Source organism: Rana temporaria, chromosome 2 (assembly GCF_905171775.1).
Source record: "Rana temporaria chromosome 2, aRanTem1.1, whole genome shotgun sequence".
In the NCBI taxonomy this organism is placed as follows: domain Eukaryota; kingdom Metazoa; phylum Chordata; class Amphibia; order Anura; family Ranidae; genus Rana; species Rana temporaria.
Genome location: NC_053490.1, coordinates 382,066,126 through 382,130,234, shown reverse-complemented (window position 1 = coordinate 382,130,234; position 64,109 = coordinate 382,066,126). Strand labels below are relative to the sequence as shown.

General features: G+C 44.0%; 1 protein-coding gene across 1 annotated transcript; it reads left to right on the top strand.

Moving 5' to 3' along the window:
- Positions 1-7,714: 7,714 nt before the first annotated feature.
- LOC120927302 (arginyl aminopeptidase) lies at positions 7,715-51,407 on the top strand. Its single transcript, XM_040337872.1, has 11 exons — positions 7,715-8,133; positions 17,922-18,062; positions 22,913-23,058; positions 23,192-23,308; positions 26,653-26,888; positions 27,055-27,168; positions 29,405-29,517; positions 32,352-32,460; positions 47,894-48,118; positions 48,950-49,092; positions 50,311-51,407. Exons 1-11 carry the CDS (start codon positions 7,774-7,776, stop codon positions 50,458-50,460), a joined length of 1,854 nt encoding a protein of 617 aa, XP_040193806.1. The 5' UTR covers positions 7,715-7,773; the 3' UTR covers positions 50,461-51,407.
- Positions 51,408-64,109: the final 12,702 nt, after the last annotated feature.

Below are 64,109 nucleotides of genomic sequence, written 5' to 3'. Positions count from 1 at the left end.
ACATCCACTTTAATTGCTCATCCCAGTTCTGATGTCTTCAGAGCCGAGTATAGCAGTAGAGACCAATAGCTGGATTCACGTAGGGCGGCGTATGTTTCAGCCGGCGTAGCGTATCGTATTTACGCTACGCCGCTGTAAGTCAGAGAGGCAAGTGCTGTATTCACAAAGCAATTGCCTCCTAAGTTACGGCAGGGTAGCGTAAATGGGCTGGCGTACGCGCGCCTAATTCAAATTGTGAAGAGGTGGGCGTGTTTTATGGAAATAAACCATGACCCCACATAAATTACGTTTTGAACTAACGGCGCATGCGCCGTTCGTGGACGTATCCCAGTGCGCATGCTCCAAATTACGCCGCAAAGACTTATTGGTTTTGACGTGAACGTAAATTACTTCCAGCCCCATTCACAGACGACTTACGTAAACGACGTAAAAATTTAAAAATTCGATGCGGGACCGACGTCCATACTTAACATTGGCTAGGCCAGCTTTTTGTTCGACTAACTTTACGCCTGAAAACGCCTTACGTAAACGGTGTATCTTTACTGCGACGGGCAAGCGTACGTTCGTGAATAGGCGTATCTCTCTGATTTACGCATTATAGGCGTAAATCAGCGTTCACGCCCCTAGCGGCTGGCCTAAGTAGAAAGCTAAGATACGACGGTGCCGTCATATCTTAGCTAGATTTAAGTGTATCTCATTTTGAGAATACACTTAAAGATACGATGGCTTAGATTCAGAGTTACGACGGTGTATCTACTGATACGCCGGCTTAACTCTTTCTGAATCTAGCTACAAGCCTCTTGGTTTGGAATCAGACTATCTGGGGGACTTGTGGGGATCAGTGGCAAGAGAAGCAAAAAAACAATCCTGCCTGAATTTTACTCTGAGGCCTCGTACACACGGGCAAACATGTCCGATGAAAACGGTCCGCGGACCGTTTTCATCGGACATGTCCGCTCGGAGATTTCGGTCTGATGGTTGTACACACCATCAAACCGAAACCCCCTGCGGACAGACAGCGCGGTGACGTGGCGTTGACGTTGACGCCGCCACGTCACCAAACCAGGAAGTAAAATACTTCCACGCATGCGTCGAATCCATTCGACGCATGCGGGAGATTTCTGTCCGCTGGTTAGGTGTACTAACCAGCGGACATGTCGGACGGACGGGTTTCCAGCCGACAAGTTTTAAAGCATGCTTTAAAACTTTTGTCTGCTGGAAACCTGTCTGCTAGGCTGTACACACGGTCGGATCTGTCCGCTGAAACTGGTCTCCCGACCAGTTTCAGCAGACATGTTCGGTCGTGTGTACAGGGCCTGAGACAAACATAGGTACAATTAAGTCTGTAAGGATACGTGTTCTTTAATTTAAGTATGAACAAGTGTAGACAAACCAGTGGATAGCTCAAGGATAGCTTAAAGGATAGCTCCACCTTAAAATGGCAATGAAGCAGGTGTCAAAATAGATGAAAATTCCAGCCATTGTTAACACTTCCTTTACCCCTTTCACATCTCGTCACATGGGGGTAAGATTTACTAGAATTTGTGCACACAGAATTTAGTGCAGCTGTACATAGTAACCAATTGGCTTCTTTTTCATGTTTTTTTGTGTGCGTGTTGCCCATTGAAATGACAACGCACAAAAAAAATGCGCATGTACATGACACCCAATGCTGCACAACATAGCGAGAATGGGGGCTCATGCATAAGCATGTCATCCATTTTACATACGTGACATAAGTGGCGAAGAAGCTTATACAGCTTATGGAGCTTTAAGCTACGTGTGACTTTTTCTTTTTTGCTCATAAATTAACAATACATTTTACAGCAAGCAAGGCACACATTTTATTTTATTTTTTGGCATGTTCATGCACTTCTGTAGTGTGAATGCAGTCTTGAGTGGTGAGCAGTGATTCTGCAGTTTGATGGTGTTATTTTATGAATGTCTTGCAGCTTTTCTCTGCTTCTGCAAATAAGTACATGACTGCCACCACGTGGTGTATTGGTGGTACAGCTTTTGGGAGTTACTGTAAGTGTAAGGTGACCAGATTTTTAAAATGAAACCCGGGGACATATTTTTTTTTTTACTAGTAATGGCAGCAATCAGTGACTCTCTGCTTATCGCCGCCGCCACCCACCTCACAGCCTGTCAAGTCTCATTATCCGGGCCCCAGCTACTACTGGTGGCAAGACCACTCCACCAGGGAAGGCAAGGAGATAAGCAGGTAGGCGGCTGACCGGGACTTGAGCCAAGGCAGAAGAACAATATTCCCTCTGCTCCGACCAGCACATGATCATCAGAAAGGGGCACAGATAATGGAACAAAATACACCCCCCTAAGCTAGTGGGAGCAGCAGAGCGGGGGGGGGGGGGGGGGGGGTTGTAATTCAGATTGGGGTTGTAAAGGTACAATTTTTTTTCCTAAATAGCTTCCTTCTCCTTAGTGCAGTCCTCCTTCACTTACCTCATCCTTCGATTTTGCTTTTAAATGTCCTTATTTCTTCTGAGAAATCCTCACTTCCTGTTCTTCTGTCTGTAACTCCACACAGTAATGCAAGGCTTTCTCCCTGGTGTGGAGTGTCGTGCTCGCCCCCTCCCTTTGACTACAAGAGAGTCAGGACACTCTCTACGTTGCAGATAGAGAAAGGAGCTGAGTTAGTGGGCATCCTGACTCTCCCGTAGTCCAAGGGAGGAGGCAATGCACGACACTCCACACCAGGGAGAAAGCCTAGGGTTGCCACCTCATCCCTTTAAACCCCAAACACATATGAACTACACAGGTTCTGAGGCAAATTTAATGCAGATAGGGCACCAAGTGAGTTTAATTGCCACCTTAATCAGCCACAGAACCTGTGTAATTAATATGTGTTTGGGTTTAAAGGGATGAGGTGGAAACCCTAAGAAAGCCTCACATTACGGTGTGTAGTTACAGACAGAAGAACAGGAAGTGAGGATTTCTCAGAAGAAATAAGGACATTTAAAAGCAAAATGGAAGGATGAGGTAAGTGAAGGAGGACTGCACTAAGGTAAAGGAAGCTATTTAGGGGGGAAACATTGTACCTTTACAACCCCTTTAGGCTTGCTTATTGATACAGAGTCGTATTACTTACATATTTGAGAAGAAGTTAAAAAATGAGACACCATGAGGAAATTGTAGAAGTGGTGGTTAGCAGAAAGTGGAACTGGATAAGACTTGGGGACAGGTGTCAGCAAGATCGGATAGTCAGGGGTGTGGAAGAGGATTGTTGAAGAGTGATAAAAGAAGCAATGAGACTAGACTGTGGATGAGGTGGAGAGAGGAGGCATGAAATGAGAGAGAGGAGGCATGAAATGAGAGAGAGGAGGCATGAAATGAGAGAGAGGAGGCATGAAATGAGAGAGAGGAGGCATGAAATGAGAGAGAGGAGGAATGAAATGAGAGAGAGGAGGCAATGGGGCTGGAGTGTGGAGGGGGTCAGAAACTATAAAAAATCCAAAAGCTGTCACTGACTGGGTTTCTAGCTCTGATTGAGATCTGAATGGGTTCAGCAGGGTGCCATTCACCGAACTCAAATTTTTTCTTAATGAATGCAGTGTTCTCTGCATGGGATCTGGAAGACTGAGGATCATTGTTGTAGTGGTTATTACAGTGAATCTGAGCTTTCGCAGGGATTGGCCAGGTAAAGGATATGTATACTTCAATTGGTCCAAGCTGGATCAGTGTAACTATGAAAAAAAAAAAACATACTCAAGAGTCTGGATTTAATCTCTTATTAAAGCGTAGGTTCCGCCAATTTTTTTTTCTTTTCAAAACCAGCAGCTACAAATACGGCAGCTGCTGACTTTTTTTTTTTTTTTAATCCAAAAGAAAAGTTTATTGAAGCACTGGTAAAAACTTACATACATCGAGAAAATTTTCAGGCATCAAGCATCAGATTACATTCCAATACAAATTTCAGCAGCTGTAAACCATAACACTTCGCCGCCCACATACATGGTTAATTCCACTCCCCCCCGACCCCACCCGGCCTCCCCCATCTCACAGGAACGTCACCCATAATCCAGAGGCCGTTCACCGTAACCGACCAGGGTTCAAGTTGCTTTGCTCAACCGAGTATCCTACCCGTGACCAGGTCCACCGGGGCCAAGCCCGGTACATCTAGCCACCTGCCCCACAGCTTCTCAAACTTCTGGGAGCATCCTCTATGTTGGTAGATCACCTTCTCCTTCCGGAGCATTTCCCCCATTATATTGATCCACTCCTTCATACTGGGAGGTTCCTCCGCTATCCAATGAGACATTATAAGTTTCCGAGCTAGGAATAAAGATCTAATGACCGCCACTCTAGTACCCTCCTCCCATTCCAGGTCGTCCAAAATAAGAAGCAAGCACCTTTTTGGGTCAATAGGCATTGATATCTTGAACACCCTATTAATGGTGTCCACTACCCCCACCCAATAGGGGTGAAGCTTCGGACATCTCCACAGTAGGTGGATCAGATCACCATGATCCCTCTTACACCTGGTGCATAGCGGATTGGGCCGTAGCCCCATAGCAAACAGTCTGTGAGGGGTGTAGTACACCCTCAATAGCAGGTATAGTTGTGATACTTTATGGGACACAAAATATCTGTCCCAGTTTGACTATCCCATACCTCCTCCAAAGCGCCCCATGCTGTAGCTTGGCTAATTCGGGATACGAATCATTTGACCAAATAGGGCTATATTCCGTGTACCCCGTCACTCCCTGTAGATACCTAACTTTGTTCCATACTTTTTGCATGAGGTTATAAGTGGGGTATTGTTTGTTTGGTTTTCCGAAGGCCAGTGCTTCCAGGGCAGGCGCCACAGATTCCCTACCAACTGTGTGGAGCATCACCATTTCAGAGGAGCCTCCTCCCTCCCCCTCCGCCCTCTCCCCAGTGCGAACCACGCCAACCAGCTGTTGTAGCTGGGCGCTGACTTTTAAAAAATGGACACTTACCTGTCCAGTGCGCCCGCGATGTTGTCAGCCGAGGACGAGCAATCGCTCGTCCCTCGGCTGCACCCTCGGTTAGGGAATCGGGAAGTGAAGCGTTGCAGCTTCACTGCCCGTTTCCCTACTGTGCATGCGCAAGTTGCACGCTGCGCCGTCACTGGTCCCCGCTCTCTCCTGGGAACAGCGTGTTTCCCAGAAGACAGCGGGGGCTGCGGGTAGAGGCATGTCTGCCGCAGTACCGTATTCCCGGAAGTGGGTGCAAATACCTGTCTTAGACAGGTACCTGCACCCCCCTCCCCCCTGAAAGGTGCCAAATGTGACACCGGAGGGGGGGGGAGTGTTCCAAAAAGCAGAAGCTCCACTTTTGGGTGGAGCTCCGCTTTAATGTAACTAAAAAGGGCTAATGAAGATCCCTGATCAAGTTTAGCCAAATAGGGTGGTAAAATGTATTTTCACTGGAGTTTTACCCATGAAGTAATGTATAGTATCTCACAAAAGTGAGTACACCCCTCACATTTTTGTAAACTTTTTATTCTATCTTTTCATGTGACAACACTGAAGAAATGACACTTTGCTACAATGTAAAGTAGTGAGTGTACAGCTTGTATAACAGTGTAAATGTGCACTCATGTTCGACTCGAACATTGCCTGTTCGCCTGTTCGGCGAACAACGAACAATTTGAGGTGTTCACGGCAAATTCGAAAAGCCGCGGAACACCCTGTTAAAGTCTATGGGAGAAATCTAAAGTGCTAATTTTAAAGGCTAATATGCAAGTTATTGTCCTAAAAAGTGTTTGGAGACTTTGTTTCCCGTACTTAGAACTGTCTCTGCACAAAGTGTAATTTCTGAAAGAAAAAAAGACATTTAAAGCCGGACTTGCGGCTATAATGAATTGTCTGCTTTGGCAATTCAGAGAGGATTCATTCATTAAAAAAAAAAAAATAGCGTGGGGGTCCCCCCAAATTCAATTACCAGGCCCTTCAGGTCTGGTATGGATATTAAGGGGAACCCCGCCGTCAATTAAAAAAAATGACGTGGGGTTCCCCCCAAATATCCATTACAGACCCTTCAGGTCTGGTGTGGATTTTAAGGGGAACGCCACCCCAAATTTAAAAAAAAATGGCGTGGAGTTCTCCCCAAAATCCACACCAGACCCCTTATCCGAGCACGTTAACCTGGCCGGCCGTAGAAAAGAGGGGGGACAGAGTGCGGCCCCCCCTCTCCTGAACCGTACCAGGCCACATGCCCTCAAAATGGGGAGGATATCCCCATGTTGATGGGGACAAGGGCCTCATCCCCACAACCTTTGCCCGGTGGTTGTGGGGGTCTGCGGGCGGGGGGCTTATCAGAATCTGGAAGACCCCTTTAACAAAGGGGACCCCCAGATCCTGGCCCCCCCTATGTGAATTGGTAATGGGGTACATTGTACCCCTACCATTTCATGAAGGAAGTGTAAATAGTTGGAAAAAACACACACACACACACACACACACACCGTAGAAAAAAGTCCTTTATTAATAAAAAAAAAGAAAAAAAATCCAGCGGTGGTAATCCACTGGGTCCCAGCTCCCTGCTCCAACGTTGTCTGTATCCAGCGACGGGTGATCTCCGGTCCAGCGATGATAAGATCCATCCATCCAGAGCGCAGCATCGCCGACCTCCTCTCTCCGCTGGACACAGTCCAGCGAATGACGCGCTGGAGTTTTGACATTTCTTATATGGGGAGGCGGGACAACCCGTCACGTGACCCGCCCCCTCTGCTATGTCACTGGGGAAGCCCAGACTTTCCCCTTGCATCAGAGGGGGCGGGGTCATGTACCGCCTGAAAAACTCCTCAGTGTGAAAGGGGTCTTAGTCTGGTAAACCCACCTTCTTTGTAAGCCTTGAGTGTCTTTCAGAGGTCAGGGGCCTTCTAAGGATATCTGCTGTCTAAGCACAAACGCGGCATGTAAACGAGTCAGTTACTATCTGTCACGTTAAATCGTTCAGGAGAGGTTGTAAAACGTCCCGTGTACATTAAGCCTAATTGCTGCCCGAGTGCTTTCATTAGGGATGAGCTCAGGCATATTCGCAACCCCACGTGCCCTCGCCCACCAGGAAGCTGACACTTTGCAGCGCCAATCACAGTTAGTGAGACATTTCCTGCGACTGCACAGATTGGGAAATGTCTCGCTGCCTGTGATTAGCGCTGCGGAGGGTCAGCTTCCTGGCGGGCTTGGGTACGTGGACTTGCGAACACTGAGCTCATCCTTTAGGTTTCACACGGCAGTGCGCAAGCAGCATTTTTGGAGCGCTGTAAAATGCCCCTGCCTATTGGAATGAATGGGCAGCGCTTCCGGAACGCCTGAAAAGCGCTTTGACAGTGCTGCAACACGGGTGTTTTTAACCCCTTCTTTGGGGTTCAAAGCACCGCTAAAACGACCGACGCTCTACCACCAACACACGGACGGCCCCAGTGTGAAAAGGGTCTTAATGGCACACCAAAACATGGTAATCAGGCGTGTGTTTCGCTGTGCTACAATCGCACCCAAAACGGTTCTGGAGCTTCTTTGGTGCATTCACTTGAATGCAACCTACAGAAACGCACAAAAAACAAAACAAAAAACAGCAGTAACGCGTGTTCTTGGTTCGCTGTACATACAAAAACAATGTAACAAACTAGTGAATGCAGCCTATGGCATAGCCTGTGACAGTCAGCCCAGCCTCAGGCAGACATTAGGACCCGGAAGTAATGGGCGGGCTTACCCTGTAGAACACACCCCCTCAGCCAGAGTTCTCGCTGTCCCACAGGCCGCCAGTCATCTCCCGGCTGGCACCATGAGCGGACAGAGGCTGGTAGAAGATGCGGCCACGGCCTCCAGTTATCAGGACTTCCATGTGGAGCACTTCCACCTGGAGCTCAGTGTGGACACCCAGGCCAGGAAGCTGAGCGGCTCGGAGAGGCTGGAGGTCCGGGTGATGGCGGAGAGCAGAGAACTGCGGCTGGACTCCTACCATGATATGAATATAGAGCGGGTGTGGGGAGAGCTGAGTGCCGGGGATAGGAAGGAGCTGACCTGGGAGAACCGACCCTTCACCAGCTATGGCACCGTCCTTGTCATTACCCTGCCCGAGCCTGTCCCAGCGGGGAGCACCATCTACATCACTATAGATTACCAGGTCGGCAACAACCCGGGGGTAAGTCCTCTCCACCTGACCACCTACAGTCCTCCTCCACCTGACCACCTACTGCCCTCCTCCGCCCAGTGGCGGCTGGTGCTCAAAGTTTTTGGCGGGGGGGGCAAACGAAAAAAACAACAACAACAATTGCAGCCTCACTGTGCCCATCAAATACAGCCACTGTGCCATGCCATCAAACGCAGCCACTGTGCCATGCCATCAAACACAGCCACTGTGCCATTAATTGTCACCACTGTGCCATGCCATCAAATGCAGCCACTGTGCCATCATTTGTCACCACTGTGCCATCAAACGCAGCCACTGTGCCATCAATTGTCACCACTGTACGATGCCATCAAACGCAGCCACTGTGCCATGCCATCAAATGCAGCCACTGTGCCATGCCATCCAATGCAGCCACTGTGCCATCATTTGTCACCACTGTGCCATCAAACACAGCCACTGTGCCATTAATTGTCACCACTGTGCCATTAATTGTCACCACTGTGCCATGCCATCAAACGCAGCCACTGTGCCATCATTTGTCACCACTGTGCCATCAAACACAGCCACTGTGCCATTAATTGTCACCACTGTGCCATGCCATCAAACGCAGCCACTGTGCCAATTGTCTCCGCTGTGCCCATTGTCGCTGCTGTGCCCTGTAAAATGCCCCCCCCCCCCCCCCGGAAGTGGGAAAGGATGCCTGTCAAAGATGGGTATCCTGTCCCCCCCCCCCCCCCCTGAAAGGTGCCAATTGTGCCACTGGAGGAGAGGGGGAGCGGAAGTTCCACTTTAGGGTGGAGCTCCGCTTTAAGACACACAGAGTCATGGCTCTGCCCTGCTTCTTGCTCTCTCCTCATTGGCTTACCGGCTGTGATTGACAGCAGTGGGAGCTAATGGCTCCCACTACTGTCTCAGCCAATGAGGAGAGAGTGACCCAGGACAACCGAGACTCTTTCACATCGATGAATCAAGAGGGGGCTCATGAGAGTATAAGAGTATAAGGGGGAGCTTTTGGGGGAGCTGCACATAGATAACATTTTACCTTCATGCATAGAATATATGAAACCTTTACAACCACTTTAATTGTGTGTACTTTGCCTTCTCATCTACAGCTTTGCTGACTCGACAATTTCACTTCCATATACATGTTGATGATTCCACAGTTTTAACCAGACAGGAAAACACAGTTCCCTATTTGCCTTCATGTTTTATGGAAAAACAAAGGCTGGATCACACCACTCTACGCACTAAAGCGTGTGCAACGCTGGTCTGCTTTTTGTAGAGATGGTGCAAGGAATTGCTACAATGCATAGCACTGTTGACTTTTGTTTTTAACGTTATTGTAGTGTCACAAAATGACACTTTATTCTACTCTATGCAGTGCAGTGAGTTGTGAGGCAGTGCAGTGACATACCACAGTAGCACATGACATCTGAGCCCCTGCAACATAAATCTCTGCATATTCCCCCTCCCAGAAGGCCCAAGTGCTGCATATGTGTACCGCTGTACTCGGGTACATTCATATCTATGGGCAGCTGCAGCTTTCCAGGTGGGGAAAATACACAATTTACATTGCAGGGCCTTGGATGCCATGTGTTGCACAAAAATGATTACATGCTACATTTTTACACAGCACACACCACCGCACATGTATAGTGTGAACAGGGCACATGAAAATCGGGTGATTTCTAAGTGCACTTGCATTGGTTTATGCAGCTCAACACAACTAGACGTGGTTGGAAGGACCCTAAAGCCTCGTACACACGGTCGGATTATCCGACGGGAATTGTGTGATGACAGGCTGTCGTCAGAAAATTCGGACAATTGTCGGATTTTCCGCGGACAAATGCTGGATTGCGTGGTTTAAAATTGTCCACAAACAAATGTGTGTTTTCAGATTATCCGAGCGTGTGTACACAAGTCCTTCGGACAAAACTCCAAATTCTCACCATAAAACAACATTATCAGAAGTTGCCCAAAGGTTGGCGCTTAAGAGCTGAAAAAACACGTAGTTTCGTGTTTAGAGGTCGACTGATATGGGTTTTTCTCTGGCCAATACCGATATTTAGAAAGCGGGGCGGCTGATGGCTGATATATGTTGCCGATTTATTTTAGGCAGATTTTTTTTTTCTTCATCTCCGAAAATCTACGGTGGAGAGGTGGGGAGGAGGTTATTGTTTAGGCGGGAGAGGTGGGGTGCAGCCTATCAGTATCCCATCATTGCCACCTTATTAGTGCCCACGAGTTCAGCCTGTCAGTGTCCATTTGTGCCTGTCAGTGCAACCTCATCAGTACCCACCAGTGCAGCCCATCATTGTCACCGCAATAGTGCCTACCAGTTCAGCCTGTCAGTGCCATCTCATTGGTGTCCACCAGTGTTTCCCACCAGTGCCAAGCTGTCATTCAGTGCCAAGCTGTCCATCACTGCCACCTCATCAGTGCCCACCAGCGGAGTTCTCCCGGCTCCGTTCTGTCCCCTCGCATGGCAAAAGACCACTCCATTCGTCCCCTGATGTGCTGCGCAGCCTGCCTCTGCCTCCAGACTACAATCCCCAGAATGCAGCGCGGCCGGGAACAGCCAATCGGCGGCCGCCGCTGCTGACTTTCTCCACTGGCAGCGGCCGTGATAGCAGCCATTTAAAATAGACGGTGAGCGGCCGGGGGATTTCCCCCAGCACTCCCCTGCCTCAGATCTCCTTTTTTTAGATAATAATCAGCCGATGCCAATTTCTTTAAAAAGGCTAAATATCGGATGATATATCGGTCTACCTTTTAATTCGTGTTTGTTGGCTGACAATTCTTTGCCGTAATGTGCGATACAAGTTCATGGCCAACGCTCTTCGGACAAAAGTCCTACGCTTTGTTCATTGAAAATCCGATTGTGTGTATGAGGCTTTACTGAAGTATGGCACAGTGAGGGCTCTTTTATGCAGGTGGCTCCGGGGCAGTAAAAACTGGTGGCTGAGCCACGGTTTTACCAGCTGACCACCTGTATACTAACATTACAGCCTGACAGCTGTACACTTATTGTGGCTGCATCAATTGGCCCATGCCTCTCTATTCAACTGCCAGGAACAAAGGAAGGTCCTTTGTAATATACAAGTTGCAGGTCACTGCCTATTTGACATTGATTGGCCATGACCTGCTCCTCCATACCCAGATTTGGCAAGTATTTCCATAAAGTGGTTGTAAATGCTGAAGGTTTTTAAAGGGGAGTTCCAGGCATTTTTCATGTTTATTAAAAGTCAGCAGCTACAAAAAGTGTAGCTGCTGGCTTTTAATAAACATGCTCCATGTTCCAGCGACGTGCCGGCCGGAGCTCCACTCCTCTCCCCCCCCTCTCCGGCCGGCGTCCTCATTGCTACTGTGGGCACCCGGCCGTGACAGCTTTAGTTTTCACGGCCGGGCACTCACTGCGCATGCGCAAGCTGCGCTGTCTGATTGGAAAGGCGATCGCCTGGGACCTGTCACGTGTCCCAGGCGATCGCCTACAGGGAGGGGCCGCCAAAAGGCGATATGACGTACCGCCTTAGTGGCCCCTCGGCGGAAGGAGGAAGTGGGACAGGATTAGAGGTCGACCGATATATCGGCCGGCCGATATATCGGGCCGATATTCAGTCATTTTGGAGAAATCGGCATCGGCCGATTATTATCCAAATGTGGCCGATATTTAGCAGATCTGCATCAGCAGAGTGTGGAGAAGGAAGGAGGAACATGGGGTTCCCCCTCCCTTCTCCACACTGTCTGCAGAGCAGTGCCGTGTGTGTGAAGGAGAATGGAGCTGTCGGACTGATGTCGGGGTGGGCGGGACTCAGCTGTCCAACACCAGCCAATGGGATGAGATCATTGGCTGGATAGCTGCTGGGTCCCGCCCACCCCGGGTCCCGCCCACCTCCAACATCACGATGAATCTGAGCTCCTCTCTCTCTCTGCTCTCACAGTACATAATGTAGCTGAATGTGTGAAACTCTCTCTTCATACAGTTTCACAACTGCTGCAGAGAGAAAGAGGAGCTCAGATTCGTTGCGATGTTGAAGGTGGGCGGGACCCGGGGTGGGCGGGACTCAGCAGCTATCCAGCCAATGATCTCATCCCATTGGCTGGTGGACAGCTGAGCCCCGCCCAACCCGGGTCCCGCCCACCTTCAACATCGCAATGAATCTGAGCTCCTCTTTCTCTCTGCAGCAGTTGTGAAACTGTATGAAGAGAGAGTTTCACACATTCAGCTACATTATGTGCTGTGAAACCTGCCAGTGCCATCTGCTAATGCCAACCAGCCAGTGCCACCTGCCAATGCCATGCCAACTAGTGCCACCTGCCAATGCCAACTAGTGCCACCTGCCAATGCCAACTAGTGCCACCTGTCAATGCCATCCAGTGCCACCTGCCAATACCATCCAGTGCCACCTGCCAATACCATCCAGTGCCACCTGCTAATGCCATCTAGTGCCATCCAGTGCCACCTGGCATTGCCAATGCCATCCAGTGCCACCTGCCAATGCCATCCAGTGCCACCTGCCAGTGCCATCCAGTGCCACCTGCTAGTGCCATCCAGTGCCACCTGCTAGTGCCATCCAGTGCCACCTGCCAAGGCCATCCAGTGCCACCTGCCAGTGCTAACTATTGCCAATTAGTGCCACCTGCCAGTACCATCCAGTGCCACATGCCAATTAGTGCCACCTGCCAGTGCCAATTAGTGCCACCTGCCACTGCCACCTTAGTGCCACGTGCCAACCAGTGCCACCTGCCAGTGCCATTCAGTGCCACCTGCCAATCAGTGCCATCTGCTTTTGCCAATTGGTTCCATCCAGTGCAATCTGCCAGTGCCAATTAGCGCCACCTGCCAAAAAATAAAAAAATCGGCCTAAAATATCCTCCGCAAAAAATCGGCATCATATATCGGCCATCGGCCGCCCCAAATTCTAAATATCGGCATCGGTATCGGCCAGAGAAAAACCCATATCGGTCGACCTCTAGACAGGATGTCCCACTCCTCCTGAAGCCCCCCCCCCCAAAAAAAATGACATGCCAAATGTGGCATGTAAGGGGGCGAGGAGTGGATTAAAGGAGTTGTAAAGGAAAAACATTTTTTGCCTAAAATTAATGTCTGCAAGGTAGACAGACAGAATAGTGTAATGATTTCTGTTAAAAAATGAGTAAAAACCTATTAAATTCCTTCATCTATATCACCTCCGGCATTCTAGTTTCTGTTCTCTCATTCACTTCCTGGTTTGCGGTGCTCGTTCATGTAAGAACTACATTTCCCAGAATGAATTGCGGCACGCCCAGTAATTCACACCTCCTTGAAGTCTCTAACACGTAGAGAGTGTCCTGCCGCACAGATGTAGTTCCCAGGAGGGGGTGAGCACGTTACTCACCACCGCAGTAAACCCTCCCGTCACGGTGGTGAGTAACAATCAGACGAGCAGGAAGTGAACAGAGAAGAAATAGAGCAATTTCTGAGCAAAAACAAACAATGAGGAAGTGAAAAGAGGAATGTCTGCAGGTAAAGGATGCTTATTATGAAAACATTTTTTCCTTCACAACCCCTTTAAGCGGAAGTTCCACTTTTGGGTGGCACTCTGCTTTAACTTTATGAATTCTATGCATGAAGGAAAAAGACTTCTGTGTGCAGCCAGCCTTGGTTAGGAGCCGTTTGGCCAGATCTGTACCCTGTACAAATCAATGCATAACCTCTGTTTACATGTAACCACTCATTGGATGCGATTAGTGGCTCTGACTGGCCCCAGACACAGAAAGTTTGGAGGTTCTGGATGCAGCTAATCATCCTGGTGATATGTGATCGGAGCCAGAGTGTCTGAAGGAGCCCTTAGGCTTGTAGCCCTGAGCAGAGTGGTGTAGGAGCAAAAGACAAGTATGTTTATGCTGTGAATGGATGAGGATTAAAGCAAAGCACATGGTTTGTTTAGAAAAAAGGCATCAAAGACTTTTTACTGAACCCAGAACAATACGAGTTTGGATTATGATGGGTAGCTGTGGGTTTTGTACTTTATACTTCGAGCTTTGCACCTTTTTATAGTATTTTATTGCATCAGCCCATTTATGTAAGACGCTGACTGTGTCAGTGCTTACACTTGTACAAAGTTCTCGATCTGAAAAGCTTTGCTAGTCAAACATTTTGTAGCATTTTCTTAACTCTGCAACAATTTATCACCTTTGAGCCTCCCTTTTGCTGTGGCAGGTGTTGTGGACAGATCTCTATCGCACTGCTTGGCGTTTTGTACTTTAATCTTATGGTTTTAAGAGCAGTGGCAATGGCTAGCACATTTGAGTTTTTTTGGTTCACTTTGAAGTTGTCATTTTAGTTAATACTTTACAGGGAAGCAGTGTTGTTGCTACACGCACACCTTCTGTCCACTGCCTACATTACCATGCAGGGCTGCTCATATGCTACCTTAGTGCCGCTGCCTAGATATTAATACATATCAATCCAGATATAGAACACAACCCTTTCTGCAGTGCTTAAAAAAAAAAACAAGGGTGACAGTACAGTTGCAGTACAAAGTGATGGAATAGATCTGCTATAGGTGGGATGCAGAGGTGTACCTAGTCAAAATGGTGCCTATAGCAAGCACTGAAACTGCACCCCTGTCAAAATATTCTAAACCCATCTTTCAGATAACCTTAACAAAAAGCAGCTAACAATGGCCTGCGGGCACACACTGATACATCGCTGATGATGCCAACATACTGGCACACTCACACTCATCAAAATAAATTGGTGCACACAGTAACTCATACAAAATCAATGACACACTAACGCACAATCAAGGGACAGGGAGGGACACTGGGGACAGAGAGCGATGCAGTGCGACAAGTACAGAGAGGGATGCCAGGGACAGGGAGGGACGCAGTGCGATGAGGACAGAAAGGGATGCCGGGGACAGAGAGGGACATTGGGGACAGACAGGGAAGCAGTGTGATGAGGACAGAGAGGGATGCTGGGGACAGACAGAGGGACACAGTGTGATGAGGACGACAGAGAGGGATGCAGTGCGGACGGGGGGATTCCGGGGGGCACCATGTGGGTGTGGGGACACTGGGGGGACCAGGAGAGTATCATAGGGCTTTTTTTGCGCCCCCCCCCCCCCCATGGTGCCCTTGGCACTTACCATGGCTGCCATACCCTAGATACGCCACTGGTGGGATGGTTTCTCTTCTGTATACAGCTATAATACTGTGTGCTAGAAAGTACGTGGATAATATATGTGCATGCTGGAATGCCAGGTCCAGATAATCAACAGAATTCAATGTAATTAAGGCCAGTAGTCACATACACATGTACTGGATGTTCACCTGAGCGTACATCTTTTATGTGAATACAAGTGGTGCATCTTTTATTTTGGTGTCGAAACCGAAAATTCAGGATGCACTTGGCTGAAACCGAATTTAGATTTTTTTTTTTATTTTTTTTTTCCCTATATATTTTTATAAATGTATTTGACGTTTTAATTAAAGTAGTTCTAAAGTCAGAAAGTTTTTTTTTTTTTTTATCTTAATGCATTAAGATAATAAAACTTGTGTGCAGCAGTCCCCTCAGCTCCACTAATACTTGCCTTAGCCCGTCTCGATTCAGCGATGTTGCACGAGAGTCGCGGCTGCCGGGACTCTCCCTCCTCATTGGCTGAGACAACTTTTTTCAGCGACCGAAATTCCAGTGCATCACTAATGAATACAGTCAGGAGCAGAAAGGAACATAGCCAGACCTGTTCTTCCAATGAATTGTTTTGGGTAGAAGAGTAGTGAGCAGACAAGATTTTAAGAAAAAAACTGTGCTCAGAGAAATGGGTTTGTTACTATTGCTGACGTCCTTTTGGAAGTACTATTTTCTTGGCTGTCCCTGGCTTCTTGGGTCACTGGTCAGGAAGAATTTTGCAGCAAATAGTAATGGCTCCCATTCTCTGCACCCTTGTTCTGGTTGGTGACTCGGAAAGTTCTGAAGTATTTTGGATTGGAATGGCAGCTAGCACTTTCAAAGAGAAATTATTAGTGCACCCTAAATCTTTCTTTTTAACCACTTGCCCATCGCCCACTGTAAAATACCGTCATGTTTTTAAAGAGGGATATCTCGGTAACGGCAGCAGCTGCTGCCACAACCGAGATATCTATCTCTTCAGTGGGCGGTTCTGTTAATGATAACGGCGGTCTCCGAGATCGCCGTTATCGGTGGCGGGAGAGGGCCCCCCCTCTCCCGCGCCCTCTGCCGCTTACCGGAGCCGTCGGTAGCGGCGGAGATTGGGTCTGTTCGGCAGCTGTGTGGGGAATGCGAGTGAGGGAAAAATCCCCCTCACCCGTCCCCATAGCTCTGCTGGGCGGAAGTGACGTCAAAACGTCAGTCCCGCCCAGCGTCTTAAAGAAATATTTTTTTTTTTTTTTGTCATTTGAAAAAATGACAGTTTCAATTTATTTATTTTTTTTGCATTTAAGTCTAAATATGAGATCTGAGGTCTTTTTGACCCCCAGATCTCATATTTAAGAGGACCTGTCATGCTTTTTTCTATTACAAGGGATGTTTACATTCCTTGTAATAGGAATAAAAGTGATCAATTTTTTTTTTTTTATTTCAGTGTAAAAAATTATAAACTAAATAAAAATAAATAAGAAAACCAAAACATTTTTTTTTAAAGCGCCCCGTCGAGCTCGCGCACAGAAGCGAACGCATACGCGAGTAGCGCCCGCATATGAAAACTATGTTCAAACCACACAAGTGAGGTATAGTTGGAGCGAGAGCAATAATTCTAGCCCTAGACCTACTCCTGTAGCTCAAAAAATGCAACCTGTAAAATCTTTTAAACGTCGCCTATCGAGATTTGTAAAAGTTTAACGCCATGCCACGAGCGGGCGCAATTTTTAAGTGTGACATGTTGGGTATCATTTTACTCGGGGTAACATTATCTTTCACAATATATAAAAAATTGGGCAACATTTATTGTTGTCTTATTTTTTAATTAAAAAAAGTGCGCTTGTAAGACCGCTGCGCAAATACGGTGTGACAAAAAGTATTGCAATGACTGCCATTTTATTCCCTAGGATGTCTGCTAAAAAAAATATATAATGTTCTGATTAGTTTTCTAGCAAAAAAATTGTGATTTTTTTTACATGAAGAAGTGCCAGAATAGGCCCGGTGGGCAAGTGGTTAATGGAGGTTTAATTTAAGGCCTCGTTTAGACTTTTTTTTGCTGTCTGAAGCCCAAGCCGTGACTGTACTGTAGACCAGAAAACATCCAGATCCAAAGACAGACATCTTGGGTGTACGGCTAGCCTTAGAATTTGCTTGATTCTATGTTACATCGGAAGCAGAACATATCACTGGGCACTGTATAGGGGTTTGTTAAGAATATACAACTTGTAGCCATAAGGTTGAGAACAAGTCTACTATTAAATATCAAACAACTGAACATTTAATGGTCTGGTACATGTTAGGGTTTAGCTGGTACTGGTTAATTTGGAACTAAACGGTGTAGATATCAGAAGCTAAATATTTTTGGGGTGTACAGGGTAATCGAAGAAAACAAAGCTGAAATGCTCCTGACTTGGGTTTAATGGCTTGCTTGTCTGGAAAAAAATGAGCACAGTATGTTATGTAAGCACTTATAATGGTAGTCATGCAAATTGGCACTAACACCATAGAAGACAGTTTAGCTGTAACTGCTGATAAATCCCAAGAACCGCTGTTTAAATGTAATATGCCATATCGGTAACTTTTTTTTTTATTTCCTCCTCAACATTTAAATGTGTTCTTTATTGTTTTACATTGTTCAATTGACCTACCCCCACAGGTATGCTGGCTGGAACCAGAGCAGACGGCTGGAAAGAAGAAGCCTTACATGTATACACAGGGTCAGGCTGTTCTAAACCGCTGCTTTTTTCCATGCTTTGATACACCTGCTGTTAAAAGCACCTATTCAGCAAATATAAAGGTTAGTACATTCTGGACCATTTTCATTGCGGACCACATTAGCGTTATGGTTGTAGCTGCAAGACTATATAAATGTATATATTCTTTTTATCATATTAAATGAATGATTGCCTCTGCATTCGATTATTGCTGGATTTAGTAAAAACTTCAGACTTGAATGCATTGACATAAAAAGCCTTCTGTGCAGCAGTCCCCCTCATCCCCCTAATACATACCTGAGGTCCCTCTCTGTCCAGCGATGGATGCGAGTGTCTCAGCCTTCTGAGATTTTCCGTTCGGATTGGCTGAGACACAGCAGCGCTGCTGTTAATCAAAGCCAACTAGCCCATTAGGGGAGAGAGGGGTTGGGGCTCTGTGACTCAGCTTGGGTGCCCCCATAGAAAGCTGCTTGCTGTGGGGGCACTGAACAGGAGGGAGGCGCCAGGAGCACAGAAGAGGGACCCGAGAAGAGAAGAATCGGGTCTGCTCTGTGCAAAACCATTGCAACAGAGCAGGTAAGTATAACAGGTTTGTAAAGGCTCATTGTTATTTTTATTTGAAAACAAAAAAAAAAATCACTTTAAGCAGACTGGCACAAAGCCCACTCACACTCTTGAATAAAATGATGCAAATCTAAAAAGGAAGGTCGTACACTGTTGATATCATCCACAAGAAACTTTTTTGGAGACTGCTCTGCGTCTGAGCACTCTCCAATAACACTTCTTCTGGATACCAGCTGTGTCTGCCCCCCTCCCCCCTTTTTCAACTTGTATAGAATGGTGGTATCCTGATAACTATATCAGCAAGAAGCTAGGGGCAGAAAGTGCAGGGCCTGGAAGAGGACCAGAGGACAGGTGGGGTCATGCTAAAACCAGGGGAGGCGTAGATGAGGGGGTGCTATGTCTGCACAGAGGCACAGGATCAAGTTTGTCTTTTTTTTTTTTTAGCTTTTAGCTTTTTGGTCTGAGTATAGGTAAGTGCAAAGGTCCCGTTTTGGGGCCAGTTTACACCAGAAATCGCACAGGAACACACCTGCGGTGCAATTTCAGCCCATTCATTTTGAATGGAATTAAATCACACTAAACGTAATGCATGCACTCCTTTTGGAAACTCATTGCAACTTCATCACTTGCTACTTCTATGCCATGTGATCAAGTAGCAGCAAATACACTGTTTGTGGTCTGCATTTTGGGTGTCATTAACTTAATATTGGCACCCACTGAAGATCCAGTATCACTTCTTGGGCCTTATGCACACTGCATTTGCTAACTCTCCTGGACTCCTTTTCCCCTACCAGCATTGTTTTAGGCAGAAATGAAAACGCTTGGCCATTGAAATAAATTGGACTCGGACCCTAAATGTGCCCAGTGTTAACGTGTTTTACACACGTCTGGTATTTTTTTTATTTTATTTTTTCTGGCAAGACGCTCTTAGCAGAAGTTAAAAATATCCAGTGTGCATGAAGCCCTAGGAACATCCGATACAACCTCCTTAGTTTTATGTGTGTATATCCAATAATGCAAAGTGCCGGTTCACACAGGGGCGACTTGTCAGGCAACTTAGCCGCCTGACCAGTCACGCCCTGTTCGGTACTATGAAACCGTTCCAATAGGAGCAACTGAAGTCGCTCAGACTTAAGAAAAAGGTTCCTGTACTTCTTTGGGATATCAATGCATAACCTCTGGGATGACTTCAGGGTGACTTGTATCGACTTCTATACAGAAGTCAGTTTGCAAGCTGCCGCTGAAGTTGTGTGCAGATGGCCTTGCATAGTCTGGCTGTAAATCAGGTTGATTGGATAGAAGAAGATCCTGTACTGCCGCACTCCTTAAAACAATGTCTTTATTGTACAAATAAAATCCAAAAAATAACCAAAGCGATGCAGTCAAAATGAAGTGAACAACAGAAAAAAGGTGGCTGACATGTTTTGCATCATGTGATGCTTACTCATAGCTCAATCATAGCTGTAAATCGGATTGCCCCTGTAATCCGCATGCCCCCCCCCGGGACTCGGGCTCTTCTGTTTCTTTTCACTCAAAACAATAAATTGTATAACTTCCATAATGCATGCATCACTCTTGCATGTCACACAAGTGCACTGTCTGCAAATAAAAAAAAATTCTTTTGAAAATATTGTCCACACAATTTATTTGTATGTGTTACATAGTTGTGTTGTAGCACAGCTTTTCCCAATCTGTGTTACTCACAGCTCCCCTGTCTGCTTCTCTGTCTCCTACAGACTTGTGGCTATCAGCTATTTCCTGGTTCTAAGTTCAGTCTTCACTCATTATGTCCTGTGTAATAATCTGACACCTTCAATTTGTTCTGGGACTCCTGCATAATTTTAAAATTATTGTATAGGATTTATATACAAGAAAGGTGGTTCCATCAGGACTTTCTCCTCAGCATGTGGCAGGCCTGGGGCCCCTCACACACAGACTACTGCCCCATCCTCCCCCCCCCCCCCCCCCCCAGTGGGATGTTACCTCTGCTTATATAGCAGGCCCGCCCCCTGCCAACCCTAGTTGGAGATTGGCAGAGCTGTCACACAAGCTGCCTGTCGCTCAGAACCTCCAGCTCTGCCCCCCTTCCAGAAGATTCTCCTGAAGGCAGGGGAGGAGTTCCAGGCTACACCCACTGCTACTCTGACACTCCCAGTCCCAGATCAAAACAACCAGGCCTAGCATAAGGCATAGGCCTGACTAGATTTTACCTACACTGACAGTTTAAAACAAAAACACTATTTTAGCACATACCAAAAGGTATAGAAATGGAGAACTCCAGCGCTGTCTGATGGACTGGGGATCTGATCCTAACAGAAAAAGTGATAATAATGTAAAGTATGGTAGCTGCGCTGTGAGGGAGGGAATGAGAAGGGGAGGTGAAAAGGGAATGCGGAGTGAAGGGATCGTGGGGGAACTAAACAGTGAAAGAAAAAAAGGGGGTATCTGATGATACTACAATGAACAATACAGATTAAAGTGAACAAACGCCTATAATCCTGTAAAGATTTAACAGTGAAAATACATAGTAAAATGGCTACTACATATACAAACACCAAAACTAGCATAAAATGAGTGGGAATAAAGGTGCAAAACTATCAAAAATCACACATGTGATAAAGTCCTGTCCATAAATAAGGATATCGGATCTAGCAGTCCAGTAATTCCACCACAGAACAGTGTCTAGATCAGTGGTTCTCAACCTTTCTAGTGCCGTGGCCCCTTGATAAAATTTCCCAAGTTGTGGGGACCCCCAACAATAAAAATATTTTCGAAGTGTGGGCTTTCAGCACCCAAGGCAAGACAAGTAATTTGCACCCCCAACCCATGGAAATTTAGCCCTCCCTGAGTCCCTTCCACTTTGAACAGTATTAAAACACCTTATGGTACATTTTAGGATGTACCACCCTTTCTCTTTTTCTCCTCCTTTCTTTCCCTTTTATCTCTCTCTATCCCAAATTCTTCCCCCCCATCCCTCCCTAGCCTTCTTTCTTGTTCTTTCTCCTATTCTCTCTCCTTTTTTCTTTCTTCCTCCCCCTCTTTTCCACTCCCTTCCATGTATTCTCTATTTTTATTCCTTCTCTTACTCCTAATCACAGGTAGTGTTACTCACTATGTCTCTGACTTTGTGGTGTCACGTAGCAGTGACACCTATGCTGCAGTCAGGAGATGGGGTCTCCTCCAGCCCCTCCCATCTCACAATCCTCACCAGTCAGCGGACATCTAGTCTCTGCCCCTCAGCCATGCTGTGAACTTAATGAGCGGCTGCGAAGAGTCTGAGTGGGTGGCTTTGGGCTCCAGGAACAGCCCAGCTGGGGGGCCACAGGCTCCAGTGACAGCCCTGCTGGGCAGCCGCAAAAAGGCTGGGAGAGTGGTGCGGGCTTCAGGAACAGCCCAGGATTTGGTGACCCCTGGCAAATCATCATTTGACCCCCGAAGCGGTCCGAACCCCCAGGTTGAGAATCACTGGTCTAGATAAAAAACGCCTCCACCCAAAATGCAATGTGCAAAAATGAAATCTTCAGTGATTGCATTTTGGGTGGAGGTGTTTCATCTAGACACTGTTCTGTGGAGGAATTACTGGACTGCTAGATCTGATCCTTATTTATCGACAGGACTTTTTCACATGTGTGATTTTTGATAGTTTTGCATCTTTTTTTCCCCACTTATTTTATGCTAGTTTTGGTGTTTGTATATGTAGTAGCCATTTTACTATGTATTTTCACTGTTAAATCTTTACAGGATTATAGGTGTTTGTTCACTTTCATCTGTATTGTTCATTGTAGTATCATCAGATACCCCCCTTTTTTTCCTTTCACTGTTTAGTTCACCCACGATCCCTTCACTCCTCATTCCCTTTTCACTTCCCATTCCCTCCCTCACAGCGCAGCTACCATACTATACCCAAAAGGTAGTGGATATATATATAATTTTGATCCACTTCTATTGACTGCCTTTAAGCTCCTAGGTGGATGCAGTAAAAACCGGCTCTACATGGAGGATGGGATTGAGCACCTGTCTGAATTGGCCTTAAAGCCTAGTGCCAAAACTCTCGTATGGCAGAATAAAAATTTGGAAGTGTTGTGTTGTATTTTCGGAAGAAAAACTGGAATTTTTCGGGTTTGTCCCTTTGGAAAATTTTGAACAACTGTTGTTTACTACCGATCAGATTATCGTACGATCTCATCGAAAGCGGTATTTTTTGGTACCTGATCATGTGTACGGTGCTTACACCTACATGCCAGGACAATATTTCTAAATAGGCACCAAAGTATAAAATTACTTGTGTATATTGAGTCAAAGAATCCTCTTAATGGCACAGGTTCAATCATCTCAGCTGATTATTTTTTATTCATGTGTGTGTGTGTAGGTTCCTGAGGGTTTTACCGCAATTATGAGTGCCAACAACTGGGATCGTAACGGCGATACATTCATCTTCAAAATGACGCAACCTATTCCTTCTTATCTTGTTGCTCTAGTAGTCGGGGATATTGTTTCTGCAGAAGTGGGGCCAAGGTATGGAGTGATATTTAACCAGAGCCCGCTTTTTTTTTTTTTTTTTTTTTTTTTTTTTTTTACAGCTTTCGCCTGAAAATTCTTTATTTTTTTTTATAATTTTTATCTTTTTTTTTTTTAATTTTATTTTTAGGAGCAGGGTTTGGGCAGAACCATGCTTGATTGATGCAGCCAAAAAAGAATATAATGGTGTAATTGAAGAATTTCTAACTGTAGGTGAAAAACTATTCGGGCCGTACGTATGGGGCAGGTGAGTTTGTGGTCATTTTGTTCTCCTATGGGAGTTTTTGTGTCCTATGCTTCAAGTACAACTGAACAAGACCCCCCTATTTTTGTTTTTGTTTTTTATTGCTGTCTTTTGGGGGATTCACCCACTTTGCTCGTCCTGATCATTTTTGCCAAAAGTGAAAGAAAAGCCCATATTTTGAGTGGGCATCAGAACAGGAATAGAGGGGAAATCTTTTAATTAGTACCCTGGTTTCTACATTTTTAAAAGGATTTCCTAAGTTCCTGTTCCGATTATGGGACAGGAAATTAAGGGAAATATCAAAATTACCCCCGATGGGACACCGCTCTACTTTCAGTCTAACTTTCAAAGGGTAGCTGTCATTTGAAAAAATAAACTTGTATAAAAAGGAATATCAAACAATTGTATGCGGACAACGTCCAAAGCTATATTTCTATTCTCGCTCATCATTGATTAACTTATTGACTCATTAGCATTGATGTCATAGCACGTCCCCAAATTCAATTCGTCCAAAAAAGAGTTCATAATATTTTTGTCCACCTATCGTGCCCCCAGCTAAAATCTGTACTTCCTCCTATCGCCTTCCTGGACGGCACACCTGAAAGTAAGCCTGCTGTCCTGGAAGGTTCGTAGACCTACCCGTAATGATATTTCTAACGTAGGTTTTCTCCTATCACCTTCCAGGACGGCAGGCCTACTTTCAGGTGTGCCATCCTGGAAGGTTTGTAGACTTACCGGTAACGGTATTTCTAACGTAGGTTTTTACTTTCTCTGTCGGCTCATCCGTCCCAAATGTATTTGTATAATTTGCCCCTTTAGATTCTAAGCTATCATGCGCAGCGCTCTTCAAACGCTTTTCTACTGAATTGTATTGTAAATGTGCTGTCTGGTTTTTATTTTTTATAGTGCTGCCCAAACTGTTGCTGCTGTATAATTTGCAAATTTAACCGATTTTAGTTCTTTTAATTTGCTGTGCTTTGACAGGTGTCATCAGACGCAGTCCACTTATAAACATTGCCCTGGTTACATTTTGCGTGTCTGCATTCTGCACTGTAACTGTAAACAAGAGATCTGCCTTGCATACCTATTTGATTCTCTGTTTTCACAGTTGGGAGCCATTAATGGTGATTTCTTTGCTGTGATCTCCACTGATTACATAGTACAGTAAGTTCACTACTTATGAACAAGTTCCTTTGCCGGGAGATAATTCGTAAATCCAACAAGGATCAGTGCTTGCAGACAGGTTGTGAGCACTCGGTGTGTTCTGGCGGGGGGAATCCTCCTATTAGAACACAATAGCACAGCCAGGGAGATCGCTGCACCAACATTGCTTGTGTTAGTATGGCGATCTGTCTTTTTTTTGTTTTTTTTGTTCAGCCCTCTGGGTTGAATAAAAACAAACTGGGTAAACACTGCATCTTTGAAAGTTTGCAACTTGAAGGTTCGTATGTATGGGACTTGCCATACATTGTAAGAGAGGTAGTGGTTTGACTCCAAAGGCCACATTCACACGGCCGCTTACAGGCAGCTACTGGATTCCAGAGGCAAGAATCGGATTCTTGCAGCTGAAATGACCAGGACATGCGAATATCGACGGCTGCTCAGCTTATTTAAAATAATGACAGGCTGACAGTGGCTGCCACTGTTTATATGTAACCACACTCGGAGTGGTTACCTGTGGTTAGGGTCGGACATGAGATTAGAGGTAGCCGCTGTCGGCCTGTCATTCGTTTGAATAGGCTGAGTGGCTGCTGCTATTTGCAAGCCCCAATCATTCCAGCAACAAGAATCTGCTAATTCTTATCGCTGCAATCTGGTGTCTGCATGCAAATTGCCATGTGAAGGAGGCCTTATGGTGAAGACATTAAATCCAAAAAGTATGTGGATCAAAGTGCATCTATGTTCTTGCTCCTTTTCTGCATTTCAGCGCTGACTGCTTCCAAACAATGTAAATCTAAATGTTTATACTGACCTGGGCCTGTGATACAACCCTGAAAGCCTAGGTTAAAAATTGCAGATTATATTTGCAAAGTTCCTCATTGTCTGTGGACTGTTGGGGCCCCTTTCACAGGGCTGGTTTGTTGTGGATTCCTGTGGCAAGAATCTGCTAGCTGACAGCATGTTGCCACAAGCAGAGCGATCAGCTGCGGATCGGGAAAGATGTCCAAGTCTGGATGCAGGCCAGTGGGTCAGTGACTAAAAAACTAAAGATCAAAAAAAGTATTGAAGCAAGGTTGGCAATGGAAGCCTGTGTATTTTTCCAAGCACAGGTTTTCTTTAGTGGGCGTCAATCTGGTTGCGTAAACTATTTATTTATTTTGATTGCCAACTAAAAAAGCTGATCATTACCACCCTGCCTCTCCACCTTGTCCAATCAGAGAACAGCTTTTATTGGAAATGAATACATGTCGTTCTGTAAATAGCAGCCTGATACAAAAAGTCCACTGAGGCATGTCCAGTTGTCGGGCATATTGTAACCGGGTTTTTTTTGTGGCATTGGTGCAGTAAAAGCTTATTTCTGGCAACACAACCATCATCGAATTGTACTCCTTTAAAACCCACCACACCATCTTTTTCCAGAGCAGCCTGTATTTCTTCTGAGGTTACCTCTGTGTTTTTCTTTGTATCCTTAACAATTCCCTTTGACAGTTGTAGCTGCAATCTTACTTGCAGCTACAACCTGACATTGGCTTGGTGTCGAGATACCTGAATTTTCTACGTCTTAATAACTGTTATTAAGAAGTGGTGCATTCAAGGTTTTGGATATCTTTTTATATACTTTTCCATATTTTATAAAATTCCATTACCTTGTTACGCAGGTCTTTTGACAGTTCTGCTCCCCATGGCTCAGTATCTAGCCTGCTCAGTGCATTCACGGGAGAGCTAACAAACTCATACACACACACACACACATTATATATATATATATATATATATATATATATATATATATATATATATATATATATAATCTCCTTCAGATACTAATTGCAATTTAAAAAGTCACAGATGTGGGAAATTAACCTTTTTTAATTGCCATTTTAACCTGTTTGTGTTACCTTGTGTGTCTATACTAAGGCCAAACATTCCAGGGTATGTAAACAATTTGATCAAGGCCATTTGGGTGTTTTCTGCTATGATTTAAAAATCAGCCAAACTGAGATAATACATGGCTTCATAAGATCACTGTCCTTAAAAGCCAGTTTTTTCCATAATCAGTATTTTTTTATTTCTACCAGGGGATGCAAAGATTTGAGCACAACTGTATATTGTTTGTTATACAGATTTGAATGTTTTCAGTTTTTACTGTAATTCATGACTAACTTTCTGGGTATCTGACTTTTCAGGTATGATGTCTTGTTCATGCCTCCATCGTTTCCATTTGGTGGTATGGAGAACCCCTGTATCACATTTGTCACCCCATGTCTGCTGGCCGGCGATCGCTCTTTAGCTGATGTTATTATCCATGAAATATCCCACAGCTGGTTTGGTAACTTGGTGACCAATGCTAACTGGGGAGACTTCTGGCTGAATGAGGGTTTTACTATGTATGCCCAGCGGAGGATTACCACTGAAATCTATGGTAAAACTTTATAATGTGTTGATGTCAATGTATGTCTTCCAGGAATTGATACTACTACTTTTTCTATCTAGTGTACAATGTTCCAGTTTGTCTCTTGCATATATACACAAAGTCCTTAAATTTTTTTTCCCTTTAGCAACTGATAACGATTTAATCCAATTCACAGGTCATGCATACAGTTGTCTTGAAGCAGCCACAGGAAGGGCTCTTCTTCGTCAGCACATGGATGCATCAGGAGAAGCACATCCCTTAAACAAGCTCAGAGTTAAGATTGAACCTGGTGGGTGAAGGCCTTTACTTCTAGTGTTGTAGTTGTACTAATAGCCCTTCTTCTCTTTTTTTTTTTTTTTTTTTTTTTTTTTTTTTTTGGGGGGGGTTGGGGGATTTTGTTTTTTCTATTTTGTTTTTTCTATTTTGTTTTTTCTATTTTGTTTTTTCTATTTTGTTTTTTCTATTTTGTTTTTTCTATTTTGTTTTTTCTATTTTGTTTTTTCTATTTTGTTTTTTCTATTTTGTTTTTTCTATTTTGTTTTTTCTATTTTGTTTTTTCTATTTTGTTTTTTCTATTTTGTTTTTTCTATTTTGTTTTTTCTATTTTGTTTTTTCTATTTTGTTTTTTCTATTTTGTTTTTTCTATTTTGTTTTTTCTATTTTGTTTTTTCTATTTTGTTTTTTCTATTTTGTTTTTTCTATTTTGTTTTTTCTATTTTGTTTTTTCTATTTTGTTTTTTCTATTTTGTTTTTTCTATTTTGTTTTTTCTATTTTGTTTTTTCTATTTTGTTTTTTCTATTTTGTTTTTTCTATTTTGTTTGTACCTGTGCAAGTATTAAAAGCAAATTTGAGTAAAAAGTGAAACCAATTCTTGAATTGCCCTTTTTTTTATTTTATTATTATTTTTTTTTTAATATATATATATATATATATATATATATATATATATATATATATATATATATATATTTATTTGACTATAGGTGTGTTTGTTTGTTTTTTTTTTGCCTGGTGAACCTACCAGAAAAACATTTTTATTATCCTAAAGTGACAATTTGGCTTACTGGGCTGATAATGCGGATTTAGGGTTTGAGTACAGGAAGTTACCAGCTGGCTGGTTTTCTGGCAGGTATTTTTTTTTTTTTGCCCATACATAGTTTCAGTCGGTCTACGCAAAATCACGGGACTCGCGTGGTGAACATGCAGGTGGTTATCATAGAGCTTTAACCGATTGCCGCTGCTTGCTTCTATGTTTTAATTGTGCACAATTATACACAGTAGGAGCCTGTCAGCAAGTCCCAGCCAAGGATTCACAATTGGGACCTGCTGATCGGCAGCCTAGAGCTCTGTGTTGACATTCAACACAGAGCTCTGTAAAGAGGGAATGATCTGTGTCTCATCCCTGCTAGGCAGGGATGCAAAAATAAGAGATCTATTAGTAAAAGCAGCATACTTTACACATAGTTAGGCACACATGTAACCCTTCCTAGATGTTAACCCCCTCCCAGCCAGTGTCATTAGTACTGTGACAGTGATACAGTGCTAGTATTATCACTGCATTAATGTCAGTGACAGTCAATCTCCCCCCCCCCCCCCCCCCCCAGCATCAGTTAGGCAGGCCATAGACTGTGCAAATTTCATTCCTGCAAATATGGGTTGCAGGAAAAAATGTGAATGATTTTCCCATCAACCCTGGCGGTGCTGACAGGGAAAACCATCCTGCTGAGCAAGCTGTCCACATCGGGAGAAGTCAGTGATTATTGTTAGCAGCTAGAGCAGCCTCTAGCAATAATTGCAAGTGAATCCGGCAGGCTGGTTGTATCTCAGTTGATTGATCTACTTGGTGCATTCAGCCTGCCCCCACATGGTTAGAATCTTGGCCTGTTCCTGCTGAACCATCCAAGGTTCAAAAAGTCTATAGTGTTGCATGACGTTAACTTTCCACTTAGTGTCACAGTGCTGAATAGCAAAAAATGGCCTGGTCATGAAGGAGTTTAAATCTTCCGGAACTCTAGCGGTCAGAGACCCACTGCAAACCTGTTTCGTATTGGTGACTCTTGTCATCTTACTTAGTCACTGAAATAAAAAATACAGGGTGGTCAGACTTCTCCAGCTGAATTTTTGTTTCCCTGACGGAATATTCTGACAGGCTAAGAAAACATGACTAAAAGGTAGCGGCATTAGTTTAGGGCTTGGTTTTTAGTACCCCTTCATGGATTTGTAAAAATACTTATGGTAAACTCTACTAAAATGCATCTTGTATTTCCAAATTATCTTTCAATTGTTTTCATTATTCTTGTGATCTTGTTTAAAATGTAACTATTTTTCCCTGACCCAAAATAAAAAGTTTAAGCTACATTTATGGGAGGTTTACTTGTATTTAAGTCTTTAAATTTAAAAAATGATGACTTGTATCTTTTATGATGTCCAGCAATGAGTTATTGATAAGAATATGCTAGTAAAAATAACAGATGCAATCAAAGCAATATGGTTTAATATAAATTGTTCTGTATTTGCTGTGCAGGAGTGAATCCAGATGACACCTACAATGAGACCCCTTATGAGAAAGGATTCTGCTTTGTATCTTATCTTGCTCACCTCGTTGGAGATCAAAGCAAATTTGACAGTTTTCTTAAGGTAAATGCACGGACATGCACACCATTGAGAATCGGTTATTATCCATAAGTTTTTCAGAATTATATTCTATTTTGTAGAGATTGTGCAGTATACAGTAGTGTGCAAATGTTAAGGTACTAGTGAAAAATGTTGGGATATTTTCAAAACCAATGCCATAGTTTTAACAATAAACCAATAAAGTACAGAAAATCTCCATCGCATCAGTATTTGGTGTGCTTATCCTTTTCCCTTTTTTAAAGCCGAGTTCTCCTAGGTACAAATACAAAAGGTACAAATATGCAGTTTTTAGGGTACGTTTACACCCGTTTTTTATTTATTTTTTAAATAAAGAGTTTTAGACGTGTATTACAAGCATTTTGCAGCTTTGGGCGTTTTTGTTTAGCCAACCTAAAGCACTAGGGGGAGAATAGGGAGAGGAAATTAGGGGTGGAGAGATGCTCTTTGAGCGTTTTTACAGGCATTTTTCTGCTCAAGTCGGGTGTTTCTATTGAAGTCTATGGGCCAAAAATGCTTGTAATCTGCCCAAAAAGAAGCTTGTGTACTTTTTGGAGCTCCAGGCAACAAAATGCTCATACGTGAACCGATGCCATTGAAACGAATGGGATTTTGCTTGTTGGGTGTTTTTGAACTTTTGAGATGAGTGTTTTCAGCTCGTAAAACGCTCAGGTGCGACTGCAGCATTAAGGAACTTGGTAGGTAGGTTTTCCAAACATCTAGTAGGACTAACCACAATTCTTCTGTCTCAGTTGCTTATGTCTCCCCATGTAATGCCGGACTGATGCAGTGTTTACATCAGGGCTCCTTTGGGGGCCATACCATCTCTACCACGGTTCCTAGTTTTCTGCTGAAGATAGTTCCCATATGACTTTGGATTTATGTTTGCAGGTCATTTTCCTGCAGCAAAATTAATCTGGGATCAATCGGACACCTACTACAGTCTATTATCTTTAGCACCCATTTGGTATAATTGTTTGTTTAATCGTGCATTGCAAAATGCCTTCAGCTCCAGAAGGTGTACCCCCCCCCCCCCCCTTTTTTTGTGAACGGCACTATGTACTTTAACTGACAATTGCGTGGTCGTACAATGCTGTACACAAATGGAGCTTTCTTTTTGGTAGTATTTGATCACCTCTGCGCTTTTTTATTTTTTGCGATCTAAACCAGAAATGACTGTCCATTTTGAAGAAAATATCCCCAAAAAGCTAATTTCTGCATACATTTTTGGCCAATATTTATTCTGCTACATACTTTTGGTTAAAATAAAAACCCAATAAGCATATATTCATCGGTTAGCACAAAAGTTGTTTTGGAACATTTGCCACGATGCTCATGCACTCTGCAGTGTAGTTGAGTATCATGGGAAATGTAGTTCCAAAACATTTGGGGTGTCGAGGTTCGCCATCACTGTCCTTGGGAGTGCTTGCTAACTATGTGGAGGATGCTTGTACTGTGGGAAGGCGGAGATGCATATTCTTGCTTGGCAGAAACACAGGATCTCTTCCTCCCTTTCTCGCATCTCAGTTCTGGCTGGTCCCGGTGGACCACCGGACCCGCTGAATGGCTTCCGCTGTGTTCAATCACATACAGGTACGTGATTCTGCCCAGAGTGGTTCCACAGTGGCCTCCGTTCCCCTTTACATTGGACTGTCCCTTTTACGTTGCAGTGTCCTTCACCTTAGTGCCTCTTTAAATCACAGTGATTCTTTATGTCGCAGCACCCCTTTCAGTGCAAGCCTTCCCTGCACAGCCCTACCCTTTGCCGGGCTGAGGCACTTATCAGCCTGTAATGTGCTCTCCTAAGTCTCCCACCTGGCTGCCACTGTGTCTTTCTCACAGCAGGACTTGGGCCATGTTTTGATGGTCTGTTGTGGTAATCCACAACTTGCTGACCAGCCACCATCGTTTTACGGCGGCAGGTCGGCTCCCCTGCGCGAGAGCCCGTAGCTATATGTTGGCTCTCGCGCAGGCCACTAGGGGCGCGGCGCAGGAGGCACGCGCACCCCCGACTCCCGCGTGCCCGGCGCGATCGCCGCCGGGCAAACGCGAACGCTCGTTACAGAGCGGGGACCGGGAGCTGTGTGTGTGTGTGTGTGTGTGTGTGTGTGTGTGTGTGTGTGTGTGTGTGTGTGTATGTAAACACACAACTCCCGGTCCTGTCAGGGGGAGAAATGCTGATCTTCTGTTCAATGTATGAACAGAAGATCGGTAATTTCCCCTAGTGAGGCCACCCCCCCTACAGTTAGAACACACCCAGGGAACATACTTAACCCCTTCCCCGCCCCCTAGTGTTAACCCCTTCCCTGCCAGTGGCATTTTTATAGTAATCCAATGCATTTTTATAGCACTGATCGCTATAAAAATCCCAATGGTCCCAAAAATGTGTCAAGTGTCTGAAGTGTCCGCCATAATGTCGCAGTACCGAAAAAAATCGCTGATCGCCGACATTACTAGTAAAAAAAAATATTAATATAAAGACCCCCTATTTTGTAAAAGCTATAACTTTTGCACAAACCAATCAAACGCTTATTGCGATTTATTTTATTTTTTATTTTTTTTATTTTTATTTTTTTTACGAATATGTAGAAGAATACGTATCTGCCTAAACTGAGGAAAAAAATAGTAAAAAATAAATTAACAAAATTGTCGCTCTATTATTGTTTATAGCGCAAAAAATAAAAACCGCAGAGGTGATCAAATGCCACCAAAAGAAAGCTCTATTGGTGGGGAAAAAAGGACGCCAATTTTGTTTGGGAGCCACGTCGCACGACCGCGCAATTGTCGGAAGATGGTGGTTCTAGCATTGCAATGATTATCGTTTTTTTGTTCTTTTTCAGGCTTATGTTGACAAATTTAAATTTCAGAGCATAACTGCTGATGAAGCCTTGGCATTTTATTTAGATTACTTCCCAGAGCTTAAAGCAAAGAATGCTGATAAAATCAAGGGTAAGGCTAAATCAACACTTAATTCCAGCCCTTATATGTACATTTTTTTTTTCTCTATACTTGTACATTCTTTCATCGTGTGTGTGTGTGTGTGTGTGTGTGTGTTTGTTTTTTTTTTTGCAAAGCATTCCTTTTCACCAGTCTAGAAAAAAATGATTATATTTTTATATACATAATTAGTATTAAAACGCATATGCCCTAGCATCTTCTATTCATTCAAAATGCAGATGCTGTATTCAATTTATTTTGAGGGTTTTTTGCATGGTGCGAAGCTCAATCACTGGGCACAATGTATTGGCCCAAGTATGTCTCTTCCTACTGTAACTGAGAATTTCACTGCAGAAGAAGATTTATTTTCTTTATCGTACATCACGGGACACAGAGCGGCATATTCATTACTATATGGGTTATATGGAGTACCTTCAGGTGTTGACACTGGCAATCTCAAACAGGAAATGCCCCTCCCTATATAACCCCCTCCCATAGGAGGAGTACCTCAGTTTTTACGCCAGTGTCTTAGGTGTTAGTCATGGTTTAGCTTGCCTCCGCATCCTTGGGATTAGGTGAGCTACCGGTTCTGTCCAAAAAAGCCTCAGCGCTAAAGTGGTCAGTAACCGGACCCCAAACCCTTGGGGTATAGCCCATAATGCTTTTCTTTTTAGAGAGCTGGACCCTGGGCCCAGAACTTAGAAACCTTTGGGTGCCTAATGTTTTCTGTTGCCAGGGTGCTATATGGGCCCAGGACAGTGGATCCTTCATAGGAACCCAGGGCCTGAAGGTCTAGACATCCCCACGGAGATGGGGGAAGATTGGGCCTCTTGCTTGGCAAAGTCCTGCGGCATGGAGCAGGTAAGTGAGGGGAAAACTTGCGGAACTTGGTTCTTAGCAGGTTTTTTTCTGGGGGGTCACAGGGGACATGCCTAAAGTTATGCACTGCATCTGGCAAACTAGTCACATATCATAAAGATAGGATGGCTCTATATGTATTATTCCCCATAAGATGTGACCTCCCTTGTAGTGTTGGAAAAGCATTGAGTGGGGCCTGTGTGATATAAAAATATATGTGTGTGTCAGAGAGCTGTGCTTACCTGCAAGCCTCCAGGCGATGCTCCATTCAGTCTTCCTCCTCAGAGCCTGCAAAGCAGGCAAAACGCTGACCTCCTCATGGTTCCAGGCTGCAGGCTGCAGTTTGCTGGAACAGAGAGGTCCCTTCCTCCCAAACCCCCCCCCCCCCCCCCCCCCCCCGTCGGGAGGGGCATTTCCTGTTTGAGATTGCTGGGGGGGGAAGGGCGGGTCAGTGGCTTAAGGAAGGGGCGGCCCTTCCTTGTTTGTTCCATTCAATACTTTGGAACGGGGGAGGAAAGACCAGAACGGCAGCACGGGGCGCCGAGGACTCACAGTGGCCAGAAAGGATATTGCAGTCTTCAGAAGACTGTTTTTCAAGCCTAGAAATAGGCTGTTTTCTTTTCCATCTCATAGTTTTTCTTTGCAATACTACTCAGGGGGACAGAATGTTTTTTTTCTTTCCTGGATTTGAAACAAAAACGAAAAAAAAAAAAAAAAAAAAGTCATCTAGGGGAGAGGAAGCATTTTTTATCCCCCAAACAGGTGTTTGGGCAATTAACTTTTATAGTTCCAAATACCAATAGGTAGCAGGTGTACCTTGGTATTGTACCATAGGCATCCGGAGAGTCTAAGGTCTCGGACAAAGTTATGCCGCTGCTTTCCCCACAGGGAGCCTTGGGGCCATCGGGATCTGGGGCTGGAGCTGGCGCGGGTCAGTCCAACCCTAAGATGGTCACGGACGAGGTATTACTCACCTCTTTAAGAGAGATGGAGAAAAGAATGGGAAAAATGATAGCCACAGCTATGCGGGGCAGTAAACGGATTAGATCTCCGTCGCCCGAGCGCAGACCCTCAGAAGAGGAGGTCCTTTCCTCAGGGGAATTGGACGACCTCTTGGACAAGGACCAAGTAGGTTCAGGGATCGAAGATCCGGATACAGAGGAGTCTGGAGCAGTCTCCCAAGGGGAGAGCTGGTGGACTCAAGCCTTAACGGACTTGGTCCATAAATGCATTCAACTTGCCAGTACCAGATCTCCAGGTATCTACGGTTTCAGCTTTGGGCTCACTGAGGGCGCCTCAAAGCAATGCAGTATTTCCGATCCACCCTCTACTAGAGGGAGTTTTGTTCCAAGATTGGAACAAGCCAGAAAAATCTTCTTACCACCTAAAAGATTCTCTGCCCTATATCCTATGGAAGATACATTTTCCAAGAAATGGGCTACTCCTGCAGTGGACGCAGCCATCTCATGTATTAACAAATCATTAACATGCCCTGTAGAAAACATACAGGTATTCAAGGATCCAGTTGATAAACGCTTGGAAGCACTACTTAAGAACTCCTTCACTACTGCAGGGGCAGTAGTACAGCCAGCCGTGGCTGCGATTGGGGTTGCTCAAGCATTATCGGATCAGGTTAAGCAGATGCTTAAACTTATTCCTGCCCAGCAGGCAGAAGAATTTTCGGATGTCCCTAAGGCCATATGTTTTACAGTAGACGCAATTAAGGATTCTATCCAGCAAGCGTCACGTTTATCGTTATCCCTTATCCATATGAGAAGACTCTTATGGTTAAAAAGCTGGGAGGCCGAGCCCCCATGCAAGAAGCTCCTGGTAGGGTTCCCCTTCCATGGAGGACGACTCTTCGGAGAAGACCTAGATAAATACATTCAAACCATTTCAAATGGCAAAAGTACTTTCTTGCCAACTAAGAGGAAGTTTCAGGGGCCTGCGTTTAAACGACAGTACTCCCCTGGGCAGGGGCCCTCTAATGCCAAACAGTATCGACGGCCTCCTGCGAGAGCAAACTTCGGCTTCAACAGCAAATCAGCAAATCAAGGACAGGCTGCTAAAGGCAGAAAGCAGTGGGTTCGCAAACCAGCAAACCCAGCCCCCAAGCCGACCTTATGAAGGGGCGCCCCCACCCACGAAGGTGGGGGGGAAGGCTGCGACTCTTTTCAGAGGTTTGGGAAGCCAGCATTCCCGACGAGTGGGTACGGTCTTCCGTGGCCACGGGCTACAAATTAGATTTCCTAAGGTTTCCTCCTCTTCATTTCCAGGAGTCGAGGATTCCAAACGATCCGGAGAAAGGAGCCGCATTAATGTCGGCATTAAATCATCTACTTTCCCAGGAAGTAATAGTAGAGGTACCAGTCCTGGAACAGGGGCTAGGTTTCTACTCCAACCTATTCATCATCCCGAAGTCCAATGGAGATGTCAGACCAATTTTGGACCTAAAGATGGTAAATACATACCTAGAGATCCGCTCATTTCGGATGGAAACCGTGCGGTCAGCAGCTACCACACTCCAAAAGGACGACTTCATGGCGTCCATAGACATAAAGGATGCCTACCTTCATCTTCCAATTTATCAGCCACATCAAAGATATCTACGCTTCATGGTGGCTTCGCGTCACTTCCAATTCGTGGCGCTTCCCTTCGGGTTGGCTACGGCCCCCCGGGTGTTCACGAAGGTCCTAGCTCCAATCCTAGCCAAACTAAGGATCCAAGGGGTCACGATCCTAGCATACCTGGACGACCTCCTAGTCATAGATCACTCGTCTCCCGGCTTGGAGCGAGCAGTGGCCCTCATGGTCCAATACCTCGAGAAGTTCGGCTGGGTCCTAAATCGAGAAAAGTCAGCTTTCCTGCCCACAAGGCAGTTGGAATATCTCGGCATGAGATTAGACACAGAACAACAAAGAGTGTTTCTACCTCTGAGGAAGGTCAAAGCCATCAAGGAATTAATCCTACTGGTTCTAAGCAAGAAGGAACCGACTATTCGCCTATGTATGAGATTACTAGGCAAGATGGTGGCCACATTCGAGGCGGTACCATATGCCCAGAGCCACACTCGCATCCTGCAGGCAGCCATCCTGTCAGCATGGAGCAGAAGGCCGCAGGCCTTGGATATCCCGTTGCCGCTCTCATCAAGAGTCCGACAAAGTCTGTGCTGGTGGTTAGACCCTCAGAATCTACTGAAGGGGAAGTCTTTCAGCCCAGTGGCTTGGAAGATAGTGACCACAGACGCCAGCCTGACGGGCTGGGGAGCAATTTTGGATGGTTGCACTCGCCAAGGTACTTGGGCAACGCCAGAGAAGCAGTTGCCCATCAACATCTTGGAGCTCAGAGCTGCTCGACTAGCCCTCAGGGCTTGGACGTCAAAATTGCAGGGGTTCCCGGTGAGAATTCAATCAGACAATGCCACGGCCGTGGCATACATAAATCACCAAGGGGGAACCAGGAGTCAAGCCGCTCAGAGAGAGGTGAGCTTGATTCTCCTATGGGCAGAGGCTCATGTGCCCTGCATATCGGCAATATTCATTCCAGGAGTGGACAACTTTCAGGCGGACTTCTTAAGCCGCCAGACTCTTTTGCCGGGGGAATGGTCTCTGCATCCACAAATCTTTCAAGCACTCTGCCAAAGATGGGGAGTGCCGGACGTGGATATCATGGCATCGAGACTCAACAAGAAGCTAGACAGGTTCATGTCCCGCTCAAGGGATCCGATGGCCTGCGGAACCGATGCGTTGGTTTGCCCTTGGCATCAGTTCAAACTTCTTTATGCGTTTCCCCCGCTCCAGTTACTACCCCGCCTGCGGCGCAGGATCCGGGTGGAGCACATACCAGTCATCCTGGTAGCTCCAGCATGGCCCAGAAGGGCATGGTACTCACTAATCTTAAAGATGGTAGTGGGAGACCCTTGGACTCTTCCTCTACGGCCAGACCTGCTATCGCAAGGTCCGATCCTCCACCCTGCCTTACGGCATCTAAATTTGACGGCCTGGAAACTGAATCCCTGATTCTCAGGGGTAGAGGTCTGTCTCAGAAAGTAATCTCTACCCTAATCAGAGCCAGGAAACCGGTCTCTAGGGTGATTTATTACAGGGTCTGGAAGGCCTATGTAGGCTGGTGTGAGTCCAAGCGATGGCTTTCTCGCAAATTTACCATCGATAGAGTATTAAGTTTTCTCCAGCTAGGAGTGGATAAAGGATTGGCATTAAGCATAATCAAAGGACAGATTTCTGCTCTGTCAGTGTGGTTTCAGCGGCCGCTGGCCACCCACTCGCTGGTTAAGACCTTCCTTCAAGGGGTCTTACGTATTAAACCTTCAGTTAAATCCCCGCTTTGCCCGTGGGATTTAAACCTTGTTCTGTCAAGTTTACAGAAACAACCGTTTGAGCCGTTGGCTGAAATTCCTTTGGTTTTACTGACAAAAAAGTTAGTATTTTTGGTCGCCATAGTTTCCGCAAGAAGAGTATCGGAACTGGCGGCCTTATCCTGTAAGGAACCATATCTTATTTTTCATAAGGACAGGGTCGTTCTCCGCCCTCATCCTTCCTTCCTACCGAAGGTTGTATCCAGTTTTCATTTGAACCAGGATTTGGTATTACCATCCTTCTTCCCTAAACCCACTTCCAGAAAGGAAGGGTTGCTGCATACCTTGGATATCGTCAGGGCCATGAAGGCCTATCTTAAAGCTACAAAGAAGATCCGGAAAACAGATGTGCTGTTCGTATTACCGGATGGGCCCAAGAAGGGGCAGGCAGCTGCAAAGTCCACCATTTCTAGGTGGATTAAGCAATTAATCACTCAGGCCTACGGCTTGAAAGGGTTGCCTCCTCCAGTATCATTAAAGGCTCATTCTACTAGGGCCATGGGCGCCTCCTGGGCAGCACACCACCAGATCTCTATGGCTCAAGTTTGCAAGGCGGCAACCTGGTCTTCTGTCCACACGTTTACAAAGTTCTACCAGTTGGACGTAAGAAGGAATTCTGATACAGCCTTTGGGCAGGCAGTGCTGCAGTTTGAGACCCTCGGAATCCGGGGGCTCCTCTTTTTTGAGTTAAATTTAAAATTTAAGATTATTTTTCTCAACTAAGTTGGATTTATTATGATTTGAGTATTCTCTAAATTAAATCCTTTTGTCTTGGAGATGTTCTCCCTCCCCTCATTGTGAGCATTGCTTTGGGACATCCCATATAGTAATGAATATGCCGCTCTGTGTCCCGTGATGTACGATAAAGAAAAAGGGATTTTTAATACAGCTTACCTGTAAAATCCTTTTCTTGGAGTACATCACGGGACACAGAGCTCCCACCCCTCTTTTTGGGGACCATTTTGGGAGGCATACTGCTTGCTACAAAACTGAGGTACTCCTCCTATGGGAGGGGGTTATATAGGGAGGGGCATTTCCTGTTTGAGATTGCCAGTGTCAACACCTGAAGGTACTCCATATAACCCATATAGTAATGAATATGCCGCTCTGTGTCCCGTGATGTACTCCAAGAAAAGGATTTTACAGGTAAGCTGTATTAAAAATCCCTTTTTCTCCTACGCCTTCCAGGACGGCACACCAGAGATAAGGGCTCCTCCCACAGGAAACACAATCAATTGACAAGTTTGTTATAAGTTCCCACCCACCCCCTTGCTCCTCAGTATTTTGATTGTGTTTCTCCCGAACACAGCGGCACGTTTGTTGTTTTATATTACCTGGAGACGGTGAGGTCGAAGGGTACCCCTGTTGAGGCAGGTTCAGGGAGGCCGGGGAGAGCTGAACTAACCTGTTGGCTTCGGTCGCTCACAGGTCGCCACAAAGATATGCATGGGCGCTCTGAGCTGTGGTGAAAAAGCCATCGTCCCTCTGCAAAAAAGCCGCCACGATACTGCTCTCTCCTTCCTGGGGGGGTTGCCACTAAGGAGCATTGCGCTCCAAGCCTCTCTCTGAGAGAAACGGGAACCGCGCCACCGGAGCGTGGGCGTTTCCTTACAGGGCAACCCGGAAGTGACGCTTCGGCGTGGAGAGCAGCGTGGAGCGGTGGGGTCGGCGGCGGATAAACCCTAACACAGGTACCGGCAAGCCAAGGACCCAGCCAACCTCCTCATGGAACAGGAGGAGAGGAAGGCAAATGTGACTGCAGGCAGATCCAGGTCGGGGTGTGGTGAGTACTAATCCCCCTTGGAAAGGGAGGAGGAAAGGGAGTGAGAGCTCCTGGCTTTCAGGGGTCTGGGATCCCGGAGCCAGCCAGAACAGGCTGGAGTTTACCTCTCAACACCCTTTCCCCTCCCCAGTACAAACCTGCAGTCCTAGGGGAGGACAGAGTAAAGTGTATATCTCTTGTCTTTAATCTCCCCAGCGGAGCCCAGGAGACCCAAATAAACAATCTCCTGCCGCTACAGGGCAAAGCTCCTCTAAAAATAAATGTGTGGGTACTGTAAGGATAAATTCCCACCCAAAACCCCTTTGCTAAGAATCTTTTAAAAAACTTTCCGTGTAGCCACCAGGCAGCCAGTAACTTAAGGTCTGACATAGAGGAGCTTATCCCTAGAGAGGACACATCCTCCCAGGAAGGCCTTGTCTGAATGGGATCTAGTGCCCTTCCCCCCGCTTTCACAGTCATTCCCTCTAGTCCAGTAAAGGAAACTAAGGAAGACAGGGAGGTTAAGGGGGAGCCGAGCAGAATAGGACGCCCCATTCACCCTAGTGGATCTGGGGGGACTTCTGCAGGGAAAAATTGGCCTCTGAGGACCTTATGGAAGTCCCTAGAATAATCTCATATAAAGGCCTGAGCAAGGCTCAATCCAGGGTGGTGGTTTTTTTATCCACTCCATTAATCCCTAAAGGATTAGAGCCAACTGCCATGAACCTGACAGCTTACAATGGTGCTGTTAGAGGTTTTTAGCCCCGCAAAAACCTACCTCCTAAACTCTTAAAGGGGGGTGGACAGGCACTCATAGGGGACATCTTAAATGTATATATATTACCCTTGAGGAGGTTGCTTATTAGTGGCAACATCTTCCCAAGTTCCAACAGGTGTCTGATTGCCTATCATCTCCTCCTTACACTGCTACTATATCTATCAGTGTATAAGAGTTAATCAATAAACCTCTGGTGGCTTAGGCAACAAAACCACCAGGGCTGTATGAGAAGCAGAAAATGTGAGCCTGAAACCCTTAATTAAGAGTTTTTTTTCTCTGCAAACCTCTGTGCTAAGGCTATGAAAATTAGCCTGTATTTAGTATGAAGCCCTAACAGGTGTCTGATTGCCTCCAGCCTAAGATTGTGATCAACTCTGCATTAGAGATCTAATTGATCGCTGGGTCTGTGCTCGTTAAGACCTTAAAGGCCTGGACTCGCTCCCACCTGTGTGTATGGATCAGCTACAACTACTCAGACTTATGCATGGTAAAATAGCAGCTACCACTATTGTGGTATGATCACACACCTCAGACTTCCATTATTGGAACTACCATATTCCTCCACTGAGGGAAGGATTAGTATCTGGAGTTCAGGCTCTGCCTAGGATAGATTGTTGGCCTGACCGCATCAGAAATGCTATCCTATGGCTCACTAGAAATGCATAATGTTGATTATGTAATGGCACACAGCTGCTTACCAAAACGCATAACATTGATATGTTGGTAACACTTCTATTATATAACCATACACCATTGCTATTCAGAAATGCTCAACATAGTTTACTGATAGTAATATTTCTGTGGGTTATGCGACTTTACAAGGTTGCTAGTCAGAAACGCACAACATTGGAAGTTTATCTTGTGTCTTTTCTGTTATATAAATATCCTATGGTTCATCAGAAATGCATAATATTGACTATGTAATGTTACACTACTGCTTATCAGAAACACATGTCTTTGAGTGACTGATAGCGACATTTCTGCTGGTTATATGACTGTACAATTTTGCTAATCAAGAAAACGCACAATATTGTAGTGGATATTTATGTAGGTTAAGTGACCGTACACGGTGGCTATTCAGATATGCACTGAATTAAGCTTTCAGTTGCTAGTGACATTTCTGTTGATTAGATGACCCTACAAGGTTGCATTAAGTAACACATTAAGTGGTCAGCAACATTCTGTTGGTCATATAACTGTACAAGTTTCTAATCAAAAAATGCATAACATTGTATTGCTGGGAATGACACTTCTGTGGGTTCAGTAACTGTATACTGTTGCTATTCAGAAACGCACAGCGTTGAGCTTTTGGCTAGTGACTTTTCTGTTGAGTGGCCGACAACATTCTGTGGTATAGCTGTGCAGGTTCTCTAATCAAAAAATACACAGCATTACTGGCAGAAACGCACAGCATTGAGTTTTTACTAAGTGACATTTCTGCCGGGTATATGACGGGGTTGTCTTGTTAAACAGAAATGCACAATGTTATTGTTGGTAACGTTTCTGTCTTAGGTCCCATACCCTGTTAATGATTTGAAGTGTGTTGGTGCCACTCTCTGGTCATGACTGCAGGTGGTCTAGCACCAGCAATACACAGTTGGGGGGCACATATGTCTTTTTGTGTGGTCATACTGGCTATGCGACTGCTTTTTCGTGACCATCGAAAATGCGCAAGAGGTGTTAGTAATTTTTCTGTTGGTTATAGGACCGTACTGCGGTCGGTATCAGGAATACACAACACTGAAGCTGTCCTTGTCTTCCTGTTTTTGAACCTATTACCTTAGTTTGCTGTACATCAGAAAAACACAGCATTGGAAGGTGCCCGTGTCTTCTGTGTTTAATTACTCAGAAAAACGCCATAATTGCTATTGTCCTTTCAGTTGGATGAAGGACCCTAACCTATTAAGCATCAGAAGCTCACATTGGAGCCTCTGTCCCTTCCCTTTGCTTAGGTTACATGGTATCTTATTACATATTAGAAATACACAACATTCTAAGTTTGATTTGTGTCTTCTTTGTCCTACAGGTGACTGTATATCAGAAAATATAACAGTGAAAGCTGGGTGTGTCTTCCTGTTTTGATGTTCCATATTAAACCTAAGCTGGCTACCCTTCAGAAATTTAAGATTTATGACCTGTATGTCTGTGATATTAATTATATATCTGTCACTTTATTTCAGACCTTATTTTCCATACACATGGAAGGAACAGGATTTCTGATGGCAAAAGATTCAGTCCTTTACATCTAGGCATGCCAGAGACATGCCCTAGACCGGAACCCAGTAGGGTTATAGGACACTAGAAGAAGGTCATAAAAATCACCTATCATGGTTATAAAAAAAGAGGGGTTACGCTGTTAGGAATTGGTTGCTTGAGGATACAACATCAGAGCTTATCTGACTAGTTCACCCAATCCGATAAATTTACAGCTCGGTATGTATCCTTCAGGTCACCCCATTGGACGAACTGGATGTGACTAACCAATATTCGTTTCTTACTCCTACTATAGAACTAACCCTATGGTAGGGATCTGCTTAACTTGGCACTCTCTGGTGCCTGGAGTAGATTATGCACTCCGTGTATTTACAAAATATTGTATTTCGTTGGCGTGCGGCACTCACGTAATTTGCCCTGAGAGTGTAGGGCGAATTGTGCCTGCGGGTTGTGCACAGGGGTGCTGTGGAGAGTTGCTTCCCCTGATACCTTTTGTTTTATATGCCAAAAAAATGCAGTGGTTACTCGCAGTTCTTACCAGGCTCCTTCATGCATAGTTTAACGCATCTGCCAGCAGGACTATAAGGAGCTGGGGGATATAGAACAGATTCACATCTGACATGTCAGCATTCAGATGGGAAGAGAACCAGAAGTTGGAAATGACCAGGGGGTGATTGGACCTACTTGCCAACAGGCTTGCATAGCAGCCGTTTTTGACCTGTCTAGCAGTGTGCGTTGGAGACAGGGGGTTGGTCGGCACAAGTGGGCGGGCGCAGGAGTGAGCCACGCCAAGACATCCTGTGGACCTGACACTGACCAGTAGGTGTCCTCTCTATAGAGGCACATGCATTCTGATGAATGGAGGGGGGCAGGTGAACTGAAGGGGAACCACCCCTCCTTGAAGGTGCAGGAACACACCAAATGCCCTACTTGGGTACATACCTGCCCAGTCATTTGAGTCCAGGGAATAAGCTTTCCATAATCTAGTATCCTTGAGTGGGTTGATTTCCTTGTTTCACCATGACTATGGCGGACAAGAAGGGGACCCACAAGGATTGTCCGTCAGGAGACCCTTTTTTTCTAAACCATTCTCCTGAACCGACCACTGGCTTGTAACCAGATGTTTTTTTGGTCGATCAGAGTAGTTCCTTGTGCCACAGAACAAATCTCTGATTAAACTTTTTGATGGTCCTATGCAGCAATTGCAGACATTATTGACCACGATGGCTAGAATATTGGCACAGCCAATCCTTCTATCTTAAATAATTCACAGGCTCTCAGATTTTTCTTTGAGAGCACATGCCACCTAGGTCCTGCATCCGAAATGGAGACAGGGACATAGGTGGAGCGGACCTGCAGGTCAATTACATGATCCAGCTAGGATACCTTCATCACACACTAGGTAGTGTAGGTGGTGAAACAAAGTCAGACTCTGACATTTAGCAGAAAGACCTTGCAGGCAAGGGTCCCACCCTAAAGTAGGCCTGAGTTCTTTTATATCCTCTCTGGTGTGCCGTCCTGGAAGGCGTAGGAGAAAACCTACGTTAGATCTACCGGTAACGGTATTTCTACGAGCCTTCCAGGACGGCAGGCCTACTACCCACCCTATGTAAAGAAAGGTAAGCTATACACTAAATGGTAAGTACCGATGGGGTGCCCCTTGTGAACCAGTTCAAGATTACTTTATTAAATACTGAGGAGCAAGGGGGTGGGTGGGAACTTATAACAAACTTGTCAATTGATTGTGTTTCCTGTGGGAGGAGCCCTTATCTCTGGTGTGCCGTCCTGGAAGGCTCGTAGAAATACCGTTACCGGTAGATCTAACGTAGGTTTTTTTCATTGGAAGCTAGATTAGAGTTTTTTGCATCCTCAGGCCATTGGTGAGCCTTTGTGCCAGCTGACAAACCAAGGCAGGCTACTATAGATGTTGCGTTTTTTTTTTTTTTTTTTTTTTTTTTTTAACCAGTGGGTTAATTGAAAAAAAAAAAAAATAGATCAACACACGTTATTCCAAAGATACCATAGAGAGTTTGTGTTCTAGTTATGTTTTTAAATTTCTTTGAGCTACTCCTACTGGGATAGAAAAACGTATTGTCCAATCGGTAATAAAAGGCAGTCCTTCAGGCACACAGTCCTTCTTTTTTGTTTTTGTTTTTCCTTTTGTCTGTGGTGGCTCTATCTCTAAGGGGGTAAATCCTCTCTGAAAAATGTATGCTGTTTTGTGGCTATTGGGATCCCTTTTAGTGGAAAAGCAGCAGACCCATTACCTTCTCCTTGGCTGGGTTCCAGGGCCACTGACTGTGCTATGCACCTGCATGGTGACATCAGTGCTTCACAGGTTAGCAGTAAGATTGTAATGCTGCTATATCCTTTGTTTTTAGTGGAGGCTAGTCAGGACAGATCGCCTTAATATTGGAACAGGGCACTGTAGACAGTCTTATGGGTCACAACTGGTGGGTGTTGGAATATTGAGCCTATGTACTTGTGGTCATTTGGTTCTTTTTGTTGGTTTATTTTGCCCAGAGAAGGACAAAGGTGCTGCTCCTAAAAAGAAATGCCCAGGCTATGCTGTAAAGCAGGGGTCTCAAACTGGCGGCCCTCCAGCTGTTGCGAAACTACAAGTCCCATGAGGCATTGCAAGGCTGACAGTTACAAGCATGACTCCCACAAGCAGAGGCATGATGGGACTTGTAGTTTAACAACAGCTGGAGGGCCGCCAGTTTGAGACCCATGCTGTAAAGGATCAAATTATTCTAAGCCACTGTGTCATTCTTACATTGGATGTGATCTTAAGGAAAATTGGCTGCAGTATGCACTAGGTTTATTTACTCAGTCAAAGAAGAATTGGCTTCCACTTTTCATATTTTCCGATCTGTTGTCTAATATGCAGGACACAACTAACCTTTCAATCTGCCGTCTGGTTTGGGAGAGAAGAGAAGGGAAATTGGGTCAGTTATGACGACCAGGATGATTCTGCCAGAACTTCCAAGTTTAAGTTGTCCTTGGAAAAGGTAGATTAACTGCCATTTACAGGACATTGGAGTTTTTCCTCCTGAATATCCAATTCTCAAGACATGATCAGATGTGTCGGGGGCTGCAAACTTATGTTATTATGTAATTAGGTTTAAGTATTTAGGAATTACCGTATTTATCGGCGTATAACACACACCCCAATTTTAAGAGGGAATTTTCAATTGGCGAATACGATGAGTACAATATATAAAATTACATACCCTTACTTGATGAAATTAAAAATGAAATCAAGAGAGTAATGTACAGACCCCTATCATGGATAGGGAGGATTATTACTGTGAAGATGATATTGTTGACAAAGATTTTATATAAGTTCCAAATGGTACCTATATCACTGTCGCAATCCTTATTTTTTTCACTAAGAAACATTATAACGAGATTTATCTGACTAAATAAGAAACCAAGAATTTTATTAGCGGTACTCAAACAAGGGAAAAAACAAGGCGGGTTAGCAGTACCAGACATTAAATAATATTAGGCAGTGGTGATATCCAGAGTAGTGGAATGGACTAGGAGACAAAGTAAAAAAAAAATGGTGAAACTAGAGAACACAATGAGTGAGGCACATCTAAGAAATATAGTTTGGAATCCCCCACAATTTAGAAAATTAGGCGACAATACACATGCACTGACTTTAAATGCACTAAAAATTTGGGATGCAATTTACAAAAAAGTAATGGCAGATGTAATTCACCTTTTAATTCTATTGAAAGATGATGATGATTTTCCATCTGGTAAAGGAGTAATAGGAGGAAATTGGATAATAAGTGAGAATGCACAATTAAGAGACATAATTAGTAGGGTAAAGTTTTACCATTTCAAGAGTTGAAACACAAACCGGAATTTAGATTGATAAATGAATGGCAGTATCTACAGCTGAGGCACTTTGTCAAGCAATTACCCCAGCCAATAAGATCTGAGATGGATTTAATGCCGCTAAAGCGGCTTTGCATTACAGAAAACACAAGAGGTAATATATCTCGAATTTATAAAATACTGCTGGCGGGGAAACAGCTGGAGATCCCGCTATTCATAATTAAATGGGAAAGGGAATTGCGGTCACATATAGATAAAGCCACTATTAGTAAAATCCTAAATTTAACCCACAGCTCAGCAGTAGACACTAGAACTGTCAAAATGAATTATAAATGCCTGACAAAATCAGTAGGTACCAACTGGGAAAATCCGCGGAGTGCTGGTGAGGATGCAAGGTATTGGGAACGATGGCTCATTTATGGTGGGACTGCCCAAAAATTTGGTGAGGTGGTACACCTCCTAGATGGTTAAATCGGAAGTAAATAGGATACAGAGTCTGTAAGTGAGTGAATTGTATCTTATGTAATTTTATATTTTTTGTATCCGTGTACTATTGATAAAATAAAGAATAAAAAAAGATATATATTTATTTTTTAGGGTTTATAAATGCTTTAAGTATCTTTTAAAGGTCCAGCTCTTGGGCCTGGTACACACATGTGCACAGAGGTGAAATTTTCTGCACACGTTCTCCAAGGGCACAAAGAAAACCATTGTTCTCTGTGCCCTGTTCACATAACAACACTGGTATCATGTGCAGATTTTGCAAGTCTCTGCAATTTCTGAATGTGAATTTGACTAGAGCAGGTGTCTGCAAACTATGGCCCTCCAATTGTTCAGGAACTACACTTCCCATCATGTCTGTCAGTTTTACAATGCCTCAGGGGACGTGTAGTTCCACAACAGCTGGAGAGCCATAGTTTGGAGCTCCCTGGACAAGAGCATTGGCTAAATCTTGAGCCACTTGGTCAAATTTCTCCATGTTTGTACAGGATTACTGCTTGGCCACGACCAAGCCTTTGGGAGGAAGGTCTGCCCCCCCCTTTAGGTGGTAAGCTTTTGCTCTCCCCTCAGGGGCTGTCCTGGAAAATGACAGGGGGGCAATCCAGAGTGCACCTACAGGTAACTAACTCTATTTCCAGTAGTCTTCCAGAACAGGACGATCCCTCCCTATCTTATGGATTGTGTTTTTTTTTTTTTTTTTTTTATTTATTTATATGCTGGTGTATTTTTCAGTGTCACCCTTTCGGTTTTCATATAAACTGAACTGTGCCTGGAGGACTGATGTTTTTTTTTCTAAATTTAAGCTATGTGTTTTTCTGTCCCAGTGGGAGCAGCTCTATCTCTCAGGGGCTAGACTCCTGGAAATCGTTACAGGTAAGCCTAACTTATGATTTTTAAGTGGACTTGCCATTTCACTTATTCAGGGAGATTGTTAACGTGGTGTGCTTCCAATTGCAATCAACTTCATTAATTACAGCTAGTGGGATTGTTCAGTCTACCACCAGATCTGTTGGCATCTTTAGTTTTTTTTGCTGCCAAGCAGTAGTTTGTATGTAGTATTCGAATTCTCTTTAAATACACATCACTGAAGGTTTTTCTTTTACTTCAGGCCTGGAATTTCACCATTGGCTAGATACCCCTGGTTGGCCTGCCTTCTTGCCAGACCTATCTTCTGGCACTTCGCTCATGAAACCAGCTGATGAGTTGGCTGATCTCTGGTCATCTTCTCCACTGAATATGCAAGCTATTGAAAAAATGGATGTTTCTTCTTGGAAAACCTATCAAATGGTCTACTTTTTGGATCGGGTCCTTGCAAAGTCTCCTCTACCGCCTGGTAAGAAAGAGTTGCGTTAAACCGTAACTAAACCCCACAAAATGTAAGTTTCCCAAAACTGTTACATTCAACTCATGACGTGAATGAGGAGTAAAGTAATGGCACACTTGTGAGTTAAATAACTGTTTCAAATATAACATGCACTTGATGGCAACCAATAAATGGTAGGAATTTACAGAATCTATATATATATATATAAACTCAACGTGTGTGTGTGTATGTATGTTCCAGCATCACGTCCAAACGGCTAAAGATATTAACATGAAACTTGGCACACATGTTACTTATATGTCAGCAACAAACATAGGATAGGTGGTTTAACCCTTACCCACCCCCATTTGCCATGGTCGGGGTTTTTCTTTAAAGTCGCATTCAACTCTATGGGAAATACATGTTACTTCATAGCTTCAAAACGGCTGTAGATATTTCGATAACACTTGGTCACATGTTACTTATATGTCCACTTAAACTATAGGATAGTTAATTTATCCCTTAACTACCCCCATTTGTGAGGGTCGGGGTTTTTGTTTAAAGTCCCATGCAAATCAATGGGAAATGTATGTTCCCACATAACTTCTGTACGCCTGGAGATATTTCAATAATACCTGGTACACATTACTTATATGCCAAATAAAAATATATGACAGTTAAATTAACCCTTACCTACACCCTTATATAAAAGATGGGTATATTTTATATTACTATGATTTTCCTCCCCAAAAGGTTAAGATAGGAAGACCGGGCAACGCCGGGTATTCAGCTAGTAGTATAAAGTAAAAGGCAGTCTGCTGAAGCTTAATTTATTTACATTTCTTATCCTATTTTACAAAGGTAACGTGGAAGAGCTTGGAAAATATTACATAAAGATTTCAGAAGCCACCAATGCTGAACTCCGTCTTCGCTGGGCTCAAATTGTGCTGAAAAATGATTACCAGGATCATTTTTCTAAAGTCCGTGACTTCTTGTACTCTCAGGTATGTAAGTGGGAAATGTAGCCAACATATAGTAGGAGAAATTAAAAGAACAGCCCCACACAATGATGTTCCCATCTCCAAACCTCCCTGTTGGTATGGTGCGTTTTTAGGGTGATGTGCAGTGCCATTTGATCTCAAAACAAAGTTTTGTATTATCACATCCAAAGAGTTAAATTTTGGTCTCATCTGACCAGACTATATTCTCCCAGGATTTCACAGGCTTGTATAAATGTTGTGCAGCAAACTTTAAATGAGCTTCAACATGCTTCTTCCTCGCCAAAGTCTTGCATGGTAAGTGTGCATACGGGCCAACTCATTTTTGTCATTTTTTTTTTTTTACCTGCTAATTCCAAGTCTTTCTGAAGCTCTCCACAAGTGTTCCTTGGCTCTTGAACAACTCTTCTGATTCTTTTCACTCCTCTGTCAGAAATCTTGTGAAGAGCACCTGGTAGTGGCCAGTTTATGGTAAAATTATGTACTTTCCACTTCTGGATTATGGCCCCCACAGTGCTCACTGGAACTTTTTAGATGTTTAGAAATTCCTCTGTAACCAATGCAATCGGTATGCTTTGCAAAAATAAGGATGCAAAGGTTTTGCGAGAGAGAGCTTTGCTTTTACCCATCGTGAGATGTTTCTTGTGTCTCAGTAGGCTCAGTAGTTGAGACTGAACCAGCTGATATTTTTTACTGACGAGGGGCAGGATTGCTTTCTAATTACTGATAGATTTCAGCTGGGGTCTTGGCTTTCCATGCAATTTTGCACCTCCCTTTCTTTGTGTTCAATACTTTTTCCTTGTGCCATTCCATTTTATTAAACATAACCTATTTGTTTTTTGGTGTCTTAGTTTGTATGGATTGCATGGGTTGTTACTGAAGTGGTAAAAACGTCATGTCAATAGCATTTTTCAGAAATTATATTTACCTAGAAAAATGGTGACGTGTTAAATACTTATTATATTCACTGTATAAAGTGTACAAGCAAAAAGTCCAGCATTCTGAAGAATTTGTGTTCCTACTCAGAAGTATTAAATTCAAGCAGCTTGCATGTTCACGGAAAGGTCAGCAATGGAAACCACTTTATTTTTTACGGTCTCATCGGGTTGGTTACATCACTAGTAACATTTTTACCACCTAGTTTGAGACCGATTAATATTGGTATCATCTCATTCGTGTTATTTCTGATGTCCTGATGAACATATTTTCTCATTGTGCTTCCAGGGAAAACAGAAGTACACATTGCCATTATACCGTGCTATGAAAGCTGGATCAGAGGCCGCTCGTGCTCTAGCCACAGAAACTTTCCACCAGACATCTCCACAGCTTCATCACAATGTCCACAGTTATGTGAAAAAAATCCTGGGAGTGTGAAAAACATTACATAAGATGAAGACACCAAAAACGCACAGTAATTTTTACTACACTCAACATCCATCTCCTGGCATACAGAAATAGATTTTTATAGCTTGGCAATTACATTTAAAATTGTTTAATGAAACTTCAATCAATACTGTGCTGGTAGCATTTAAAAAATATAAAGTTGTTAAACATTTATATAGGGTGATCCTGCATTTAAAATGTAATTCCACACATACATCTACACTTCTTTTTTTTTTTATTATTGCAAAAAGAGGGCTTTTTAATATTACAGAACTGGCTAGAACTCATCACTATGTCAATAGCTTACATATGTATAATTGGGAACAGAACAGCTGCAAGAATATCATATTGTATCATTTGCTTTATATGAATACGAAGGAAAAAGGTTGGATGCACAATAAAAGTTGACATTACTGGCACACATTTTATATTTTGAACAAGCAGATTAGCACTTAACATATCATTTTATTATGGATAAGGTAGTGGTGTAAAACGTAAACCTTTCATGAGATGTGTAGGGACTGCTCATCTACAAATACAAGACACCTGACTGTTATGTTGAACCACTGGCTTTAAAACTTTGATTCAGTAACCAGAACAAGGATACAGAACAGGCAAGTCACGTTCTTATTTTGCGTACCTAATTGCTGTATTACAATAAGGCAGCTAACATTTTCACAAGGAGGGGTGGACAATGGCTCACTCGATGTCGCTCTCCTGATGGGTTTATTTTAAGCCCTCATCTTCCTGGGGTCCTTCAATTTATTTAAATACCATCAACAATGTATTCCCAATTTATCAAATGTATTTTATGACTACTGCTATTTTGTATTTTTCATTTCTATGATTCTCTTTTTGAGATAATCAATGTGCACTATAGGGGTAGTTTTTTTCAATTTTGTATATTTTGAACAAATTGCATTAAAGCTTTTGATGTGAGTTTTGTTTTTGTAATACTTTTAAAGTGTGTGTTGTTGTTGTTGTGTTTTTTTTTTTAATAAAATAAAATTATATATATATATATATATATATATATATATATATATATATATATATATATATATATATATATATATATATATATTCTCAGTACAGACCAAAAGTTTGGACACACCTTCTCATTCGAAGAGTTTTCTTTATTTTCATGACTATGAAAATTGTAGATTCACACTGAAGGCATCAAAACTATGAATTAACACATGTGGAATTATACATAACAAAAAAGTGTGAAATAACTGAATATATTTCATATTCTAGGTTCTTCAAAGTAGCCACCTTTTGCTTTGATTACTGCTTTGCACACTCTTGGCATTCTCTTGATGAGCTCCAAGAGGTAGTCACCTGGCGCAGCACCCCATCACTCTCCTTCTTGGTCGAATAGCCCTTACACAGCCTGGAGGCGTGTCTGGGGTCATTGTCCTGATGAAAAATAAATGATGGTCCAACTAAACGCAAACCAGATGGAATAGCATGCCGCTGCAAGATGCTGTGGTATCCATGCTGGTTCAGTATGCCTTCAATTTTGAATAAACCCCCAACAGTGTCACCAGCAAAGCACCCCCACACCATCACATCTCCTCATGCTTCACGGTGGGAACCAGGCATGTAGAGTCCATCCATTCACCTTTTCTGTGTCGCACAAAGATATGGGGTTGGAACCAAAGATCTCAAGTTTGGACTCATCAGACCAAAGCACAGATTTCCACTGGTCTAATGCCCATTCCTTGTGTTATTTAGCCCAAAACAAGTCTCTTCTGCTTGTTACCTTTCTTTAGCAGTGGTTTCCTAGCAGATATTCTACCATGAAAGCCTAATTCACACAGTCGCCTCTTAACAGTTCTAGAGATGTGTCTGCTGCAAAAGGTGGCTACTTTGAAGAACCTAGAATAGGAAATATATTTCCAGTTGTTTCACACTTTTTTGTTATGTATAATTCCACATGTGTTAATTCATAGTTTTGATGCCTTCAGTGAGAATCCACAATTTTCATAGTCATGAAAATAAAGAAAACTCTTTGAATGAGAAGGTGTGTCCAAACATATGCAAACTGGATTGATTGGGGTGTTTGTGTTAATTACACCAAATATTGAATTCAAATGGAAAAGTTCAAGCGGTTCTAAAGCCCAAAAAAAATTTAACGTGGGAGTGAGCATGCACTGTGACAGGTGATAACATGTTTATATATATATATATATATATATATATATATATATATATATATATATATGATATACATCACACACACACGTTTTATATTATATATATATATATATAAAATCACACACATACAGTACAGTATGTGTGTGATTTTATATATATAATATAAAACGTGTGTGTGTGTGATATATAACATGTTATCACCTGTCACAGTGCATGCTCACTCCCACGTAAAAAAATTTTTGGGCTTTAGAACCGCTTGAACTTTTCCATTTTAATTCAATATTTGGTGTAATTAACACAAACACCCCAATCAATCCAGTTTGCATATGTTGATATTCTGTTAGACAGACATGTTACACAGGGCTGAAGAATCCCCTGTTTGGCACTCTCCTGGTGTGAAAATGTAATCTTGCTTACTCCTTTTGAGAATAATTTGATACATCATGCAAAAAGTAGATAACGTATTTTGTCAAAATTGGGTCTCCCTGATAAATGTGACATACAAAGTAATAGTGAGACTATTGCCAGGAAGATTAGAAAGTAACTAATGGGGTGTTTTGGGGAAAAAAAGGTAAACTATAGAGCAGATATTTCTTTTTCATCTCTGAAGCAGGAAGTGAGGAAAAATCTTCCAAAAGAGTATAAAAAACAAAGCTTTAAAACCCTCTAGTTTTAAACAGGACTGGTTTTTGGATAGAGTTCCACTTTACATCTGAAAGAAGTGTTGGAAAAAAATTGCATTGTAAAAGACCGCTACAATATCTCCCATATGTAGATGATACATGTATTGCAGTCAGACATTTCTTCAGTCATCAAAAAAAAAAAAAAAAAAAAAAAAAATCTACATCTTGCATGCATGTTACAGAACTGTGATTTAGGCAGTATTGTCAAAACTGCACAATGGCTAACATTTTCTTTACAGTGTGTGTTTTTTATTTATCGTCGTATAACGCGCACCCCAATTTTAAGAGGGAATTTTCTGGAAAAAACTAATAAGTTTAGCTTGTAGCTTCAATAAGGCTGCCCCATTCAAATCGATAGGTAATGAGCGAGAATAATACAACACTCTAGGTACTCATGGGTATATGTTGCTGGTGGGTCTGCCATTTAAGTGAACCTGTTGCTATGCCCCACATGAATAAGACGCGGGTTGATTATAAATACATATGAAAGCCAAAGCTGATCAGGCACTTTTGTACATTAGCATAGAGGTATGAGTACAAGCGGCTCTCGCACACATTCCTCACATACCTTTAGAGGGGGATGAGCGCCCCCGTAAAACTCACTGAGCCGTCATCTCCTCTCACTCGGCTGTCACATCACACATGCACAGTCCCGCTATCGGCATTGGACTATCTCCTGTGACCGAACACTGGTCCAATGCTGGTGGCGGAGGCGGGACTGTGCGTGTGTGACGTGAGAGCCGAGAGGAGATGACGGCTCTGTGATTTCCAGCGGGCGCTCGTTCCCCTCCGAGGTATGCTATCGGCGTATATCGCGCACCCACGATTTCCCCCTGATTTTATGGGGAAAAAAGTGCGCGGTATACGCCGATAAATACGGTATATCTCCAAAATTGAGGTGCAACAATGCCAAAAGGGTTGCAGAAAGTTTCCCAAATGTAATGAAGAGCAGTAGATGTCAGTCAGGATTATTATGTCAAGATGCAAAAAGTAATGACTAAGTACAAGTAAATTTTAGCTTTTTATAAAAAAGAGCATTGGCAGCCATTGCATTGCTCTCCAGTATATACAGTATATTCATATTAAAATAGATGTTGCACCATTTAATGGACAATTAATTTGAAGTGCATTAAAATCAATGAATACTTGTGAAAGGATGGAACTTGAAATCAAAGAAAAGTAGTTGTATGATTATGTTGGGGTTCTTGGACCACTGACTATAAAGAATCTTAAAATAGAAAGCTATGAATTCATTTAAGATCTAGTCTTCTACAGTACAACCATTAAAGAGATTGTTTGTTTTTTAATGAACTGGTTTTTGGTATCAAAACAATGAAGCCAGTTGTGATCTACAGCTCAGAACCATATTAAACACAAGCAGCTAAGAAAATATTTGTAGCATGAGAATAGAAAGTGTTGAGTAAAATCTTTGGAGCAGTATGTAAGAATGGATTATGGAGAATAAGAATGAATGAAGAAATTGCAAACTGGTGGAAGCAGACCTTAATATACTGTTATGGATAAAGTATGTAGAGAGAAAGGAAAAGGGGAGAAGTGTTAAAGTAGAACTCGGGGATGACAGATACAGCAGCCACGTGGGGATGTTACTTTTAGTAAAACTCTTAAAAATGGATAGTGTCATTTCTTACACAGCTGTTTCTTCAGTCCCCAGAAAGCAGTTCAGTTTTAAGAAACGTTATCAAGGAAATAAGAAAACTGTTGGCAGATCCTGGAATAGATATACAGATGAGGCTGAATAACAATAATTTGTAATATCTGGCAATTAGAGGGTAGTAAAGGAAGGCAAGAGACAAAAATGAATGGACATACATCCTGTAGGGAGGGGGATGGAAATGATTGGCCGCAGTGCCATGGAGTAAAGTATGGTTTATAGTAGAACAAAGGAAGAAAATAATAAACAGTTTGTAAACCTAAGGTGCTCTGCAAAAAAATACAGACACAGATGTGATCCAAGGCCAAATCTCATATTTTAGAAGTACCAACCATACATACAGATGCCTTTTACTAGTATCTTTTTGTTTACAAAATTGCCTTAAAGCAGACTGTCATCTGAACACGAAAGTTCCCCTCATAATTCTCCCCCCTTCCCCACCCCAGTTTTTTTTTTTTTTTAAGAAGTTGCAGTCCCCCCCCCCCCCCCCCCCCTTTTCTGGCTAGTCCATACCTAAGCAAGTATAATGTCATCTCAGTCTGCCCTGCAGTCTCCTGGGATAAACAATAAACATCCCAGAAGGCTACAGGACATCGGGAAGTGACATCCAGATCCCAAAGCCAAGATGGTAATGTGGAAGACCTGAGAAGAGTTGGCTGCATGGAAGATAGTGTTGAACTTCTTGGGCTGGTATTTATTTCTTGAAATTCAGCAGCTAGGGTATTTTAATTTTCACATTCCATGGCAAAGAGGATTCCTCTTTTAGCCACGTCCAATACTGGACACTTTTACCCCTTCCTGTCCCGATCAATTTTCAGCACTAAAACTTAAATACTTGCACTAGGTGACAAAATAATGATGAAAATAAACTACAGCAGCTGGCCACAGAGTGCTAGAACCCCAAATTATAAATATACAGTGCTTACAGAGATGGTCCCCCTGCATATTTTGTAAGTTTGCCCACTTATAAAGAAATTAAGGGTCTATCATTTTTATCATAGGTGTATTATAAATGATAGACAAAATATCAACCAATAATCCAGAAAGAACACGATACAAATGTTATAAATTGTGTTAGTTCAGTGAGTAAAATAAGTGATCCCATACCAACCAACAATAATGGTCTCCCACAGCCTGGCTACAGTATGTGCTCATGTGGTGCACAAATTAGTTCTGCCAATTTAAAAAGGTGCTCCTAATGACAACTTGCTATGTGTATAAAAGACACCTGCCCACAGAATCTCTTCCTTCCCATCAAAACTCACGATCATGCGCAAGACAAAGGGACAAGATTGTAGACCTGCACAGGGCTACAATGGGCAACAAGACCTCGCTCTGGAGCTCCATGCAAGATTTCGCCTCATGGGGTGAAGATGATCATAAGAAAAGTTAGGGATCTGCCTAGAACTGCATGGGAGGAGCTTGTGAATGATCTCAAGGCAGTTGGGACCATAGTTGCCAAACAAACCATTGGTAACACAATACGCCACCATGGATTGAAAACCTGCAGCGCCCGCAAGATCCCCCTCCTCAAGAAGGCACATGTACAGCCCCATCTAAGGTTTGCCAATGAACATCTAAATGATTCAGAAAACAATGAAGATGAGACTTCCAGCATGACAATTACCCAAAATATACTGCCAAGGCAATAAAGGCGTGGTTTAAGAAGAAGCACATTAAGGTCATGGAGTAGCCTAGCAAGTCTCCAGGGCTTAATCCTATAATGGAAAATTGTATCATACTTACCAGTAATTTTCCTTTCCTGGTGCCTATCCATGGCAGCATACTTGTGATAGAGCTCCGCCTCGACTCCTCCTTCAGGACTAGTGAATAGAATAAATTAAAGGCATAGCCCCTCCCCCAACATTCTCCGTAATATAGAATACCGAGGGTGGGAGCGTATGCTGCCATGGATAGGCACCAGGAAAGGAAAATTACTGGTAAGTATGATACAATTTTCCATTTTCCTGGTGCCTCCATGGCAGCATACTTGTGATAAATAACTAGCTGACATGGGTGGGATAATGCTTAACAATAAATGTTTAATTAGAAGAAGACATAGCAGCCTGAACTGCCCTTCTTCCAAACTCAACAGTCGTGAGAGCTCCTAGACCAATATGGTAGTGTCTGAGGAACGTATGGTGAGAAGACCAGGTGGCGGCCCTGCACACCGTCTTCAACAAAACGTTAGCTGCCCAGGAAGCTGAGACTGCCCTTGTAGAATGAGCATTTACTCAGGATGAAGAATATTCTTTACCCTGTAAGCCTTCTGGATTAACTTTACAACCCAAGATGCCAGAGTTCTGATGGAAGCTTCTTTGCCCCTGTATTTACTGAACAGTACAATGAAAAGTCTCTGAGTTTTGAAGGGGTCGTGGCTGCTAGGTAGGCCCTGAGCACTCTGGATACATCCAGCTCACAACAAGACTCTGAACCTGTGTCTGTAACCACTGGTAGTGCCCAGGTTCCAACAGGTGGCTTGGAGTAGCGATCTTAGGTGTGAACCCTAGAAGGGGCGAAGTTCCTCCCTGTTCGGGAAGAAGGAGATGTGGCCGTCACCCATCCCTAAGGTGTGAAGTTCCGAGATCCTTCTGCCAGATGTAATGGCTAGCAGGAAAGCTGTCTTTAGTGTCAGGTTCCATCTTGCTACTTGTTCCACTGGAGCAAAGGGATGGTCACCAGGGACAGATCCCACTTAGGAAATGATCGTCTGACAGGTGTCGACGAATCTTCAATACTCTTCTGAGGAAAGTGACTACCAAGAGATCCTCCGCCCATCTCTTACTTGTTGCGGCAAAGATTGCTGCTACCTGCACTTTGAGGGAGCTCAGACCAAGCCCCAGATCAAGTCCTGTCTGAATGAAACCTAGAATATTGGACATAGAGGGAAGGATTGGATCAAATCCATTTCCGGTAGCAAATGACAAGAACTTGTCCCAGATTTTTGATTATATGGCATTAGTTGCCGGTTTTCTGGCTTTTAGAAGGGTTGTTATGACTCCTGGGGAACACCCTAGGGACTCGAACCTTCGCCTCTCAACCTCCAGATTCGAAGATTCAACTTCTGAGGGTTTGGATGAACTAGACTGCCCTGCGACAGAAGTTGAGGGAAAGGAGGGATCCTGATTGGAGAGCTCACACTGAGGCGCATGGCTAGAGGGAACCAGGGTCTCTTCGGCCAATACGGAAGTACTGCCACCACCTGGACTGACTCCCTGAGGAGCCTCAGGAGGAATTTGAATATTAATGGCCTGGGAGGAAAGGCATATGCTGTGGTGAACCTTCAGGGGCATGACAGGGCATCCACTGCCTCGGCTTGTGGATGCTGCATTCGAGAGAAGAATCTGTCCAGCTTGGTATTCTTTGGGGAGACGAACAGGTCTACCTGAGGGGGATCCCACATGCTGGCAATCTGATGGAAGACGAGGGGGTGGAGAGCCCATTCGTTGTTGTCCAGGAAGTTTCTGGGCAACGTGTCTGCTTCCGTGTTCAACCTGCCCGGCAGATACATTGCTCTGGGGTCCAGGAGGTTCTTCTCTGCCCAGAGTGTGATCAGCATCACCTCCTTGAGGAACGACCTGCTGCGAGTGCCTCCTTGCTTCTGCAGATAAGCGACAGCTGCCATGTTGTCTAGATGTAGAAGTATTCTCTGGCCTCTGATTTGGGACGCCAAAGTTAGTGCTAAGAAGGCTGCCCTCATCTCCAAGATGTTGGATACCACTCCCTGGGTAGAACATGACCATCTACCCTGTATTCTGGTTTCCCCGGAATGGGCTCCCCAGCCCTGTCCGCTTGCATCGGACATAATTGTGATCCAAGGATGGGGAACCAGGTGACAAGGTTTGGAGAGGTTTTCTGGAATTGTCCACCAGTGAAGATTCCTGTGCATTACTCCCGTCAGCAGTATCGTCTGTGATAGTCGTTGTTTCTTCCACTGCGCCAAGAAACCTGTCTGGAACTACCTCAAGTGCCAATGGGCCCAAGGAACCATGGGTATACAAGAAGACACTGTGCAAATGAGGCTCAGGCATTGTGAAGCTGTCAGATACGGGCTCCGGATGACCTTGATCATTCTCTGGGTGACAATCCTTGCCTTTGGCGGTGGTAATGACACTGTCCCCTCCTGAGTGTTGAACATTGCACCCAGGTAGATTATCTGCTGTGTGGGTGCTAGTTGACTCCTTTCGGAATTTATTAGCCACCCTAGCTCTTTTAGGGACTGTAGAAGAATTTCCCGGTGACATACCAACTGATCCGGATTGCTTGCTAGGAGGAGGATGTCGTCCAAGTAGTGGAATATCCTCAAGCCCCTTTCCCGCAGGGGAACCAAAGCGGATATTAGTATCTTGGTGAATACCCTGGGAGAGGTGCACAGACCGAAAGGCAGGGCTTGAAACTGTAGGTGGGTTCATCCCACTGCAAATCTCAGACATTTTTGAAATGCAGGTAGAATTAGAACGTGTAGGTATGCATCCTGCAGAAATCATCCAATCTTATGGCTGGACTGCCTGAATAATCCTCTGCAGGGACTCCATTTTGAAGCTTTTGGGGCAGATATACCGGCTAAGCCTCTGAAGGTCTGTCACAGGCCTCCACCCACCTGTCCTCTTTGGGACCTCAATAGGGTGGAGTAGACGCCTGCGAAGCGCTCTGCCAAGGAAACCAGAACAGCCGCCCCCTGAAGCTGGAGTGACATTAGGAAGTTTTACAGAGCTTGAGCCTTTGGCGGAGAGGATGGAATCTCTGTTCCTTTGAAAGAATCCCGAGGTGGGGATGAGAGAAATTCCAAAGGTGTCCCCATTGAATTGTTGACAGAACCCAGGGGTCCTGACAGCATGTGGCCCAGACTGGGACGAAGAACTTTAGCCTGGCTCCCACCGGGAGTGCCTGAGCTACTCTGGCGTCAAAAAGACTGCTTCTGCTCCTGTGGAGCCGGAAAGGTCCTTCATCTTCCTGTTCAAAAAGAATGTCTGAGTACCTTTCCAAGGTCTTTTGTTGTCTCTGGGCTGTCTTGACTGCCTAAAATCTATTGGATTTGTCTGGCGGAACCTAGAGGACCCGCCTCTGAATCTTCGCATCCTTCTGTCCTGGGGAAGCATACCGGACTTCCCTTCTGACAGCCTGGAGATAGCTTTATCCGTTCTGTCTCTGAATAGTGCTTTCCCACTGAATGGGATTTTGCACCAATTTTGTTTGGAGAATAAGTCAGCCAGCCAATCTTTCAGCCAGAAGACCCTCTTCACCATTACTGAATGCAACATGGATCTTGCAGAGCATCTGATCGTGTCAATGGCCGCCACCCTGACAAAGTCTGCTGACAATCTAAGCTCTTCCAAGGCTTTAATTATATCCTCCTTGGGGACATCCTGACGCAAAGCCGTCTCAATATTATATGTCCAAGATCTTATGGCATTTGATACCGATGTGAGGGCGATAGCTGGCTTACACGCTGCTCCCGCGGCTAAATAGCTCCTCTTCAGCTCCAGGTTGGTTCGCCTGTCTAGAGGGTTTTTGAAGGAAGCGGAATCCTCCATTGGAAAAGCGCGCTTTTTTTTTTTTTTTTTTACGAATCGCACCACCGATGCGTCTACCACTGGCATGGATCCTGTTAATGGGTATAGTTCATTGAACCAGCCCCATGAAAGTTTTCTATCAGTTTTTGACCATTCATTCTGAATGACCTGACTAATGTCGCCTCAACAAGAAGAGAACCTGCCTCCCTTTGAGGCTGGGAAGTAACTCGTAGACTCTTGGGGAGGCTCTTCTGCGTCTTTTCAGGTGATTGCAGTTTTGACTGCCTGGAAGAACAGCTTTACCAAGAAGAGACTGAAGCCAGAAGGTTGACTCCTCTGAAGAGTCTACAGGTGGTGAATCTCTAGCTGGTCAGCCTGACAGTGGCAGAGGTGTACTGACTGCTGCAGGACCAGGGAGATTAGGTTCTGTATCCTGAACCTGGGACATCTCCTGAAGTGGTTGAGCGGGGACCCAAGTCACAAGCTCGGAGAAGGAGTCCTTCATTGTTCACTTGAGCAGGTCTACAGCGTGCTGATTTTCTAGCTCGCAGCTGGACTCATAGTCCATAAAACAGTCCTTACAGACCACTCTGTCTGGTAGTGGTGTGGCCCCACCTGTCCAGCATTTCTTCTTTGAATAGGTCCTAGGAGAGGGGGAAGGATCTTGTCCTCTGGATCTTGATCTCTTCTGATCTATGACGTGAAGAATGGGACCTGGGACCGGTGGCGTGAAGAATGAGACCTGCGGTCTGATCTGTCGTCATCACGGTGTCTTGAAGATTTTCTGGACCTCTTGGAGTGGGCAGGGCCACGGTGTAAGGAACTCACATTAGACCAGTGAGCGCACTTTTTTTTTTTTTTTTTCTTAATACTCACATATAGTTGGTCACATACCTAATAGGGGTGCAAGGATCTTTGTTGCAAAATAAATGACTAATTGCGGAGTTAGGCAGAAGGATCAGCTGCGGAAATTTAGTAAGAAAGGGAAAAAAAAAGGAACTATGGAGTTTTTTGACACTTTTTTTTTTTTTAAATAACATACATTTATTTTTTTTATTTTTTTCTATCACCATTTTTCCTTTTGAGAATAAAAACAAAAAGGTACCTACCACAGAGCAGCATCAGTGAAACCTAGCAGGGCACAGCTGAGGAGACTGACAGCTAACCCTGAATCTGAACTTAACTAGGCTCAGGTGGATGGGCTAATAATCTCATAAACCACCATTGCAAAGTGACTCTGGAAGAAAAAGGGCAAATCTGGCCCCTCTTCCAGAATCCAAGATGGCCGCAGTGATGTCAAGTGATATACAAAACAAAACAAAACAAAACAAAAACTGTAGCCCACCGCTGATTTCGAGGGAAACAATCAACAACTGCAAGCCTGTCAGGACAAAAGGCACCTGCCCCATCAAACTGACCGGACTTAAAGGGAGCATCACAAAATAAAACAACAAGCACACTTTTTTTTTTTTAAAAGGAGACCTAACAGGCAAGTTAAAGGAAGGGATGGGAGAGGGGAGAGACAAAAAAAACAAAAAACAATCTATGCCTAAAAATAAAATGGAAACCACCAGCCTGGAAAGATGTGAGCTGATCCTTTTGTGACTCCACTGCGTTCATCATGGATGCGATAGCAGACTGCGTTCCTGTGAGGAAACTCTGCGAAAAGACCCCAACAGATCCACAGAGGGGTTCCCAGTCTTATTAGCGCTAAGAGCGGCCCAAGAAAAGGGACTGCGCCTGGGAAAGGCTAAACCCGGCGGACGCTGCCGACTGCAGAGGTATGGACATACATCTACTCTTCACCAGCACAAGAAGGTATGAGGAAAGAAAGGAGAATGTTGGGGGAGGGGCTATGCCTTTAATTTATTCTATTCACTAGTCCTGAAGGAGGAGTCGAGGCGGAGCTCTATCACAAGTATGCTGCCATGGAGGCACCAGGAAAGTAAATTTATGGAGGGAGCTGAAACTTTGTGTTGTCAAGCGACAGCAAAAAAAAACCTTTAGGATTTAGAGAAGATCTGTAAAGAAGAGTGGACTAAAATCCCTCCTGAGATGTGTGAAAACCTAGTCACTAACTACAAGAAACGTCTCACCTCTGTGCTTGCCAAGAAGGCTTTCTCCACCAAGTACTGAATCATGTTTTGCTTGGGCATCAAATACTTATTTTACTCGCTTAACTGCAACTAATTTTATAATATATTTGTATCGTGTGTTTTTTCAGAATTTTTGGTTGATATTCTGTCTCCATCATTTTATATACACCTATGATAAAAAAAATGATAGACCCTTCATGTCTTCGTAAGTTGTCAAACTTGCAAAATCTGTAGGGGATCAAATAATTTGTTTCCCCACTGTATATCTGAAAATTATTTCTCATTTCACCATTTTTTTTTTCATACTGTCCCCAGTGCAGTATAGTGTTATTATATAACTGGTGTGGCAGTGATCAGGGACAATGACTGGTGATCGTATGTAAATACAAAAAATATATATATTTAATTTTTTTTTTTTTACATACAGTGACCAGAGCAATACAGTGTTTCATAGTAACACTGTATGACTCTGGGGAGGTGAGTGGGATTTTTTTTTTGCCCACAGCTAATCACATGGTGCAGATGTCCTGTGATTGACCCTGTCTGTAATATGTGATTACTTAACCAATCACAGAGCTTATCACAATAGTACACAATGAAAGGCATGGATCAAAGCATTTTTTGTGTTCAATTGTCATGTGATCTGCTGTGATTGGTCAAAGCGATCACATGGTACGGGCAGCGGGCTGCTACAGTGATCTGTCATTGGCCGTTTACGTTAAGTTTCTAAGGACTACATATCTCATGGTACCTTGCTGACTGGAACCAGTAATTCCTGTCCTGACTCCGCCTCATTAAACTCCTCTTCTCAGCACCTATGTAGATCAGAAGGAAGGCTCTGTGAAATGTGTGACACAGCGGTGCCTACTCACAGGGTATAGTGAATAGGTATCACAGAATTCAGGCAAGTAATGGTGTGGGGATCTTCACAAAGTAAGATTATTCAGATTAATAGAGCAGGCGTGGAGTGATCTGACATGCAAGAACAGAGTGAGCATACTGCAGACACCCTGCTCTCTTCTCCCCTCTAGTTTACACAGATGCATTCTAAGAATAAGTGCAGTGTTTCCTATTCCACTAGTGTGATGGGGCCGTGGCCCCAGGCACAACATTTGGGGGGTGAAATTCCACGCCAATGTATGTCACTCTAGGCTCTGTCCTCCTATTTTCTCACTCAGCCAGAGACAGAACATGGAGCACAGGGACACAGGAAATAGAAATTAGGAGGACAAAGCCGGCCAGAGAATGACACACACTGACGACTGGGCAAATGGGGTTATGTGCGGTGGCAGGGTTGCTCCTGGAGTCCCGTCTCCCCTTTATTGTGAGCTTCTGCTGTCTTCTCCTCCAGACCGAATCTGTTTCCCCATTGTGGCAGCCAGTCTGGCAGTGTCACAGAGGCCACAGAGCAGATGGAAAAAAAGCTGGTGGTCAGTATAGGAATACTGTAGGTAGGTCAGTGTAGTGTTCAGTATAGGAATCAGGTAAGTAAGTGTTGTGGTCAGTATAGAAATCA

What these genes read in the sequence shown, in the direction of transcription:
- LOC120927302 (XM_040337872.1), top strand. Translation starts at nt 7,774, where the DNA reads ATGAGCGGACAGAGGCTGGTAGAAGATGCGGCCACGGCCTCCAGTTAT. An exon ending in GGGCCGTACGTATGGGGCAG is followed by an intron (nt 23,309 to 26,652) that starts GTGAGTTTGTGG and finishes CTGACTTTTCAG; the next exon opens with GTATGATGTCTTGTTCATGC. An exon ending in AAAGTCTCCTCTACCGCCTG is followed by an intron (nt 48,119 to 48,949) that starts GTAAGAAAGAGT and finishes TATTTTACAAAG; the next exon opens with GTAACGTGGAAGAGCTTGGA.